We start from the raw sequence: 72,089 nt of genomic DNA, 5'->3' as shown, positions 1-72,089 counted from the left end.
CTTCTGAATTCCACTTCTTTTAGTGTGTTTACCCCCTTCTACCCAATCCCATCTCTTTTTTCCCCCTTTCACTTTGCCCCTTCTTCCTCCCCTTCCTTCCATCACTTCCCTTTTTTATCCTCTTTCCCCTTTTACCCTCTCAATACTTGAAAGGCAAGATAAGTATCTAAACTCAACTGAGTGTGTGTCTATTAATCCCTGTTTGAGCCAAATATGCTGAAAGTAAGATTTCAGTAGTTTTCAATTCCTCCCTTCTTCCCCTCTATTGCAATAGGTCCTTTGTACTTCTTCATGTGATATAATTTACTCCATTCAATCTCCTCCTTCCTCCCATCTCTGTACTGTACCCCCTTTACAAGACAATATTACTTTTAAATCATTCCATCAGAATTATGGACAAGTCATAAGTGTCCATTACTTATGGAAAAGTATATTCCCTCTTATATGGAGCTACTATTCTCAAGAGTCATGAGAATCTTTCTCCCAGGTGGGGAATAATCAGTTTCATCTTATTGGATAACAGTTTTTTCTTTTCCCCTTTTTACCTTTTCATGTATCTCTTGAGTCTACTGTTTGAAGACCAAATTTTCTGTTTAGCTCTGGTCTTTTCATCAGGAACAATTGAAAGTCTCCTATTTTCTTAAATGTCCATCTTTTTCCCTGGAAAAAAGACCCAGTTTTTCTGGATAGTGAATTCTTGACTGCATTCTAAGCTCCTTTACTCTCTGGAATATCATATTCCAGGCCCTTCAATCTCTTAATTATGATACAGCCAAGTCCTATGTAATCTTTACTGCGTCTCTTTGGTATTTGAATTCTTTCTTTCTGGCAGCTTGCAGGATTTTCTCCTTGATCTGATAGTTTGGGAGTTTGACCACGATATTCTTTAGTGTTTTCATTTTGGGATCCCTTTCAGGAGGAGATTGATATGTTCTTTCAATGAATGTATAGGAGGAGGGAGAGAATTGAGGCAAGGAGACTAGATAGAAGGCAGGATGGAGCACTGGACCTGAGCACAAATTAGGTCTCAAACAATTTTTAGGTATATGATCTTGGGCAAATCACTTGGCTTTTATCTGCTTCATTTTCTCCATCTGTAAAATGGGGTTTATAATACCACTTCAGGGTTGATATGAAGGTCATAAGAGATAATATTGTAAAGTTCTTTGAAAATCTTAAAATATTATATTAATACTAACTTTTAGGTATTATTACAATGAAAGCCTGGACTAGGGTAATGACCATGCAAGTGAGATGAGGGGAAAAATGTGAGAAATGTGGACAAAAATGTCACACTATTTGGGAAATAATTAGATATGTAGTATGAGTGAATGATTAAAGATGGACCTCACTGAGGTTAAGAAGGTGGGTGACTAGAAGAATGATGGTATTGATGGTGGTATTACTGATGACAGTAATGCAAGAGTTCACAAAAGGGATGAATTTTGGAGAAAAGATGAGAAGCAAGTTCCATTTTGGGCATGCTGAATTTGGGATGTCTATAACACATCATGTTGGAGATGTCTATTAGGTGGGCTGGTGATTTGGGAGTAAGCTTGGGTGAGGGGTCAGGACTGAGTAGATATAGATATATCTCTTGAGTCCTGCAAAATAAATTATACCTGTTTGAACTCTCCTGACAAACAGGACTTCTGAAATAGATGAACTACATCAAAGAGGTACTGATTGCAGTTTTTTTAATCTCACTGAATACAGATCATACTATACCAATACTCAAAATTCTTCTTGTTTCTCTTGAATTCTAAAAATCAGTCTCTCACTTAACAGTCACATTCTACTCTCAGGAGAGTCAATGGGCTAGACACAGGGAAAGGGGAGGGATCCTTGTATGACTAGAAATTCTAAATGCTGCATGTTGTGATTCATTACTAAGCCTTGGGATGAAAATATAGGAATGGAAATAGGAAATAAAAATCAGCACTGAAAAGTGCATGAAACCTGGTTTCTAGCACCTTCTTTCCTACTTACTAGTTATCTGACTTTGGGTATGCCTCTTTTTCTCTCAGGTTCTGACTTATTCCATATGTAAAGAAATAGGACTAGACAAAATAATCTTCAATATGTCTTTCACTTCTGTTATTGTATCCAAAATCCCATCTAGCTCTAGACCTCATCTTCCTGAGTTCAAATATGGCCTTGGACACTCACTAGCTATAATGACCCTGGGCAAGTCTCTCAACTCTGCCTCAGTTTCCTCCTTTGTAAAAAGATCTAGAAATGTATATAGTAAAGCATTCCAGTATCTTTGCCAAGAAAATTTCAAATGGGGCCAAAAAGAGTTGGGTATGGCTGAAACAAGTAAACAACAGAAACAAAATCTAGCTCTATCTCCCTACAGTTGGGAACAGTGAAGCACAAAGAAAGTCACATAATTAGTCAGAAGTTTAGGAGATACTAGAAATCTGGTCTCTTGCATTGTCTAGTGCTGATGTTGTCCAGTGAAGTCCTATATCTTTGTATAGATTATGCCCTGTGTCCTCCTTATCTCCATTTTGTAAAAATTATCAGTTAATTTAAATGTATAATTTCTACAGGAGGCCTTTACTATTCTTCTGAATTATTGGTACCACTTTGTCTCCCCACTTCCACAGATCACTTTATATTTACTTAGTATATAGTTTGAATAGAGAGAATTTCATTTTTGTCTTTTTATCAACAGTACCCTAGTCCAAGAGATCAATAAATGCTGGTTGAATTGTACTGTTGAATGAACTAAACTGAAATATCCAGGAAGATATTTTCTTCTAGGACACTTTGCTAGGGTTAAAGAATAAGAGATGGGGGAGACCTAGGGAATCAGGGAGGTCTGGAAGCCCCAGAAAGTGAGCCAAGTTTGTTCAAAACTATTCCTGTTAACTTTAGCATTTTTTGTCTCAGATTCTTCCTGATTATTTGTTAATCAATTTTCATATTTTAACTTGTGTCACAGCAGACATTCTATGGTTCCTTTCTCCTTTCTCCAACAAATTCTTCTCAGTTTAATGTAGTTATTTTTTTTTCTCTTTCAGAGAATCAGCTTTCTCTTTCTCTTCTTCCCTCTGCACTCCTCATGTTCAATTACTATTTAATTCGATTTCAGCTCTATTTAAAATTTTTGCCCTTATTGTATTAGATTCTGGTTCATAGTTGATGAAACAAGAATAATGAGAGTTTTGCATTATGAAAATTGCATGGAATTTGTTGTTAGAGGGACTTGGGTTAAAATTTCAGGTTTGCTTCTTTTGCAGTCTATACAACCTTGATCTAAGTCACAACTCTTTGCTTCCATTTTATGACTCTATAACATGAGGGATCTGAACTAGATAATCAAAGAAGGAAGGAAACAAATATTTTGTATAATGCCTACTATGTTCCAGGAATAAATGTTACCTCATTTGATACTCATAACAATCTTGGCAGGTAGTTGCAATATTCATATTCTCCATTGCAGAGAGTCCCAAATTGTCCCTGATTGTTGCACTGATGGAAAGAGCGAGTCCATAAAGGTTGATTATCACCCTTGTGTTGCTGTTAGGGTGTACAGTGTTTTTCTGGTTCTGCTCATCTCACTCAGCATCAGTTCATGCAAATCCCTCAAGGCTTCCCTGAAATCCTGTCCCTCCTGGTTTCTAATAGAACAATAGTGTTCCATGACATACATATACCACAGTTTGCTAAGCTATTCCCCAATTGAAGGACATTTACTTGATTTCCAATTCTTTGCCACCACAAACAGGGCTGCTATGAATATTTTTGTACAAGTGAAATTTTTTTTTTTGCTTTTTCATCATCTCTTCAGGGTATAGACCCAGTAGCAGTATTGCTGGATCAAAGGGTACACACATTTTTGTTGCCCTTTGAGCATAGTTCCAAATTTCTCTCCAAAAAGGTTGTATGAATTCACAGCTCCACCAACAATGTAATAGTGTCCCAGATTTCCCACAACTCTTTCAATAATGATCATTATTCTTTCTGGTCATATTGGCCAGTCTGAGAGTTTTGCCATTCATTTTTGGAACGTTTTCTCCCTCCCATCCTTTCCTCCCCCAACTTAGGATAGCAAATAATATGATAAAAGTTTTATGCATGTGCAATCATGTTATAAATATTTCCATATTATTCAAATTATGAAAGAAGAATCTGAACAAATGGGAAAAACCATGAGAATGAGAAAACAAATTAAAAAAAAAATGAAAATAGCATGCTTTGATTTGCATTCAGATTGCATAGTTCTTTCTCTGGATATGGATGGCATTTTCCATTGCCAGGCATTTGGAATTATCTTTGATGCCTGCATTGCTGAGAAGAGCTAAGTCTATTATAATTTTTTTTGTTTTTTTTTTCAAGGCAAATGGGGTTAAGTGGCTTGCCCAAAGCCACACAGCTAGGCAATTAACTGTCTGAGGTCAGATTTGAACCCAGGTACTCCTGACTCCAAAGCCAGTGTTTTATCCACTACGTCACCTAGCCGCCCCAAGTCTATTATAATTGATCATCACGCAATATTGATGTTAAAAGTGTATGATGTTCTCCTCATCCTACTCACTTCACTCAGTGTCAGTTCTTTTTAAATGTTTTTTTTTATTTATTTAAGGTAATGGGGTTGTGACCTGCCCAAGGTCACACAGCTAGACAATTATTAAGTGTCTAAGGTCAAATTTGAACTCAGGTGCTCCTGACTCCAGTACTAGTGCTCTATCTACTGTACCACCTGCCCCAGCATCAGCTCTTGTAAGTCCATATGAATTTTTGTTTTGTGAATTCTTGTGAATATGCCTGTTCTTCATTTCTTACAGAACCATACTATTCAATTACACATATACCATAACATGATCAGCTATTGCCCAATTGTTGGGGAGCACATCAATTTCTAATTCTTTGCCACAGCAAAAAAGAAAAGAGATGCTATGAAAATTCTTATACATTTGTGTCTTTTTCAAGTTTTTGTGTTCTGTTTGGGATGTAGACCTAGTAGTAGTATTTCTGATCAAATGATATGTTCAGTTTTATAGCCTTTTGCTCATAATTCCAAATTGCTCTCTAGGATGGTTGTGTCAGTTTACAATTTCACCAATGATACATTAGTGTCCCCTAGTTTTTCCACATTTCTTTGAAACTTTATCATTTCTCTTTTTTTGTCATATTTTCCAATCTTATAGGTGAGAGGTGGTGCCTCAAAGTTGTTTTAATTTGCATTTCTCTAATAGTGACAGCATTTTTAAATATGGCTGTAGATAGCTTTAATTTCTTCATCTGAACACTGTCTCTTCATAGCATTTGACCTTTTATCAATTGGGGAATGATTTATACTCTTAAAAATCTGAATCAGTTTTCTATGTATTTTAAAAATGACACCTTTAGCAGAAATACTGGCATGCTCATTGTAATTGTATCATGGATTTTGATCATCACTGACATTTCTTTTTCTCTTCTGCCAGAGAATCTTTACCTCACAAGAGTCATTGAATAATTATAAGATTCCACTTACTTGCTTGCCCACATGATTTTCACCCACCATATCCATCTTCCATTTGAGCACTATAGTATTGAGGAGGTCGCTGTTTAACTAAATTGGTTTTTATGAGATGGAATGAAACTGAAAATGAGAACAGTGAAGTGACTGGCTCAAGGACTCCCACTCTCCCTGTAATGTTGCCTCTTTCTGACTGTTTGGCACCCATCCATAAGAAGAAATGGTTACATTAACCATTTTGCTCTGGCTACCTAGAGATTCAGCTTAAATGGGTAACTGTTACCAGCATGAAATGGTTTCTGAGGATATTTGAAAATGTAAATAAATAACTAGGCAAGAGAATCTAGTCTGATCCCTGTGAGTCATTTAAATGGAAATGTTTTCTCATTCATAGTGGCATTTAGAGTTAAGAAATTTGCCATTTGTTTCAAAGAGAAGCAACTTTATCACTTTTCCTGGCAGAATCAGAAGTAAGAGGCATTTGGCATACAGCCACTTGACCAATATTCACTTGAACCAAGGTTTGCTAAGCCATCTTAATGTATACCAGCCTTGTCTTTGTTTCTCAGGAGGAATATTTGGAATATTAATAATCAGAACAGATGTTTTCACAAAACTTTATATTTTTCAGAGCAGTTTCACATTCATCTTTTGATTCCCTTGCACAACAATCTCATGAATATGATGAGTTTAACAGAATCCCCTTTTTCAATGATGAAGGAAGATGAGATTGGGAAGATTGTAATACACTGCAGAGCAGTTATTTTGTGGCTGAGTTTGCCTTGAACCAGGCCTGATCTTCTAAGTACTCAGGCCGTTCCTGTCTAATATGGAGAACATGGTTGTTCAAGGTACTCTTTGAATCTAGATGGGGAGGTAAGTCTAACACATGGGAGGCAATAAGTAGTGGGTTTAGAGACAGAAAATGTTGATTTGAATCTTTAACCACTTACCATCTTTGTGACTTTAGGAAAGTCCTTTCTGAGGTTCAGTTAAGCTTCTCTGAAAAATGAAGAAACTGAACAAATCAGAATTTTCCAACCTTTTGGGGTAGCTAGGTGGTACAATGGAAAGATTATAGGTCTGGAATCAGGAAGTCCTTTTTTTATAATTTTACCTGTGATACTTATTAGCCATATGCCCTTGAGCAAAACACTTAACTGTTCTTTGCCTCAGTTTCCTTATCTGTGAATGCAGATAATTATTGTTCCTATTTCCCAGGGTTGCTATGAAAGTCAAATGAGAAATCTAAGTACTATGTAAATGTTTGGTATTAGTGATCCCTTGACTTTCAGCAGTTTTGTTTATAAAATGAGATTATATCCATATAGTGTTTACTGTGATATAATAGGTGCTTAATCTATGCTCATTCCTTTACTTTTCCCTACTCTATTCAATATGAAAGAAAAAGAGATTCTAGAGTTTATAATGCATTTGTCCATTAAAATGATGAGATTAACTAATATCAATAGAGTAATCCTTCCAGAGTCCCTTGAAAGTTTTCCATATTGCCTGCGGGTATGTGAGCCTTATATTTAGAACCCCTTTTCTGTAAGGTCCCTTCAATGTATAAATGCGATTTACTTGTGTGTTGTGAAGATATTTCAGTGTGGGAACATGTGGCAAGCATTTCTGGATTTTTCTAATACTTTCAAGTAGGGCAGCTCGATGGTACAGTTGGTAAAGCACCAACTCTGAAGTCAGGAAGATCTGAGTTCAAATCTGAACTCACTTCAAAAATTTATTTATTTGTTTTCATCTATATGCACTAGTTTATTTCTTTTTAGGCAAATGGGGTTAAGTGGCTTGCCCAAGGCCACACAGCTAGGTAATTATTAAATGTTTGAGGCCGGATTTGAACTCAGGTACTCCTGACTCCAGGGCTAGGTGCTCTATCCACTGCACCACCTAGCTGCCCCCAGTTGTCATTTTTATTATATTAACTCAACCTAAGCCTGAGCAATTGACATTTTTCCAATTATTTAAATTTGACTTTATTTGGTTGAGAAATGCTTTATAATTTTGTTCATAGAATTTCTGGGTTTGTCTTGGGAGGTAGATTCCAAGTATTTAATGTTGTCATGGAATTTCTCTTTCAATCTCTTACTCTTGGCTTTATTGTTCATATGTAGAAACATTGATGATATATGGGGATTTATTTTATATCCTGCTACTTTGCTGAATTTGTTGTTTCAAGGAGTTTTTTTTTTTTTTTTTTTTTTTTGCAAGGCAAATGGGGTTAAGTGGCTTGCCCAAGGCCACACAGCTAGGTAATTATTAATATCTGAGACTGGATTTGAACCCAGGTACTCCTGACTCCAGGGCCAGTGCTTTATCCACTGCTCCACCTAGCCACCCCATCAAGGAGTTTTTCAGGTGATTTTCTTGGGTTCTTTAAGTTTACCATTGTATCATTTGCAAAGAGTGAAAGCTTTGCTTCCTCATTGCCAATTTATTCCTTCAATTTCTTTTTCTGCTCTTATTGCTACAGCTAGCATTTCTAATTTGAACTCAAACATTTATTGATTGTGAGACCTTGGGTAAGTCATTTAACCCTGCTTGCTTCACTTTCAGGACTATCTCCAGTTGTCCTGATGCATATCTGACCTCTGGACCCACATCATTCTGGGGGATAAAGTTATATTGTTGATTTAGCACAGCACCCCTTCATTCAAATCCAATTCATGTGCTAGTCACAGCATTACCTCCCTGATGTCATGTACTTTTCAAGAATGAAAGACAAACAACATCATGTGGTTGAATTCCCTCTTTAATTTTTCTTCTCGTAATGTCTGCTTGAAGAAATGAAGGGATAAAGGTATTAAGACAGTCTGGCAGAAACTTGGCATAAACCAACTTCTCACACCCTGTGCCAAGAGAAGATCAAAATGGGTATAATATTTAGACATTAAAAGTGTATTATAAACCAGTTAGCAAAGAGGGAATTGTCTATCTCTCAGATCCATGGAAAGGAGAGCAGTTTATAACCAAAGAAGTTGGACCAATCGGAGATAGTCCTGAATATGAGACAATCAAGGTTATGTGACTTGTCTAAGGTTATGTAGCTACTAAGTGTTGAATCTGAACTCAGATCCTCCTGACTCCAAGACTAGAGCTCTAGCTACTATACTACCTAGCTGCCCTCTGTCTAGAGCAGATAAAGTCTGGGCAAAGTGACTTCTAAAGTTCTGTCATCTCTTATTCTAAGATCCTTTAGGGCTTTGTACACAGTAGGTGCTTACTCAATATATGTGGGATTATTGTTTGTGAAATTTTCTCTGCTGCTTTTGATGAAGGATAAAGGTATTATTCAATACCAATATCTTGACTCAGGGTTCATTTAAATAGAAATCCTTTGTTTGCCATGAATTTATAGCCTGGATGGTAATTTTGCAGTTAATAGCTATGCCTGTTTTCCATTTTGGGTAACGTGTGTAATATTAATTCCAGAGCAAATGGAAATCAATAACATTGTATTTTTTCCCTTGAGAAAATGAATGTGGCAGCATTTAAGGGAATCTCTCCCATACACAATTTAATTAACAGAAATATGACCTCAGCTCAAATTGAGCCTGGCCAAGGAGACCATGTGGAAAATTAAAGAATAGCTCATGAGGAAGTAGCAGTCAAGGTTTTTTTTTTAATCTACCCTTTTACCCCAAGTCCTGATTTACTTTGGTGTCTACTAACTGGTGTCCCTGAAGACCTTCTTCCAAAATAATTTATGATAAACCTAGTCCTCAGTGGGGATATTCCTGACTTAGGAAATCTAGCATTTGGAGATCTGGGACCTAGCATTTTAAAGCTAGAAAGTCTCCTGTAACATCAAAGATAAAATGTCAGATTTTTGACTCAGAATTTTTCAGTGCCTTTCAACAAGAATAAGCAATTAAGAAATATTTGTTTAAGTGAGCTAATGTCACCTGGTTCAAATCTTTTATTTTGCAAGTGGGTAGCCTGAGGTGCAGAGAGAAGAAGTGACTTTTCCAAAGTGTTATAATTAATAAGTTTTAGAACTAGGAACAGCATCAAGGTCTCTGGGTACTTTATCTAATCTTCTTTTCCTTCCTATGAGGAATGGAAGATTAATCAATAAATTATTAAAACCATTATTAATTTGAAACTAAACAATCCCATACTTCAGTCAGAGGAAAAATTGCCATGTAATTAACAGTGCTATTACTATTGCCATCTTAAGAGAGATGGCAGTGACCATTTACAAAGACGGATATTCCATTCCAAGACAAAATGGACTTGAGATGACCTAAAACATAGTATTCTTGCCGAACCTTAAAAGACTATAGATTCTAGCTATAGAGCCAAGATTTCATTAATTTCATGAGGTACCTGGACTTAGAGTCAGGAAGACCTGAATTGAAATCCTATCCCAGATTCTACACACACATCTTAATCTCATTTCCTATCTACAAAATGGGAATAATCAGAGCATATAAAGGGAAAATGAGAGGCAGCATGACATAGTGAATAGAAAACTGAACTTGAAGGTAAGAAGTCCTGAGTTCAAGTACCATTTCTGTGTAATAGCTGTGTAATCCTGAGCAAGTAATTTATACTCTCAGTGCTCTAGACCAATGGTGTCAGACTCAACTAGAAATGTGAGCCAGCAAATCATGCAAAAGAATTAAAGCATGTCATATACCAATTTAGTCTTAAAATGTAATGCTATCTGTTTTATTGTATTTTTACTTATTTGTCAAATTATAATAACACTTAGTTTGATTCAATTAAATTTCAGTCTAGTTTGGATTGCCCTCAGGAGTGTGGCAGGCCACACTCCACTGGTGGGAAATGGTTTTGGAAACTTTCTAGTCTATACAACTATTTAAATCTATTCAAATTGCAGAGCTACAATGGGTGAGGAAACTTCCTCACCTGGAAGTTTGTTACACCCATGAAATCACAGGTTCAATTGTTTTCTATAATTGGTCTTATTTTGCAAAATGAAAGGACAATGTTTTAGGCATCAAAGAATCCAGGTTGAATCCTGGTTCTATCAATTATTGCTGGTGTGATCTGTGGCAAATTATTTAAATTGTCGGGGTCTCATATTCCTCATATTTAAAATGTTTTAGACAACCCCTAAATTCTCCTAGGTTGAAACCCCAAATCAGAGCATAGTTGCAAGAGTTCAAATACTCGTGTGTGTGTATGTGTGTGTGTTCTTTATATATTTTAAATTTTAATGAGTTATTAATATTTACTTTTTATTACAGACGTTAGAATATTACAACCCCTTTCTTACCTCACATCCTTTGTAATTTCTTGTTTGTGTGTTTCCACATATGCTTCAAAGAATACCCCGCCAAACACAAACACTCAGACACATGAGTCTCTTCTCTTTCTTTTAATTATAAATACTGACTGTTCACCTATTATTCTTCACAATCCATTCCTGTCCAGTCCACCTTGTCCTTGATGATATCTCTTATGCCATTTATCACACAAAAGACATCACTGGTAAAATGCTGAAGTCTGTTTTCCACCTACCATGGTTCACTCATTTGTTCTTTGGGTCATCTGCAATTTTGATTTCTCTGAGACCATGACATTCTGGAATTCATAGACACACAGCATCAGCAGGGAAATATTGCTGTTATAAAAAGACTTTGGTGCTAGAGAACAACCTGGAGGTTGTTTATAACTTCTCAAATGCATTCCAGTCTGATCTCTTCCTAGTTAATTCTGGTCCCAGACCATTGTTCAAGATACATATGCTGATGGACTGACTCAGTGGGCTGCCACAGCATGACAGGCAATATGCATTTTCCATTTACTTTGATTTTCTGATATGAATGGTCTAGCTTTTTCAAATATCTATGTGTCTCATTAAATAGCACTCCAGGATTTGATGCTATCAGCTTAATATCATTAGCAAGGAGAACCACCTGGAAAATATCACTCATGATATTTAGAATCTATAAAGGCCCATTATCATGATACTTGCTAATTAATTTTATATGTACGATGGTGACGATGATAGCAACTATCAAAACATTATTATTAAATCCAGTAAATCAAGAAGTCTTGTCAATTCTACCTTCACAATGTTTCTTGTTCTATCTCCTTGTCTCCAACCACATGGCCACCACTCAATTATGATTCTTTTTGCAGGAATATTTAAAGAGTCTCTTAATTCATCATGTCCTCACTCAGCTCCATGTTATATTCCTAAAACATGATTTTGACCATGGCACTTCTCTACTCAAGAAGCTTCAGTGGCTCTCCATATCCTAAGGGATAAAATAAATTTCTCTATTTGAATTTGAAAGCACTTCACCCCAGGGAGCATAATGTGCATTAGTCTCCTTCACAATCTACATTCCAGTCAAAGTGAAATATTTGCTATACGCTATGGGTTATTTATTGCCATTCCCCAAGTCCTTTGCATAAGCAGCTCCTATGTTTATAATACATTCCTTATTTGCTTCAGTCTCATGGAATACCTGACTCCTTTCAAGGTTGCCTCAATTGCTAACCTTCTACAAGAAGCCTATTCTAATGCTCCCATTTACTAGTATTTTCCTCCTAGGTCTCTCTGTCTGTCTGTCTGTTTGTCTGTCTGTCTGTCTCTCTGTTTCTCTGTCTCTGTTTCTCTCTCTCTCTCTCTCTCTCTCTCTCTCTCTCTCTCTCTCTCTCTCTCTCTCTCCCTCTCTCTCTCTCTCTCTCTGATATGGATTTTCAATGTTTAGTCCAGTGCTTGGTACATATTGGACATTTTATAATGTTTGTAACTAAAAGTAGCTAGAAGACATGATAGGAGATAGAGTGCTGGTGCTAGCTCTGGAGTTCAAATCCTGCCTCAGAAATTTATGACTTGTGTGACTCTGGAAAACTCATTTAACCTTTCTTGGCTTTAATTTTCTCATCTATAAAATAGAGCTAACAATCTTTTTACTATAGGGTTTTTGTGAGGATCAAATAAAATATTTATTTATTTTGTTTCTCTTAGAATACCTCCCATAGTGCATACTTGAAAAATATTTGGCAAATTGAATTGAATTTTTTCAAATGTTGGACCAGAGCCTGGCATACATCTCAGCTTTTGACCTGAGTTGTGCTTCATCACCGACATTTTTTTCTTTCTGCTTCATCTGTGGATGCCAGAAAATCAAAGGGAATTTGGGGATGTTGACTGAGAATGAACAAAATACTTCCTGGTAAATATTTTGCTTTATTGTACATTTACTGTTATCCAGTTGTTGTCTCCACTTACTATTCTACAAATTGCATTCCTGGTTTCCCTCCTTACTCTGTACCCTTGAGAAAAATTATCTGGCATTTCTCCAGGATGCAACCATTTAATAACTTCATTTCAGATTAGGAGCAAACTGTTAAAAAGTGGTAGTCAAGGTTTAATTGTATCTCAAAATGAGGAACTTTTAAAAATATCAGATGACAAATATGATTCCCTGCTCATCTCCCTGGCTCTAATGAAAAGAATCAAAGATCTTTCTATAATCATTTAATTGTCTAGAATTTCTTAAAGTTAGCAAAAATGAGCACAAAACATTTCCTGCTTTTACAAAATCCTCTTATTTTATTTTTCTTCTAGATCTATTTTGCCATATGAGTAAGATTTCCTTGCAGCAATACAGATAGATACCATTTTGTTTGTCCCCAGTCTGAGAGACTTGACTGATTACTCAAGTTACAAAGATAGTAGAAATCAGAAGTAGGACATGAGCCAAGGTCTTCCTGGTGCCCAAACTAATCTTCTATCCATTATTCCAAGCTCCCTTTCTTTACCACAGATTTTATTACAGTAGAAGGTCATGTGATCAGGAATAATTTTTCATTGGAGATCTTCAGGTTTCTTGCTTATAAAAGGTGGATGATCATAATTGCTCTGCTAACCTCCCTGGGTTATTTTGTGAGGAAAGTATTTTGCAATTCTTAAAGTACAATAGAAAAAGGTTATTATTGCTATTAATATCATATATAAAGGGATATTTAACTGGCTTCCTTTATTATATCATAGCAGCCCTGGAAAGCATAAATAGCCTCCCCATGAACACCAAAACAACAATAGTTTACTGTGGTGTTAACTGAGTACACAGGTAGAATAAATAGTATGATGAGAAAGACTCTTCCTAGTCTCAAAATATATCTTCACCATGGCTTCTGAAATTCCATTAGTAGAATTTTATTCCTTCTTTGGGAGTCCCTGGACTTCTAGTTAGAGCATTAGAGATGCCTACCAGCAATTGCTCAAAGAGAAGATGAATAAATGTTGGAGATTTACTTTACCTGTCTATATATGCAGTCACATGGTAAAGTTAAGAGAGTTGGCTTTTATTTTAGGACAAGGCACATAATGATTCTAAGCATCTGATTTCTCATTTGCAAAATGAATTCAGTTTTTTTAGGAGGCAGGGTGGAAAGGCAGTGTTGTTGAGTCAAAGGATCTGAGTACTGATCCTACTGCTGATGCTCTGCATGTGAGAGAAATGATGAGAGAGAGAGAGAGAGAGAGAGAGAGAGAGAGAGAGAGAGAGAGAGAGAGAAAGACAGAGAGACAGAGAGAGACCGAGAGAGAGACTGAGACAGAGAGAGAGACCGAGAGAGAGATAGAGACAGAGAGAGAGAGAGAGAGAGAGAGACAGAGAGAAAGACAGAGAGACAGAGAGAGACCGAGAGAGACTGAGACCGAGAGAGAGACAGAGGGAGAGAGAGAGAGAGAGAGAGAGAGAGAGAGAGAGAGAGAGAGAGATACAGACTGACCAACAGGGACAGATACAGACTGACAGACTGCCAGAGACAGACTGCCAGACCAACAGAGACAGATAGAGAGAGCCAGAGACAGAGAGGTAGATAGAGACAGAGACAGGTAGAGAGACAGACAGACTGATAGAGAAATAAGGAGAGAGACAGAGACAAAGATAGGGGCAGAGAAACAGAGAGGAACCGAGAGAGAGAGAGAGAGAGAGAGAGAGACAGAGAGAGAGAGACAGAGAGAGACAGAGAGAGAGAGAGAGAGAGACAGAGACAGAGAGAGACAAAAAGATAGACACAAACATAGTCAGAAACGTTCCTCTGCTCAGTTTTCTCATCTGTAAAATGAAAGAATTAGATAAAAAAATATCTCTCTTAAATCTATAATAATTCTGATTTGATGCTCTCCAAGGTCCTTACAGCTCTAACAATCTATATTCTAATGTCTCTGAGTTCTCACACTCCCAGTTTCAATTTATCTCTATACTAAGATATTTTTCCAGTTCAAGCATTTTATTTACTGAAGGTATTTTCTTCCTCTGAAATTCTATGTTCCAAGGATGCCATGAGGTTTAAAATGCTGCATTCTCAAGTCAGTTTAAAGTCTTGTTCTCTGGTTTTACTTTTCAGTTTTGCCAGGACTGGGTCTATAATGTTTACCATTCCAGAAATACATGAGAACATTTGAGAAAGCAATTAGAACCTTTCACCATTTCCTGGCACTTCCTGAGCTTCCTTTGCCAGAAACACTGTCAGGATGGACTCCTGGAGTGTATTTAACACAATAAGGCAACACATTACTCTGATAAGCAGTCCAGGTTGATTACCAGCAGCAGCATGAGAGCAGGAGGTGGTGTCAGAATTAAGCCCAGACTGAAATATTAGTCTTTAATAAAGGTGCCTGTCTCAGGGCCAAGGAAATGAATATAGTTTTATTGGACTCTGTGCTGGTCAAAGTTGGAATCTTACTATTAATAAGACCATGCATATCTTTGATTTTTTTTCAAAGATCTTTCCATTCTTTCAGGAGATCAACTTAACAACAGTACAGGATTGTAGTGTAGCGATTCTTCTCCTAGCTTTACAGATGACACCCAAGATCCAGAGAGGGAGAACAATTTACCCAACTTAAAAAAAAAACATAAGTAAGCCTGGAATCTAGTTCTTCGTGGCTTCCAGTTATTGCTCTTCTTATCATACTGAATCAACTCTCTAAAATAACTTTTGCAAGCTCCCGAGACCAGAGATTGGCACACTTTGCAACTCAGAAGGACTAGGGGGAAGGCATAGAGGCTGTATTAGAGAGCTGGGAAAGGACTAACTGGCCTTAGAGGAAGGAGACCTCAATATGTGTCCTGATCTTGTGATTAATTCAACTGTATGAGCTCCAGCAAGCTATTGCCATTCTTTCAGTCTTCGGGACGTTTTATCTACAAACTGAAGTGTAATGATGCTTATATTATCTTCTTCAAAAGGTCATTGGAAAGGAGCATTTGTTGTTCTAGAGCTGTGGTTTCATCAATGTAAAAGATGATTGGTCGGCATGGTCTTCTGATGTGGGATATGAAACTCATAGTCTTAGACTTTGGCTTATTTACTGAGTTCAGTGACTTCCCATGGTCACATGGTCACATGGTCACATGAGTTAGGTCCAGGACTTCCTGATCACACAGATGTTGTTCTGCTCTGCTACCTGTGAAGATAAAAAAAATTGAATAAGATCTGTAATTCATTGACATAAGAAATTCTTTATATCTGAAGAAGTTTTCTCTATGAGAGATTAGTAATATATGTTAATTTAGAGTTACCCAGAGTCACCAAGAAGTAAAGAGACCTATTCACAATCATATAGTCACAACTTGAACCCATGTCACCTGATCTTTGATACCAGAGTTCATTCTTCCATACTTCTTAACACTTTAAAAATATACTTATTTAAGGCAATAGGGTTAAGTGACTTGCCCAAGGTCATACAGCTGGGCAATTATTAAATGTCTGAGATCAATTTGAATTCAGGTACTCCTGACTCCAGGGTCAGTGCTCTATCCACTGTGCCGCCTTGCTGCCCCCTTTTTTTTTTTTAGGTTTTTGCAAGGCAAATGGGGTTAATGGCTTGCTCAAGGCCACACAGCTAGGTAACTATTACATGTCTGAGGCTGGATTTGAACCCAGGTACTCCTGACTCCAAGGCCGGTGCTTTATACACTACACCACCTAGCTGCCCCCACTGCCCCCTTCTTAACACTTTTCAAATCTGAACTATTCTATGGAGTCTTCTACTAAAGTCCACCTCTGATAGTTCATTGTGCTATAGAGATGATACTAGGTTCTTTTTGTTTCTTTTTAAAATTTTATTTTTAAAATTCCGAACTTAATAGAGGCCAAATATTTAAATCCAGAGTTGAATAGAAAAAGAGACACACAGGAGACTATAGGTATTTCTTATGCACTTTTTGCTTTCCTTTTTAATATAATAAATTTAATTTGTAACTTTCAGAGGCATTATACTTGGCTGTTGATCCTGGATTCTAAATGATCAAATCAACTCTAAGTGCTAGTAGGTCTCATCAAATTGGGAAGGTTTCATATTTAGCACTGTTGACACACTATTTTCTGTGAAGCAGGTGAGCTCATTTTGAAACCAGAAGGTTTCAAACCGTATTCAAACTGACAAACCGTATTTTTGGTTTTAGCATCTTATCAAGAGTGTCTATCAAGGAAAACAGACCTTGATCTGTTTTGATAATATAAGCACCCATTTCAGTATAGTTATGTAGTTTTTGAAATATTCAAGGAGGTCCATTGAGCATCCTTAACTAGGAAACAGGAAGGCTGGGTTTTAGTTCAAATGAAATAATATTTGTAAGATATTTTGCAATTAGGGTTCAGTAGATAGAATGCCAGGCCAGGACTTAGAAAGACTCATTTTCTTGAGCTCAAATCTGCCCTGAGACATTCACTACTTGTGTAACCATGGGCAAGTCACTTAATTCATTTTCCTCAGTTTTTATCACCTGTAAAATGAGCTGGAGAAGGAATGGCAAACTGCTCATTATCTAGGTAAAAAAAAACTTCCCAAATGGGGATTACAAAAAGTCAAACTTGACTGAAAATGACTGAATAACAGCAAAGATATTTTGCAGTCCTTAAATCTCTATTTAAATTTTGGCTATTATTTATGTTATTAATATTGTTAATTATATCTACCCTACAATTAACTCAATCTGACACCACTAAAGGGAGGGAGCATACTATAATAAAGATTTTTGCATTCATTGTATTCTCTCTGCACTTCTCAGAATGTTTTTATTTTTGGTTTGTTTCAAATCCATGTTAATAAAATTGGAGTTAAGTCTGTTAAAGAGACACACAAATGGGAATGCTCTGAAAAATGACTGTTATTATATACTCTTCCTCCTCATCTCTAACTCCAGGCTTCCTTGACTTTCTTCAAAGATCAGCTCAAATTTCACCTGCCACAGGAATCCTTTCCAGATCCCTCTTGTTTCTAAAGGTTTCTTCTGATACAATCCCTGATTTATTCTGCTTATAATGTGTGTATGTACTTTCTTGCATGTTATCTCTACAATTATATTGCATGAACTCCTAGAGAGCAGGGACTTTTCTCCCTTTGTCTTGTATTGCCAGAGCTTAGCACAGTGATAGTAGCTACTTAATAAATGTTTATTGACTGATTGACCATCTAACCTTCTTTTCCAGTTATATGTTGACTTGAAAATCTCTTTTAAGCTGCTTTGCATGTGAAAGTGATTGATAGCTTAAGTATTGTTGTTGTACAGTTGTTTTCAGTCATGTCAGAGTCTTCATGACCCCATTTTTTTTTCTTTTCTTCTATTTTGTTTTTTGTCAGATTCTTCTCCAGTTAATTTTACAGCTGAGTATACTGAGGCTAGCAAACAGGGTGAAATGACTTGCCCAAGATCACACAGCTAGTGTAATGAGTCTTCCTGACTCCAGGTCTAGCAGTCTATGTATTTTAAGTGCATAGCCATAAGTATTATACTAGAATATGAAGGCTTTCATTATATTGGGTAAATAAATGCCCTATGAAGTCCTTTAAGGAGCTAGGGACGATCAAGCATGTATGAGACTTGGTCTGTACTGGGGAAAGAAGAGTAGTGACATCTGGATTACCATCATTATCATTCCCATATGACTCTTTGTTGTCTGTCAACTGAGAAACTCTACAGAAGATCTAAAAACTGTAAATCCTCCCCTAGGATTGTGGAATCATAAATTGAGAGCTACAAAGGACTTGAGAGTTATAATTCAGCCCATTCCTTTTATATCTGAGGAAACTGAGGCCCAGGGAAATGGAATGACTTGCTCAGGATCACATAACCATGGAGTATCTGAGACAGAATTCAAACCAGTTTCTTTCTAAGTCTGACACCCTTTGGGTTCTCCCTCCCCCTTACCCTATCTTTGACTCTCTCTGTCATATATATATAAACAAACATACAAACACAAATATACACATAGTACACACAAGTAATGTGGATATATATATATATATATGTATATATTCTGTATTACACCCATGTATATGTATTAAAAGGGGGATAGTCTGCTCTCAGGTTCTCAAATAGGAGGTAATCAAGGGTTATTTACATTGTTCATGTAGTTGTGAAAAACAAACAAATAAAAATGATGCATTTTCTTTCCTCACCCAGTTACCAGATCCAGTCCCCAAAGCAAGGCTTTCAGAAAAGAGGCACAGAAATGTAAGAATGGTAGGAACCTTATATGACACTCTTAAATCCTTCAAATACAGGGGTTTTTTTTGTTCAGAGAATTTATTTTTTATTTTTTAAATTTATGATTTATTTATTTTCATATTATTACAATAATCTTCTTGTGAAAGAAAACATAAACTCCCTCTCCCCATAAGATAGAGAAACCTCAAGAGAAATGAAGTAGGAGAAAAAAATTGTACTTCAGTCTGTGTTCAGATTCCATCGTCTCTGTCTCTGGAATGAGTTGCCTTCATTTTATCATAAGTCTATCAGAGAAATTGCTTCAAATCTTTTCCCACAATTGCTATTACTAGACACGTTTCCCTCCATTGTATTTCTCCCCACTCCCATTTATTCCATTCTCTCTCACTCCCATTTCACCCTGTCCCTCCTCAGAAGTGTATTGTATCTGACTACCCTCTCCTGCTATCTTCCTTCTCTTCCTCCACCTAGTCCACCCTTATCCTCTCCATCTCCCCTATCCCATCCCTTTCCTCTCATTTTTCTCTAGGGTAAATTTCTATACACTATTGAGTGTGTATGCTATTTCTTCACTGAGCCATTTCTGATGAGCATGAAAGTTCACTCATTCTCCCTCCCCTTCCCCCATTGTACTCCATTGCAAAAATTTTTTTCTTGACTCTTTCATGTGAAATATCTTAGGTCATTCTATCTCTCCTTTCCCATTCTCCCAGTACTTTCCTTTATCACCCATTGACTCCATCTTTATACTAAATTTTACCATTTTATTTAACTCTTTCTTGAGCCTTGTTTATATATGCACTTTCTAACTGCTCTTATAAATGAGAAGATTCACATGAGTTATCAGTATCTTCTTCATGCAGGAATACAAACAGTTCTACATCATTAAGTCCTTCTCGTTCACCCTCTCTATGTTTCACCTGAGCCCTGTGCTTGGAGATCAAACTTTCCATTCAGCTCTGGTCATTTCAACAGGAAAAATTTAAAGTCCCCTATTTCATTGGACGTCCATCTTTTTCCTGAAAAAGAATGTTTGGTTTTGCTGGGTAGTTGATTCTTGGTTGTAAGCCAAGCACTTTTGCCTTCTGGAATATCATATTCCAAGCTCTATGAATCCTTAATATAGATGCTGCCAAATCCTGTGTAATCCTGACTGTAGCACCATAGTAGTTGAATTGTTTCTTTCTGGCAGCTTGGAGTATTTTCTCTTTGACTTGGGAGTTTTGGAGTTTGTCTATAATATTCCTAGGAGGTTTTTTGGGAGGGGCCTCTTTCAGGAGGTGATCTGTGGTTTCCCTCAATTTCTATTTTGTCCTCTACTTCAAGGATCTCTGGGAAAGTTTGCTGGATTATTTATTGAAAAATCAAGCCTAGGCTCTTTTCATGGTCATGACTATCAGGTAACCCAATAATTTTTAATTATCTCTTCTGGATGTGTTTCCCAGGTCAATTGTTTTTCCAATGAGATATTTCTCATTTTCTTCTAAATATTTGTTCTTTTTATATTGTTTTATTGTTTCTTGATTTATCTCAACGATATTAGCTTCCTTTAGCAGCATTTTATATTTGAAGGAGTTATTTACTTCAGAGAGCTTTTTCATATCCTTTTCCAACTGCCCAGTTCTTCTTTTTAAGACATTCTTCTATTCATTTGCCTTATGGGTTGCTTTTTCTATTCGGCCTAAGCTAATTTTTAATGTTATTTTCTTCAGTATTTTTTGTATTTCCTTCACCATGCTGCTGAATTAGTTTTCATAATTTAACAGCATCACTCTCATTTCTCTTCCCAATTTTTCCTCTACCTTCCTTATTTGCTTTTCACAGTCTTTTCTGAGCTCATTCATATCTTGAGCCCATTTTTCTATTTCTCTTGGAGGCTTTGGATACAGAAGCTGTGACTTCATAATCTTCTGAGTGTCTATTTTGATTCTCCATGGGACCAAAGTAATTTTCTATGGCCAGGTTTTTCTTTTTCTGTTGTTTGCTCATCTCCTCAGCCTATGACTGATTTACTACTCTTCCAAAACTTTGAAGGGTGTTTGGACACCTCACAGGGATCTCAATTCCTCCAAGGTCTTATGAGAGGCCATGACTGTTCTCCTAATTTGTGTTCTGCTCTGTGCTTATCCACAGGCATTTACCTCTAATCTGGAGCTGTGTGGAGGGTCCCTGCTTCTCTTTGGTGGATCTGAGCGTGGGTAAAGCAACAGCATTCTGCTCTATAGATAGCAGAGAGACCTCTACAATCTCCCCCGATCCCCTTACCATCTGTGAGTTAAGTACACTGGAATTACTGGGTGGCTCCACAGGTTCCTGCCTGAGACCCACGCTGGTTCAGGCTATACACTCACTCTGGTGTGACAGAGTTCTCTCACTACCTTTTTGAGCTATCCCCAGTGATCCCTGGGCCAAGATTTCTGGAAACCACCCCTGTTGTCATGGATACAGGTGCCCCCAAGGTCTCAGGGACTCATGGGCTATTCTTGGAAGGCTGGAGTGGTTTGCTCCAATGTGGCTTGACTGCCACCTGGCTGTGCTGAGGCTCTTTCCAAATCCCAGTCTGGAGAAATAGACCTCTCCCATGGATCTTCTAAATTGTCTTGGACTGGGAAATTGTATCACCCGGTCTTTCTGTCCATTCTGCCCCTCTAAATTTTTGCTAGAGTCATAATTTGATAACTTTTAGACTTTTGGGGGGGGATGAATTTCTGGGAATTCCTGCCCTCATGCAGCCATCTTGGCTTCACTCCCCACCCAGGTCTTTTCTTATCTAATTGGTCTTTCAAAAAAAATAAATGGAAATAGAATCGTAGGCCTCGAGCTTAAGGTCCAAGCCCACTCATCTTATAGTAAACTAGGAAACCATTATTCAAGGTCGTATGATGATTTAGTGAAATGAATGTCATGACTTAGATGTCCTAACTCTAATTTCTGTGTTTATTCTAATTCCATTATACATCTTTAAAAAAAGGCACACCCAAGTGACTACAGATTTATTTTTCTATGTTTTATGTAATCATTGGAATTAAAATCAATTCTCTCTGAGGAATCCACATATAAATTAAAGCATTTTTACTTTTGAGCCCATGTCCAAAGCATAAATGCTGCTGTAATAATTAATACTTTCCATTTAAATATCATGCTAAATCCTAAAGACTTCAAAGCATGACATGACACAACTGTCTCATGAGACTTATTTGATCTTTCATTCTGAGTGTCTTTTGAATGTCTGGGACAGAAGAAGAAATTACAAAGGATTTTTTTTAAACCACAAGTACCTACCCTATGTGAACTATCTATATATGTTTTTTGGATTCTTGAAAAAAAAAAGAATTGTGGGTTTTTGGAATGGAATAGGTATCTTTAAAAAACATTTGATCTATCCTTATCACTTGAAAAATGGAAAACTAAGGCACTGAAAAGAAAAATGGCTAACCCAAGGTCACCCACACTGAGTTAATGGCAAAATCAGGACTAGAAACCAGCTCTCTTAAAAATAGTCTGAGCACTTCTACCTGTCCACTTGGCTGTCTATTTACAAATTGCTCCACAAGTGAATGGTTGAATCCTTGTTTATGACCTTTTATTTCAAGATTTTAAACAAGACTTCATGGGAGAACTTTCTAGAGTATCCAACTTAAGTCCAGTGATAGGCAGATATTTCTCTCTTTAAAAAAAATTAAGGCAATGGGGTTAAGTGACTTGCCTCACACAGCTAGGCAATTATTAAGTGTCTGAGTTAGGATTTGAACTCAGGTCCACCTGACACCAGGGCTGGTACCTGGTACTCCAGGGTGGCTGTGCCACCTAGCTGCCCCTTGGCAGATATTTCTCAAGTGACCAACCTTTAAATAACCCCAAACAAGCATAATCATAACCAATCAGCCTTGGGGGAACCAAGTTAAGGTAGAATTTTCATTCCTTTTTGTATTAGTTAGATCCTGCAATGATTAGTGTTTATTAATTGAATGACTAAGAAGGCAGAAGTGATTCAGCAGAGTTCACTTAATATCCGTCTCAAAATTAAAGTGAGTCAGGAAAAATAGAACTTTTAATATACTTTACTTAATGTATCTTTAGTGAATGGCAGATCTTTTAAGGAGACTGCTTGCTAAAAATCTCAGGATAAAGAATCATAGGACCAGAGAATGTGTCATCTGGATCTTAGAAATCATAATGGAATATCAGAGCTGGAAGGGGCATTATAATATAGTAGAGCTGCAAGAAACCTTAAAAGATATCAAACAAAATCCAGAAGTTAATCCTAAAATGAACTCTAAGATCCTTAAAGGATGATGACATGGAACTCATATTTTTTCTTGAAGTTGGTGGTTTCAACAGGCAGCATGACTTCTGACGTTTATGAATCTGTATGAACTCCCACTAACCCAAAATGCATATCAGGAACACTGTCCCTTCTTTCTAAGATTAGTGTTGAATAGCTGATGGTGACATGGGTACAAGGCTAGGATTTGATGCGCTAGGCTGGGAAACAGAGATAGAAGGGGATCCCATCAAGAAGATCATCTCTTCTTCTCACACTGATCCATCAGGTCTTGAAACACTGAATAAATGAAGATCTGAGAGACTATAGGAGTTTCTCAAATGGCATAAGGTTACATTCAGATAGATTGTACTGGGTCTGAAAAGTTGCTGTTCATTTGTAATCTTTTATAGATCTGGACAAGGTGGCATCTCTTGCCCCTGACAGAAGTTCAAATTGGGGCATGTCATTGTTTCTTCTAAGTATCCCATCATAGCATATGCTGCAGATAGAGGACCATGGTCTTAATGGTTTTCAGAGTTCTATAGTCATGTATGAGTGTTAGCTTCCTACATCTTCTTTTCAATGAATAATACTATAGCTTCAGACAGGGAAGTCAAAGACTAAATTGATAAATAAATACCACTTCAAAAGTCTATGAGAGGGGCGGCTAGGTGGTGCAGTGGATAGAGCATCAGCCCTGGAATCAGGAGTATCTGAGTTCAAATCTGATCTCAGATACTTAATAATTACCTAGCTGTGTAGCCCCTTAACAACATTGCCTTACAAAAAAAAAGAAGTCTATGAGAATAGTCCCAACTATAGGGAATTTGAAGAGCTGGAGATCAATAAATAATTTGAATTGATTCAGGAAAACTTGTAATTTCTCCACCTATCCAGCAAAAAAAAATATATCTGTTGAAGGGTCATACCAATGCCTTTAAGTATTGTTGCAGATATGAATCATCATACTTCTATTAGGTCCTGGCTAGCTGTTCAAAGTGCTTAGTTAAATGTTGGTTAAGCAACAGGTTCTCTACTGTCTCCAACTGGGAGAAAGATAGTCATTCCATTGCATGATGCATCTTCCTATAATAACATTAGGTACATCAAAGGCAGAATGAACACATGACAGTGATTAGAGTAATTTCCAGGAGAAGGGAAAGGTAATTCTGAGAATGGACATGGAAAAATAAGATTCCAGCAGAAGATTGAAGCAAAGAGCCTGACCAGTGTGTTACAAAGATGACTGAAGAGAGCCAATATCTAAGGGATGGATAAATTGAGTACAGATCATAGTTTAAAGCTAAGGAGATTTGTTTTTTTTATTACTTTATTTTTTTCCAATTACATATAAAACAATTTTTAACATTTAGGTTTTTTTTTTAAATTTTGAGTTCTAAATTCAATCTCTTTCTCCTTTCTGTCCCCCTCATTGAAAAGGTAAGCAATTTGATCTAGATTAAACATTTGCATTCATGCAAAAACAAGTTTCATATTTCACTTATTTAAAAATCTGAAAACAATCCAAGGAAAAATAGAATTTTAAAAAGTATGTTTTGATCTATCTTCAGACTTCATCAGTTCTTTTCCTCTGGAGGTAAATAGAATTTTTCAACATAAACTTCCAGAATAGTCTTAGATCAATGTATAGCTCAGAATAGCTAAGTCATTCAAAATTGATTATCATGCAATGTTGCTGTTGTTGTGTACAATATTCGCCTGATTCTATTCACAAGCACTCTGAATTAATTCATGTAAATCCAGGTTTTTCGGAAATCATTCTGCTCATCTTCCCTTATAGCACAATAGTATTCCAACACAATAATATGCCAAAGTTTGTTCAACCATTCCCAGCTGAAGGGCACTCCTTCAACTTCTAATTCTTTGCAACCATGAGAACTGCTCTAATTATTTTTATATATAGGTCTCTTTCCTTTTTATATTTTTTGATTATAAACCTAGTAGTATCATTACTAGGTCAAAGATATACATGGTTTAATATCCCTTTGGGCATAGTCCCAAATTGCTCTCTAGAATGTTCACAACTCCACTGACAGTGCTTTAGTGTCTCATTTTCCCCATATCCCCTTCAATATTTGTCATTTTTATTTTCTGTCATATTAGCTAATCTGAGAGATTTGGGGTGGAATCTTGGATCAATAATGATTTAGAACATTTTATATGGATATAGAAAATTTATTTCTTCTGAAAACTGCATGTTTATATTCTTTGTCTATCAATGGGGAGTGACTAGTAGTCTTATAAATCTGAATCATTTTTCTATATATTTGAGAAATGAGAGCTTTATCAGAGAAATTTGCAAGTCAAGAAAATTTGTTGAATGTAGGAATCTAAAATGCACAGGATACAAGTAGTTTTGCACTTTCTTCAAATGCTTCACAATTTTTCAGATCTTCACTTTCTCTCATGCCACATAAAAAACCAGTAACCAAATATTGCCATTTCTATCTCCATAATACCATTTGTATTTCCCTTTTTTCCCTCCTGAAACCTTCTTCTAACTAGGTTTAGGCCTTCATTTTGTCTTAGCTAGATTATTATAATTATTTCCTAATTGTCTCTCTGTCTCAATTCTCTTTTCAGACTATCTCTACATTTTTGCCAACATAATTTTTATCGGATGTTACTATGTCACTTTCCTTCTCAATAAAATCCAATGGTTTCCTGTCACCTATGAAATCAAATTCCTCTGTTAATTTTTAATGCCCTTTCCAAGATGGCTCCAACTCTTTTTTCCAGCCTCACTGAACATTACTTCACTTTATGAGCAAAGCAGAATTAGAGTAGCTCAAGTGAACTGTTAAATGTACAAATTTAAAGACATATCTACTTCTGGTGTTCATGTGGACTATTCGTGCTTGACTTATGATGGAACCTAAAGAGTTTGTGTTGGTCCCATTGGTCACAGTTAGGCACAATGTACTTTAGCTCCAATTTAGTGATGTCATTTGGGTCCTCTTTAAGATTAAAGGATGACAAACAACCAACAAACTTTTTTTCAAACCATCTTGGATTTATTAAAAGCACTTTGTGTTTATTTCCTTTATATTTATTCTTTTTTATTACTGTGTCCATGTTAATGACTCAGAATAAAACTTATGGGCAAGAATTATCTCATTCATTTTATTTATATCTAGCTCTAGAACTTAAAACAGTATTTGGCACACAACAAATGTTTTTACAAAATGACAGTTATTGATTTATACAGTCACCCTTGATGAGGGATTCAGGATTCCAAACCCTTGTCCTTTGGCTCCAAAAAAAAGTAGTCACTTCTAGATGAGGGATTTGGGATGATCTTAACAAGGAAGTAGGGTCTGAGTTGAGTCTTAATGGTTGGATGTTGCTATGATTGCAAGCAAGTTGTATTTAAATGAGAGTTTGTATAAAGTCACTAGACTCGTAAATGCTTACATGAATAAATTAGAGAAAAGGGGTGGCTAGGTGGTGCAGTGGAGAGAGAGCACCAGTCCTGGAGTCAGGAGTACCTGAGTTCAAATCTGGTCTCAGACACTTAATAATTACCTAGCTGTGTGGCCTTGGGCAACCCACTTAACCCCATTTGCCTTGCAAAAACCTAAAACAAACAAACAAACAAACAAACAAATAAATAAATAAATAAATAAATTAGAGAAAGAAGAAATCAATGAACTAAATATGCAATTAAAAAAAATTAGAGAAAGAACAAATTAAAACCCCCCCAATTAAATACCAAATTAGTAATTCTAAAAGGAGAAATTAATAAAATCAAAAGCAAGAGAACTATTGAACAAAAAAATAAAATGAAGAGGTGGTTTTATGAAAAAAAAACAATAAAATTGATAGACACCTGGTCAATTTGATTAAAAAAAAGAAAGAAGAAAACCAAATTGCCAGTATCATAAATGAAAAAGGTGAACTCACCACCAAAAGGAAGAAAATGAAGTAATAATTCAGAATTATTTTGGCAAACTCTATGCCAATAAACTTGACAGTCTAAGAGAAATGGATGAATATTTACAATAATATAAGCTGCACAGATTAAATGAAGAGGAAATTAATAACTTAAATAACCCTATCTCAGAAAAAGAAATTCGACAAGCCATTATTGAACTCCCTAAGAAAAAATCTCCAGGGCCAGATGGATTCACAAGTGAATTCTGCCAAACATTTAAGGACTAGTTGGTTCCAATTCTATATAAACTCTTTGGAAAAATAAGCAAAGATGGAACTCTGCCTAACTCTTTCCATGACACCAATATGGTGCTGATACCTAAACCAGGAAGAGTTAAAACAGAGAAAGAAAATTATAGACCTATCTCCCTGATGCAAAAATCTTAAATAAAATCTTAGCAAAATGATTACAAAAGTTATTATTAGGATAATACATTGTGATCAAGTAGGATTTATCCCAGGAATGCAGGGTTGGTTCAATATTAGTAAAACTATTAGGTATGTTATTGATATAATTAATTATACTATTCAGAAATAATATGATCTTTTTTAATAGATTCTGAAAAAGCTTTTGATAAAATATATCACCTATTCCTACTAAAAACACTAGAGAGTATAGCAATAAATGGTTTGTTCCTTAGAATAATAAGTAGTATCTACCTGAAACCATCAACAAGCATTATATGCAATGGAAATAGGCTAGAAGCATTCCCAATAAGATCAGGGGTGAAACAAGGATGCCCATTATTACCACTAATTTCAATATCATTTTAGAAATGTTAGCTTCAGCAAAAAGAGAAGAAAAAGAAATTGAAGGATTTGGAATACGGAAGGAAGGGACAAAACTCTCACTCTTTGCAAATGACATGATGGTATACCTTGAGAATCCCAAAAAATCATCTAAAAAACTACTAGAAATAATTAGCAACTTTAGCAAAGTAGCAGGATATAAAATAAACCCTCATAAATCCTCAACATTTCTATATATGACTAACAAGATACAGCAGAAAGAGCTAGAATGAGAAATCCTATTCAAAGTAACCTCAGACAAAATAAAATACCTAGGTGTCTACCTGCCAAGGCAGGTAGATTTAAATACCTGGGCAAACATCAACTGTTCATGTATAGGCTGAGCTATTATGATAAAAATGACAATTCTACCAAAACTAAACTACTTGTTTAGTGCCCTACCAATCAAAATTCCAAAAAATTTCTTTTAATGAGTTAGAAAAAGTTGTAAGTAAATTTATATGGAGAAATAAAAAGTCAAGAATTTCCAGAGATTCAGTGAAAAAAAAGTGCAAAAGAAGATGTCTTAACCTTACCAGATCTAAAATTATATTATAAAGCATTGGTCCTCACAACTGTCTTGTATTGGCTAAGAAATAGAGTGGTGGATCAGTGGAATAGACTAGTTGCAATAGCAGGAAATGGTTATAGTAATCTGCTGTTTGATAAACCCAAAGAGTCCAGTTATTGGGTTAAAAACTCTCTCTTTGATAAAAACTGTTGGGAAAATTAGAAGTTAGTATGGAAGAACCTTAGATAAGACCAACACCTCACACCCTAAACCAAGATAAGATCCAAATGGATACAGGATTTAGACCTAAAGAAACAATATTGTAAGCAAACTAGAAGATCAAGGAGCAGTCTACCTGTCAGATCTATGGAAAGGGAAACAGTTTATGACCAAGGAAGAGACAGAGAACATCATTCAAAACAAACTAGATAATTTTGACTACATTAAATTAAAAAGCTTTTGCACAGAAAAAACCCACTGTAACCAAGATCAAAATGTAGCAAATTGGGAAACAATTTTTGCTACTAGTATTTCTGACAAAGGACTCATTTCTAAAATATACAGAGAACTGAGTCAAATTTTCAATAAAACAACAAGCCATTACCCAATTGACAAATGACCAAAGGATACTCAGAGGCAATTTATAGCTGAGGAAATCAAAGCAATCCATAGTCATATGAAAAATTGCTCCAAATCATTGCTTATTAGAGAAATGCAAATTAAAACATCTCTGAGATACCACCTCCCACCTCTCAGAATGGCCAATATGACCAGAAAGGACAATGATTAATGTTGGAAGGGATGTGAGAGATCGGGGACACTGATACATTGTTGGTGGAGCTGTGAACTCATCCAACCTTTTCGGAGAGCAATTTGGGATTATGCCCAAAGGACAACAAAAATGTGCATACGCTTTGACCCAGCAATGCCACTACTGGGTCTATACCCTGAAGAGATGATAAAAAAAGGGTAAAAACATCACTTGTACAAAAATGTTTATAGCCGCCCTGTTTGTGGTGGCAAAAAATTGGAAATTAAGTGAATGTCCTTCAATTGGGGAATGGCTTAACAAACTGTGGTATATGTATGTCATAGAACACTATTATTCTCTTAGAGACCAGGAGGGATGGGAATTCAGAGAAGCCTGGAAAGGTTTGCATGAACTGATGTTGAGTGAGATGAGCAGAACCAGAAAAACACTGTATACCCTAACAGCAACATGGGGGTGATGATCAACCTTGATGGACTTGCTCAGCCCTTCAGTGCAACAACCAGGAACAATTTTGGGCTATCTTCAATGGAGAATATTATCTGTATCCAGAGAAAGAATTATGGATTTTGAACAAAGACCAAAAACTATCACTGTCAAATTAGAAAAAAAAAAAACCCTTACATATGAGATAGTAAAATTACCATTGCCAGCTACATGACTGAAGAGTTACATTAAAAAGATAAATGAAAAGGGGAGGAAAAAACAAAACAAAACCAATGTTGGTAAAGACCATCAAATTATATATAAAACCCTTAAAGGGAAGATACAACACTTCTAATTCTTTAGAAATTTATTTCTCTTAGAATAATTAAAGGGTCAGATATAATTTAAGAGAATGAATCCAAAGAATTTGGGTATAATTGGATCTTAGCTCTCCATTGAAGAGATCCAAGAGGACATTACTATATTTGAGATAAAAAGTCCTGAAGAAAAGCAGGTATGTTAACTTTAAACTTATTATTCTTAGATGCACTTTAATTCTACTGTGCTTAGCAACTTGTCTAAGGAGAGCATCATCAACTGTGAAGATCTGAGTCAGTGTCTCTGGGACGTATCATTTGTAAAATTTTCAGGTGAGACTTCCTGAGTCCCCCAGTAATTAGAGCCCTTGAAGCATCATAAACTGGGAGGACCTGAGTCAGTATCTCTGTAACTTACAGACTTGTTGACTTGCCAGGTGAGACCTTTGGAGTGGCCCATTACTTAGAGATCTTTAAGATTCTTGCAGTTAATTAGATCAAGGTTTTATTTAACCCATGCTTCACTTAACAAGGGGTTAAGTACCCTAGGTGGGGTGGTGGGGTAAAATGGGAGAGACAATAGGCCTTCCTTCACTTAGCAAGCTTTTAAGCAATCTGAGTGCAGAGTGGGGAGGTAAAATGTGAAAGAAAATAGACCTTGCTTCACTTAATAAGGGGTTAAAGTACCCTTATCCTGGGTGGAGAAGGGGGCAGTAAAGTGTGAGAGGAAATAGTCCTGGGGGGAAGGACACAAATAGTTCAAGAAATGATATGGCTTTGGATGATACTTTGGCTCATAAGAAAGATTGTGTGCACTTGAAAGATACTTGAAATGGGGGTAAAGTAAAAAAAAAAGTATTATAATTATTATTGATGCAATTTGAATCAATGCTGCTTATCAAGCAAACAATCTGTAATGATACTTTGATAACAATATGAGTTTATCAAGCAATCAAATAATCAAACTGGGATTGAAGACACCTGATTAATAGTATTAGAGCAATAAATAACACCAAGGGAAGGGGCATGAAGATTTATGACATTAGAGGGAAAGAAGGGAGAATGTAAGTACTGAGTAAATTCTATTCAATAGATTTAGCTCAGAGAGGGAATAAAATACATTCCCACTTGAGTTTAAAAATTTAACCTAATCTACAGGGAAGGGTGGAAGCAGGAAAAGGGAAAGATAAAGAAAGGAGGGAAGGGGAAGGTATAAGTCAAAATAAACTGAAAGTTAAATTTGTAAAAGAAAAGTCAAAGGGGAAAGACTGTAAAATTTTGATGAGAAGGAATAAGAAGAGGAAAGAGAAAAATATAAATGAAGAAGGATAGCAAGGAGGGAAATACAGAATTAGTAATCTTTACTGTAAATGGGATGGGACGAACTGTCCCATAATATGGAAGCAGATAGCAGAATTAATTAAAAAGAACAGAATGCAACAATATGTCATTTACAAGAAATACATTTGAAGGAGAGAGATGCACACAGGGTAAAGGTAAAAGGTGAGCAAAATATCATGCCTCAGCTGAAGTAAAAAAAAAATCTGGGGTAGTGACCCTAATCTCAGATAAAGTAAAAGCAAAAATCAATCTCATTTAAAGAGATAAAGAAGGAAACTACATCTTCTTAAAAGGCATCATGGAAATTAAGCTCTATCTTTAGTAAACATGTATGCACTTAGTAGTATAGCATCCAAATTCCTAGAGGAAAAGCTGAGTGAATTACTAGGAGACATAGACAGCCAAACTTTAATAATGGGAGACCTCAATCTCCCTCTTTAAGATCTATATAAATCTAACAACAAAATAAAAAAGAAGGAAGTTAAGAAGGTGAAGGAAATCTTAGAAAACTTAGATATGATAGATCTCTGGAGAAAACTTAATAGAAAAAACTTATAGAAAAGACCCAAAAGTACATGGCACCTACACAAAAATTGACTGTTTAATAGGGCATGAAAACCTTATAATCAAATGCAGAACAGCAGAAATAATAAATACATACTTCTCAGACCATGATGCAATAAAAATTACATGTAATAAAAGGTCATGGAATGATAAACCAAGAACTAATTGGAAATTAAATAACTTTATCTTAAATAATGAATGGATCACCAGTAAATAATAAAAGTAATCAATAATTTTGTCCAAGAAAATGATAATAATAAGATGTCATACCAAAATTTATGGGATGCAGCCAAGGCAGTTTTGAAGGGAAACTTTATATCTCTAAATGCCTATGTGAATAAAATAGAGAAAGAGGAGATCAATGAATGGGTATATAACTAAAAAATCTAGAAAAAGAATAAATTAAAGATCCCCAATTAAATACCAAATTAAAAATTCTGAAAATCAAGGGAGAGATTAATAAAAAAATTTGAAAGCAAGAAAACCATTGATCTCATAAAAAAATTGAGTGTGTTTTATTAAAAAGCCAATAAAATAAAACTAAGTTGGTTTTATTAAAAAGCCAAAAAAATTGGTTAATCTTATTTAAAATGAAAGAAGATAACCAAATTAGCAGTATTAAAATTGAAAAGGGTGAATTAACCACCAGTAACTTGTCAACTATGGCTGCAAAATAGCTAATAGAGGAAGTTGCCTATCCCAGGTGTCATCCAGAACAGAACCAGCCTCTAACCTGGGAGAGCTGAAGAAAGTAGGCTAGAGACACGAGAGTCTGGGATCAAATAGAATTTTGATTGCAAGTAGGAGTTCTTCCCACCCCTTCTCTTCCCCTACAGAGGGGTTTATCTTGCTGGAGGAAAGGCAACATTTATATACATAAAAATCAGAAGTGTATAGTATCATGACATGATTGTTTTTAGGTCTTGAGTTGCTGTTCCCATGGCAAGCTCATGTGTGACATTTCAGGGCCCTGTGGGAGCAGTTCCTAAGTTGATGTATCATGTTTTGGGAATTTTGATTACTTTGCAAGGTATAGAACCAAAGTTCTGTATTGGGAACTGGAATGTAGTACCTCATTCAGTTATGAGAAAGGGGTTTTTGAGTATGTTAAGAGATGTAATAGATGCTGGCTTTAAGTTAACTTGGAGACCAGGGAACTAAAATTATTGTCAAAGCAATATACTTTGACATAGGGTGAGAGCATCCAAAAGATTGTTGTTATGCCAAGGGCAAGGCACAGCTTGCTTGCTGGACCATTACTCTGGGAAATAGGGTATTTCTGAAGTATTTTGACACAGAGTAAGAACTACTTTTTCCGCTATGAACCTTTGGTGGGTGAAAACCGGTACCCTGAGAGATGTGTATCATGGCATTGTCATCTTGGTTTCAATCCAATAACAGATCAGGTTTGAACTACATGCTACAAGTAGTCTAAGAATGGCAAAGAATAGGGCTGGCAGTTTCTGACCCACTATGGAAAGGAAGTATGCTCCCCTGGAGAGGAAGGACACCCTGTTCCCCTTATTAACACTATCCTGGGGGATAAAGCTCTAGTGTTCCTGCCCTAGTTACAGCTCTGGCGTTATGCTTTCCAAACACTTTTTCTTCCAACAGCCCTTTGAGGAAGTTATTGCAAGGATTAGTCTCTAAATTATAGCTTCTACTTCTACACTCAGTCAAGAGAATTTATAGTAATGACTTTTTCCTAATTGGCTATTCTAATCAAATTAATAGTAGAAGTATCCATTAAATATTTTAATTGACTTATGTTTGTATTAAAGTCTTGCTGTTAATTGGTTGCAATTTTGTAAAAGCTAGAAATATGATGCTTTGCCAAAAGAAAGAGTGGTGGGTGGGGGAGAGAGAGAAGAGAAGAGGAGAGGAGAGGAGAGGAGAGGAGAGGAGAGGAGAGGAGAGGAGAGGAGAGGGGAGGGGAGGAGAGGAGAGGAGAGGGGAGGGGAGGGGAGGGGAGGGGAGGGGAGGGGAGGGGAGGGGAGAAGATGGTTTTGGAGTTTAAAAGACTTGAATTTGACTCTCAGTTCTCCTGATTACTATTTCTCGGCAAAACAAAACACAAAGAAAAAGAAAAACAACCCTCTTAAATCTCATGAACACTTTATAAAAATAATCTCCTATGTATCGCTTTCCCTCAATCCTAATTCCTCATACCAAAAATTACCAATTTGTAAATATGTTTCATAAAATATGTATGCAAAATGCTAACCTGATTGTTCCCTGATGAGGGGAGGGGGATGGAAATGGATGGTGGAACAAAATTTTGCAACTTGGAAATATGCATGTATAAATGGATGAAAATAAATAAATAAAATTTAAAATTAGCAAAAAAGCAAAAAAAACCCCACCTATTTCTTGGTAGCTAGATAGTATAAATGTCTGTGAAATGTTTTTTTAAAAGACCTGAGTTCAATGGCTGCCTCAGACATTTAATAACTATGTGATCCTGGGCCAGTTATTAAATTCTGTCTGCCTCAGTTTCCTTCTCTGTAAAAAGGGAATAAAATTAGTATGTACTCAAATACTTGTTTTGAGGATTGAATAAGATAACTAATGTAAAATGCTTTGCAAATCTTGAAATATTATAGTATATAAATTCTATTTTTATTACTAGTTTGTGACTTTGAGGAAATCATTTTTCTGCAAACTTCCTTCAGTTGCCTATAAAATAGAGGCAATAATGCTTCAGCTGTCTATATTGTAGAGTAATTCTAAAGATCAAACATATGTGAGATATAATGTAATTACTATATAGGTGTGAGTTGTTTATTATTATTATTATTATTATTATTATTACTGTTGTTTTAATAATCTTGGAAGCTCCACAGAGAATATGTTCATTGTTTGATTAGAAAAATGGCTGTTCAGTAGCTATCCCTTTAAGGGCAAGTTCGGAGAAGAGTTTTCCCCAAAAGGCAAGCTAACCTGTCTCCACTATATTCCACTTGGACTCTGGGTCCTCAGCAACCCAGCTAACAGGAAATGATGCACCTGGGGTCCAAGCATGACCCATTGCCAATAACTGGACCTTTTCCCCACTGCTCCTTGGTTAGCTTTCTAATTGCCACTGACAGCTGTAATTAAAGTCTCTTGTAAGGCAGGAAGGGAAGGAAGCATTGCTATAGTGCCAAGCTGTGGCTTATTAAAGTAATTGTTCCAATTTAAGATTGGCTTGGTCAAGGCAGTGTCAGGAGAAGAGGGGAGAGTCTCAGGAGGCCAGAAGAAGGATCAAGATAATACAGGAAGAGAAGAAGCAAGAGGAAAAAGAGAAAGAGGAGAATGGAGAGGAGAAAGAAAGGAGGAGGAGGAGGAGGAGGAAAGAATTTACTTAAAGAAAGAGAGAAATCATTTATTTGGGACTGAGACAAAGTACTGACCACCTGTGACTCATAACTGAGTTTGTTTACTGTAAAGTTAGAATTGTCCAGGTCTGATAACCTGTAGGTTTAGTTACAAGAATGAGTGAACAGTCCACAGATTGTGGTTCATACCTGAACTTCAAACTACTAGAGCTGAAACTGGCAGATCTCTTGAACTAAGAAATTCTGAGCTGCAAGTGGTTCAGATTAGATTTCTGAATTAAATTTGGCATCAATATAGTGAGTTCTAGGGAATTAAGGAGGAAAGTTCACTATCTTGTCATTAGAGAACTAACCTAAATTGGCAATGGAACATATCAGTTTCCTATGCCAAGCAATGGTGATGGGATCTTGCTAGCATGGAGGAGATGAGGGGTGGAGTAGGGGAAAGAGAGACAGAGACACACACACACAGACACTGAGAGAGAGACACACACACAGACACAGAGAGAGACACACACACACACACATACACAGAGAGAAAAAGAAAGGAAAGTGGGAAAAAGAAAGAGGGGAAGAGAGAGGAGAGGGAAGGAAAGTGAGTAAAGGAGAAAAATGAGAAAAAGAAAAGAGAGAGCCTGAAGGAAAGTTAGTCAATTAATCAAATTATTAAATCTTCAATGAGCATGTTCTTTGTTCAAGGTTCTTTGATGGTACCAAGGCTAGGAATAACTCAGAAGAGGGAGAGGTTATTTTCAAGTGAGTGAGGATTTCATGGAAAAGGTGGCACCTGAGTTTGGCTTTGGAGATCTGGGATGACTTCGGATGAAATGGGTGGGAGGAGAAATCAAGGTAACTGGGTATCCTCAATAAGAAGCATAAGAGTTCATCCTAACACTACACACAGTGCATCCAACATACACTACACAAAGAACAGGCTATAGTCTTTGCCCTCAATGAATTTACTACCTAAAACCACAGTATCTCAGAGTTTGAGGTGTCTCATCATCTAGTACAACTCAGGTCTGAAGAAAGAATCTTCTTTCACCATCTAACTACTAGTTAGTAGTCAGTTATTCTGGCTTTACTTGACGTTTTCAAGAGATGGAGACCTCATTTCCTCCCAGTTCCACTTTTGGAGAAGATTGAGAAATAATATATATATATATATACATATATATATATGTATATATATATATATATATACATATATATGTGTGTGTGTGTGTGTGTGTGTGTGTGTGTGCCACTTAACACTTACAAGCCACTTAACCTTACAAAAACCTAAAAAAAAACCCCAAACAAAAGGACAGAAAGAACATTGCAGTAAACAAGGATATTACAGTAAACAAGCAAGAAAAAAAGATGAAGAGTATTCCAAACTTAGGAAATAGCAAAAGAGCAGAGGTGGTAAAACTGTAAAAAGTTTTCTAGGAACAAAGTTGTTTAAAATAATGTGATATAAGTCCCTTTGGGTTACTTGGAGGTGTTTGTTTTCCCAAACTATCAGCATACCAGTTTGCTTGAAATTTAACTCAAATCTAGTAAATATTTATTTAACCCTTTCTGTTATGAACAATACAACACTAGAATATGAATATCACAAATAACTTTGAATCAGGAAAGAATTTGGAATTTTTGAAAGAATTACACAATTTTCCAAAGGCTATCTAGCATGCTCCTGTATTTCTTCTCTGTTCTGGGACCAGCTCATTGACCACCTATAGAACCCATCCAATTTTGTGTACTCATTGAATAACCCAAATTCATGTCATATTCTAGACAAAAAATATTTTTCATCCTCTTCCTGTGTGTATTATTAGGCTATTTCTTAGGATACTCAGTTTCTTAGTGAGGATACTCGGTTACCTTGATTCATTTTCACTCTGACATTAAATCTTGTTCTGATTTTAGAACATGATGTTTCAAATATAGACATAGCCCAGGATAATAGCCCTGTCCAGAACTGTGGGCTGATTCTGAAAGTCTTGATGTGCAAAGTATTATTTTGCCTTCTGTATCTTTTATACCAGAGAGCATAATGGAACATGGATCCTTTCATAAATGTACCAATCTATGACAAATAGCTCCTACATTCCTTTGAATACTCTAATTATGAAAGGTCTAAATAAAGATAAACACAGGATTGGTAGGAGTCCTTTGGTTTCAGGAGCTTTTGAATTAGGTAGATGGAATTATGGAGCTTTTGAATTAGGTAGATGGAATTATGAGGAATATGTGGAGAATATATGGAGATGGAATAAGTGAATTTGGGATCTGAAGACCTGGGTTTGAATCCTTGGTCTGTGATTATCTATGTGACTTGAGCAAATCCCTTAGCCTCCGGGCCTCCATTTAATTATTTATGAAAGGAAGGACACAAGATAGACAACCTCTGAGATCAGACCTGTTTAATCTGTAATCTTCAAGTATTCTATCTGTCTATCTATTTACCCCCTATTTTCCTTCTGAGAGAAGAGGTCTAGTCAGTTAATAAACATTTTTATGCTACTATACTCCAGACATGGTTCTAGACATACAGTTGACATGATTATGAAAATGCAAAGAGATACACTACAAAGGCTAGGAATAACTCAAAGAGGGAGAGGCTATTTACAAGTGAAAGAGGATTTCATGGAAAAGGTGGCACCTGAATTTAGCTTTGAAGTTCAGGGGTAACTTTGGATGAGATGGGTGGGAGGAGAATTCAAGGTAACTGAATATCCTTACTAAGAAACATAAGAGTTCATCCTAACACTACACACAGGAGAAGGATGAAAAATATCTTTTGTCCAGACTATGACATGAATTTGGGTTATGCAATGAGTACCCCAAAATTGGATGGGTTATATAGGTGGTCAGTGAGCTGGTCCCAGAACAGAACAAGTGCAGAGGATGATCATTTGTCCAATTTGAGATGCAGACTCCTCTGAGTTTCTGTAAAATAACCAGCACCAGGTAACAAAGTAAAACTCAGAAGTTATTGCTTATTGGAATTGACTCTCATAAAGTTATGGAATGGATCATATATTTAGAACAGGAAGGGATCTTGAAAACTATTTAGTCTAACTGTTTAACCTTATAACTGTATAACCTTATAACCTTGCTCAAGGTCACATAGCTAGATTTGAACCCAAGTTCTCTTATATTCAAATCCATTATATTTTCCATTGTACCACAAAAATGTGGGGGTAAAAATGTTTAAATCTCAGTTTATCTATAACTAATGTGAAAGGGGGTGAGGTGGGAGAAAGGACTACAGAATTTTAAAGATCAAAGGGAGGTAATTAAACTCTTTTTGTTTAACCCCCTGATTTTACAGAGAAAGAACCTGCACCATAGAGAAGTGACTTGCTGAAGTTTACACACATAATTGTGGCATAGCTGGCATTAAAACCCAAGTCTGGATGGAGAGCAAAAACAAGATATTTGTGAATATTGACCCTGCCCTACCCTCACCCCCAAGCATTATTGTCCTTATTAAGCTTGAAATTTTCTTCTACCTTATATATCACCAAATAATTCTTGGGCACAAAGGATAGGACTTTCTGGGGGGGGGGAATAAAACATGTACATTTTATTTTTAAATAATCACTTGATTAAAAATTGTTCCTCTTTTCATAGTACCTGTGCATTCTGTAACCTGATTCTACTGCGGAGTTAGAGTGGAAGCCTGGATTGCTCATCAATATTTCTTTGATTCTATTTCCTCTCTAATACAAATTGTAACCCTTCCATAACTAAATCTCTGATATTTGCTGTGGTTGAGAAATGTATTTCTCTATAGCCAACCTGATACTTGTCAATACATGACATATTGTTGAGACCATGTTCAAAGATAACTTGGACAGATCTGCCTAAGGATTGAAGATTCTCTAGCATAGTGCAAGAGAATCTGGGTTTACTTCTTTGCCAGTGTTTGAATTTGGACAAAGATTTTGGTGATGTCTGTATTGTTCCTTACAAAAATAAAAACCAGAAAAACCCAAGTAATCTGGCCTATTTAGTTTGAAGGTGAAAATACTTATTTGGATTTTATCCAGTGTGGAAACCCCAGCCTACAAATCTTAGGAGGACAAGATTCCTCTTGAGATAGATACTAGAACAATGGGGACAAACTTTCTGGCAATATTTTCCCACTTAGAGTTATAAAAGCCAAAACATGCCTAAGCAGGCATTTCAGGGTCCCTGTAACAAAAATGTTTGGTTCAGCTCTAAATATGGATGCCTTTAGAATTTGTTCACACTCAGTGGGTCCCAGCTTCCCATCCTTCTTCTCTCCTTCTGTTTAGAGTCCCAGGGACACCCCCAATTAACATTTCTCCAGTGTTGAGGCCCTCCGCCCCTCCGCCTCCGCCTAATCATGCTTCATGGAACAGTGACAAATTGTTTCCTTGGGAACACCCCCACCCACAGTGCCAGCTTCTCTCTTCTTCATACACCCCCAACCCCCTATCCAGGCATCCAGGCCAATGTGCAGAAGAGCAACTCCTTCAAACTTCGCATCCCTTTCAACACACATGCACAGAAAGCTCAGCAGGGAAGTCTTCACTACAGAACAAAGGAGTTTGTTTTCAAACATGGAGGAGGGCGGGCACCCCTTCAAGGATCCCCTTCATCCCCTTGAGTTTGGAGACCTCACTTACAAGACACAAGGAGCACAGGGCCCTTACTGTGCTAACACACACACACACACACACACACACACACACACACACACACACACATAATGGCATGCCCAAGAGAATACAGAACAAGGCACAGAACTGTAAGAATTACAATCTTCGAAAGCAGATGTCCCTGGATGAGGGGACCTTTCATTCTACTTATGAAGGAACTAAAACCCAGTTTGGTGAGGTGACTAGCCCAGGGTCATAAAGTTAATAGTAGAGAAAGGAGTTCTAACTAGTTCAGATTGTCACTTTAGAATTCTACCATTGGTAGATCTATGTCTTCTCTCTACCTTGCATGCAAGTCATGAGTATTGATAGATAAAAGGTGGAGGCCACATACTGTGGCCATTGAAGAGTTTTCCTTTGTACAATTTAGCTCAATGTGCCTCTAATCCTCTGCTACTGAGCTGATCTGGCAGGAGGTAAGGGGTAATCATATCTCAGGTAATATCAGCTGATGTCTCTAGCATCAGAGATAAGAGGGACTATTATAGCCCTAGAGAATGACACAGCAGGAAGGGAGAAAGGTTATGAAAAAGAGTGGCATTGTGATATATATTAAAAGAACAGGGTCTGAGAGGCAGCTGTTGGGAAGTAGAAAGGGCACTAGTCTCAGAGCCAGGTGACCTGAGTTCAAATGCCAGCTTTGACACATGAATTCCATGTCCCTCGAGAAGTCACTGTTTCTCAGTTTCCTTACTTGTAAAATGGATGTTATTGCACTTGCATTATCTGCTTCGTAGTATTGTGATGAGGACAATTCTCGGTGAAAGTTAAAACACAGAAGAATTTAAAGATCTGTCTCTGACTCTTTTCTTCTACCCCTCTCTATCACTTTTATCACTGATTTCTTATCATAGTAAGTCACTGACTTTCTGGAGACCTGTTTCCTTACCTATAAATGAGATAATCACTACTGCTTGTCTCTGAATCAGAGACTTTTAGACTTGGACAGGGCCTCAGAGGTTGTTGAGACCAACCTCTAGCTAAGTAATTATCTCCTCCACAATAATTCTGAGTGTGGTTGTTCAATCTTCACTGATGGAAAATGCACTACTCTTAGAGACAGACTGCTCTATTGAAGAGATCTCTTTATTAATGATCTTTCCCATTCAATAAGCCTAAATTTGTCACTGGAGCTTCCACTTTTTACTCTCTGGGGTAATGCAAATCAGATATAATCCTGCATGCCAATCTAGCAAATATTTGAAAGTCAATGTATGCTATTCCCCCTTAGTCTTCTTTTTACTAGGCTTCATATCCCAAATCCCTTCAATCTCTATTATGGTAATCCTCTTCTGGATGTATCCTAATTTTTTTTTTGTTGTTTAATCTTTTTAATCAGGTCTGAATCTTCCTGACCCTATTTGAGGTTTTCTTGGTAAAGATACTAGAATGGTTTGCTATTTCCTTTTCTAACCCTGGTGGTACAGTAGATCAAATGCTTGTTCTGTTGTTTGGAAGGTCTGAGTTAAAATTAGAGCATGCATACTTACTAGTTGTGCTACTATAATCAAGTTTTTTATACTCTGCCTTAATTTCCTCATTTGTAAAATGAGGAAATAATAAAAATCTAACTCCCAGGGTTGTAAGGTTCAAATGAAATAATATTTGTTAAGAGTTTTGTAAACCTTAAAGCACTATATAAAAGACTAGCACTAAAGAAAATATTCCAAATATAGTCTGATAAACTCAGAGTAAAGAGAGATTAATATTTTCCATTTCCTAAAACATACCTTATATGAAGAATTGAGTGGTTCTGCCTTTGTCCATTTTCATCTTATTTGGCCAGCACACAGAAGAAATGATTTTCCTTTTTCCTTCAGCATCATCAAAGAATCCCACCTTTTGGTTGCACTGATAGTTGTTAAGTGACCATGACTTAACTTCATATTCATCCTCCCTTATCTGTCCTTTGTTTTGTTTTTTTGTCCTTTTTTTGCTAGCCAAGGCCACATAGCTAGGTAATTATTAAGTGTCTGAGGCCAGATTTGAACTCAGGTCCTCCTGACTCCAGGGCTGGTTCTCTATCCACTCACCCACCTAGCTGCCCCCATCCCTTATCTATCCTTGCTTCCAGGTCCATTTATTTGGTTTCTTAAAATTTAAGTTAATCAATTAATTCCCTATGCAATTATGTCTGCCTCATTAGAAAGTTTACTCTTCATCATTTTCTTCATTAGAGTTGTTTGGTTTGGTATTCAAAATCATTGAGGGTTCCTTATCCCTGCTTATTTGACTGACACCACAGAATTTAATAGCATATGAATCTACCTATCTTTTCTCTGATCCTGAACATGTTCCCCTTTCCTAAGCTCTAGGATGTGAGTTAGATAATATCTAACAAGTTTTCTTTCGATGGTTTCTATAATTTCTGATTCGAGGGTCAAAATCTTCTTTGAGTCAGAAAAAAAGATTCAGGAGAGACTTCATTTTGGCAGTGCATTCCATTATTGGACAACCTCCTAGGATCTTGGATTTTTTTTGTCTTGACCAGTACAATTCCTCTTCTACATGAAGAAAATAACACTAGATTATTTGTCATTAGAGTCCTACAGGAGAGATTGAATGCTCAGGTGTTAGGATGTTATATTAATGTTTAAACTTTCAGTAAGATTTAACTAAATCAGATGCTGAAAGACAGAAATGTTTATAGAAGTGAATGACTAGGATAGGAGAACTTGAAACCATGTTGTAAAAGGAATCATTGAAAGAACTAAGAAAATGGAGTAAGTGGGAAATAAGAGTGATTTTTAAGTATTTGAAGGATTCTAATGAGAAAGATTTAATTAGGTTTTTTCCTACTTGGCCAAAAAGGACTGAACTAGATCTAAGAAGGATAGGAGGGGCTGGGTAGAGAGAATTTTAGGGAGAGAAATTTCAGGAAGGATTTTTCTCATAATTAAAACTGCCCCCAAAAGGAACTGTCTGCCTCTAGAGTGAGTACTACCCAGTCCATCTTCCTACAATCAAGAGAGGTGAATTGTAATAGTAGGCTCAGAATGTAGGTGTTCAAAGAATACAGACCTCAGATGTTCAGACACATCTCAGGAGAAGGAGCCAATGGGAATGGCTCCCAGAATATGTCCTTGACACCCAGTCCCTTTATCCTTGCCTATGATTGAGGGATAGGAAAGCTGGATTTGAATCCAGGTTTGGTTATGCTATTGATGTATTACATAGTTTTTCTAGCTCTTAATTATCTAATCTGAAAATGTGGATAAAGATATTTGCCCAATCTCTCTCATAGGATTATTATGGGGGAAAACCACTTTGTGAATCCTAATGCACAATAGAAATATGAATTATTGTTATTTTATTATAATTAATAATAACATTCACATCAATAATAGATAGTCCTTTGCCAAGAATATTGTAGAGAGAATTCTGTTTCAGTTCAGTTTAGTTCAGTTAAATAAATAATTATTTTTAGTTTATTTTGATTTTTCAATGAACACATTTTTTCTTTCTCCTCCCTCCCTCCCTCCTTTGTTATATAATGGAAAATAAAACTCTTGTCACACAAATATAAAGGTAAGAAAAATAGATAAATAGATAAATCGAAAAAGATGTTTCATTCTGACACTCGAGTGTATTACTTGTCTTTTGGGAAATGGGTATGATGTTTCATCACTGATCCTGGTCCTCTGAAATAATGGTTGTATATTAAAAGTTGTATTGTTAGATGCATTGTTCTTTTCATTCTGTTCAATTTATTCTGTATCCATTCAAGTTTTTCTAATAAACAAATGTTTTATCAAGGATCTATTGTGTGTAAGGCAACCAGGTGGCAGAGTGGAAAGAACAATGGACTTGGAATCAGAAAGCCTGGGGTTTAAGTTCAGCCTCAGATACTTTCTAGCTCTGTGACCCTGGTAAGTCACTTCAACTATGCCTGCTTCAATTTCCTTAATTATAAAATAATAATAGTGCAAACTTAGAATTGTAAGGATAAAATGTGAAGTTTTTAGTACAGTATCTTGTGCTTGATAAATGTCTAGTCCCTCTTCTTTCCCATGCTAAGTGCTTAGGAAACAACACTAAAAAAATGACATATCTTTCCCTCAAGGAGCAGATATATACTGAGGAATGCATGCAGATAATCAAGGATGGTAGTGATAAGGATCATAGCATCAGAGATTTAAAGCTGAAAGGGCTTGTTACAAATGATCTAGTCCACCCTCTCATTTTGAAAATGTGGAAAGTGTAGGAAAGGTACACAGAAGCACAACATTTTGAGAAAATTGAAGTAAGATGTAAGAAGTAAGATGACAACTTTTTAAAGCAGGATTAAGATGAATAGAGATGGATTAAAAACCTACTAAAGTTCCTTTTTGCTGTGGTTGGTCTGTGACTGCATGGTTCTGTGGAGCAAGGCCATAAAAGAAGCAGGGGAATTTTTAGAGTGACAAAGAGGGAGGACAAAGGAAATCAGCTCAAATCTGTTCATCAGGAGGAAAATAAAAGTATTCAGAGATACGATTGAACAATCTAAATGAATTATTACAAGAAGGCTATAATTGAGTGTTCCTTGCTACCTCATCCCATAGCTCAGGTAGAAGGGGACAGTCCATGCAATTAGCAGCAACCCAATTCAGAAGAGCAGAAAGGAAATCCTCTTTGACACAATGTGTAATTATTCACCACTGAGGGATATTATTGTGGCAAATTGAAGCAAGAAGGATTCAGAAAAGGATTAGGTGCTTATATGAATAGCAACAGCATTTGCAGTTACTAGCTGGGATAACGATTACATGGCCAATTAATCCCCAGGCCTCCTGGGAGAAGCTGAGCACAAGTTGGGGTCAGAGAGAATGGATGGCCTGTGGCATAGTATTGTGTCAACCAATTTTTCAGGTGAATTCTTTTTTTAACCACTTCTAAAGATTTGAAGAGAGAATTCTTTGAGAATCAGACCCCCCATCTTGGGAACCTATTTGGGTATGTTTGTGGACATGATCTGGACACATGATCTGTTATGGTCTCTGGGAGCTCTGGTTGTGTTTTGTTTTACTCATGGATTGTAATGAGATGATTTAATTCTTTTCTTTTTATTACATTGAGAAGCAGTGGAATGCAGGTGTTGGATTTTATTCATCTTTATATCTAATGCTAATTATAGCTCTGCACATTTTAGGTGCTCAACAAAAGTTTGTTGAATTGAACTAAAGAGAACAGATTCCAAAGGAAGGAAATAAGAGTGAATGCTTTTTAAGGTACCAGTACCAAGTAGATCAAACTCTTTATACTTAGCTCTAAATTTTCTGGCAGTTAATCAAGAAGGAAAACATAGGTTTCCCAGGTGTAATCTGACAGTATAAAGCAGACAATTCATTTTTAAAGACTCCTCTGTCTCTCTGTCTGTCTCTCTGTCTCTCTCTCTCTCTCTCTCTCTGTCTCTCTGTCTATCTGTCTCTCTGTCTCTCTGTCTCTCCCCTCTCCCCTCTCCCCTCTCCCCTCTCCCCTCTCTCCTCTTCTCTCTCTCTCTCTCTCTCTCTCTCTCTCTCTCTCTCTCTCTCTCTCTCTCTCTCTCTCCAGAATATAGCTCAAAAAGGAATTTGTCCTGTGGGTCTTTATATTGCAGACACTGTGAATCACTTATTTTGAAGAAAAAGATGAAAAACCCTCTTGTTGAAACATAGAATATGAGAGCTGGACCAGACTTTATAATATAGAGTGTCTAAAATGAAAGTTTCTTCAGATTATAGAATATTAATCTTGGAAAAAAGTAGAGTGCTTGAAATTTGAAAACAAGTTTGACTTCCATCTCAGAAATTTATTTGTTTATGAGCTAATCATTTATCCTTTGAGAGCCTCAATTTTTTTCCATCTATAAAATGGGGATGAATGATTCTCATATTACCTACTTCACAGGATTGCTATGAGGAAACTTGAAGTGCTTTAAAACTGAATTATTTTCTTAAAATTAAAGAACTTGGAGAAACTTAGTATTGTAGAACTCCCAGTGTAGGTTATTTCACCCTTGGTGAGAAGGGTGTTGATTCCAGTGGCAATTGATTTCTGAAAAAGCTATCACTAGTCCTTTAATTAGTAAACCTAAGCTAAGCCCCAATTACCCAATAAGGTTCCAAAAATTACAAGAACTCTACATAGCTCTGGCAAATGAGCACTTCCACAATGCATGTGAAACTTGCAATCATTTGATTGCCTTTTAATGAATATCTTGAGAGGTCATTCCAGGCCAGCCCCCAGATATCAATTAGTTGCAAAAAGGAAATCTTAAATGACTATTTAGTAACTGTAATAACGGATAACAGATTAAGTGTCTATGGCTCTTACTTTAGAGATAGAGCACAATGCAGAACTGTGAGCATAATCCCTGTTCTGAAAAAGAATTGTGGTTCCAAAGGAGAAGGAAAATTTGCCAAGACTGAAAACATGGAAATATCGTACCTAAGTAAATTTTATACCTCATAGTGGTAATTCTTCAGACCATGCTTATAGTAAATAGGTAGGAAGTAATTATCCAGCACTGAAATTTATAGCATGAGTTTTTAACTTTATTAAACTGGAGAGACATCTTTGGAATTAAGAACTTGGTATGTATTTAATATGTGATAACTGTATCCAAAATTGGAATTACATCCATTTGATGTGACATTTCCTTTAACATTAAATTTCTTATCATGTCTGCCAAGAGTACATTTAATTTACAAATCCTCTGAGAATCCCTATGCTGAAGATCAAAGGTCTTATAAAGCCCCCAAATAGCAGAAAAATCTATTGACTTTACAACCTCGAAAAGTTCTACTCTTGCATCTCGAACCAAATTATTGAGTAACATTCGCTTACCCTGTCTGAATCTCATTTTCCTACTATGTAAAATAAGCATGCAATTCTGGGAAGCTAGTTGTTATTCTGCTGAAAAAAGGTAATAAAAGTAATTATACTCTTTGACCCAGAGATCTTACTGCTAGTCATAAATCCCAGGATCAAACACAGAATAAAAGATTCAGTGACATGCTAAAATATTCAAAATAGCACTTTTTTTGTAGTAGCAAAGAACTGGAAACAATCTAGAGGCCCATATTAAGAAATGATTAAACAAATTGGGTCACATAAATAAAATGAATCATTACATTTTCATAAGAAACAATAACTATGGAAGAATTCAGGGATGACTGGAAAAACTGAGGCAGAGTGAAATGTGTAGAACTTAGAAAATACTATAGTGACTATGACCTTGTAAAAGTGAAAGAACAATAACAGAATACAACAACAGAAAACTATGCAATTATTATGACCAAGCTTGGTCCCCAGAAGAGATGTGAAAATATATCTCATTCCCTTTGTTGTAGAAATGGAAAGCTATGAGTGTGGAACATTGCCTGTGCTGTCAGAATTAGTTGATGAATTGAATAGTTTTACTGAAAAAGATTTTTCTTCTTGTTGTTTTTTTAAAATTTTCTTAGAGTGGATAGTTCATTGACTAGAAAAGCAGGAAGGAATAGTTTCAAAACTAATTCAATGTAAAAATAAACATTAATTGATAAAGCAGTGGACTTGGAATCAGGAAGACATCTTCAAATTCTGCTTCAGGTTTTTAGATGTATGATTTTAAGAAGTCCATTTAAACATTAAAAATATAATGTAATGTTAAAGAGTGATTGGGAAATTTAGGTTCTTGTCTAGGCTTTGACACCAATTATAGCTCACCATTGTATAATGCTTTATGAGAAGTTCTTTTATAGCTCTCATTTTTATACCTATTTTTCAAAAGAGGAAACTAAGGGCCAAATACTTAGCTCAAGGTTATATACCTGAGAAATTGAAAAGCCTAGGCTCAAAGTCTAGTTTTCTTTTCTTTTTTTTAACCACTATATATCTTTTGCCCTTGGGCCAGTCAACTCGCTTTTCTGGATTTTTGTATTCGTTCTTGTTATCAAATATTTTTTTTCTCTTGATGTTTTTGACAAGTCTTTATTATTTGAATTTATTTATTTATTTTCATCAATATGCACATGTATATTTTTAAGCTACAAAATTTCCTTCTCCTCTCCCTTTCCACCCCCCTTCCCCCAGTGGCATACAGTAGGTTAGTATTATACATATATATTTTGATAAACATGTTTACAAATTAGTAATTTGGGGTATGAGGAATTAGGATTAAGGGAAAGAGACACATAAGAGATGATTTTTATAAAGTGTTCATCAGATTCTAAAGGGTTGGTTTTTTTGTTTTGTTTTGCTTTTCTTCCTTTGGATGGGGATTCTTGTTGTTAAATATAACAGAACTATAGAATTTAAAACTGGAATCTATCTGTAAGATAATTTAAGGGTGTAAAGTTTTATAATAATAACATTTTAAATTAATGCAATCTTTTCCAAGTAGGTATTTTCTCCAATGGGGATGATCATAACCCATCCCATCAATCATACAATAGAAATGGAATGATACCATTATTAATTGTCAGTACTCTGTTAGTCAATATAAAGGCAAAAATGAAACAGCCCCTGTCATCAAGAAGCTTTTATTCTATCTGAGAAAATGCATTAAAATTAAATATATATATGAAATATTTTCAAGGAAACAGGAAGAAACTCTAGGAACTGGAGGCAGGGAATATCAAAGACCTTATATAGGAATTAGTGCTTGGACTGAACTCTGAAGAAGTTAGGGATTCTTAGAGGCAGAAGTGAGGAGGGAGTACATTCCAGACCCAGGGACAAACTATACAAAGGTTTGGAGGTAGGAGATAGGAACATGTCTGTCAACTTCTGGTTAAGATATCTACATAAAAGGTTCTGAGTGAATCCTGATCCACTGAGAAACATTTATCAGAAATGAAAGAAAAGCATCAAATATACCAGAATCATTGAATTCTTCTATAATATAAATGCTCTCACAAACATGGGGTAATCTAGGGGTCAGTACCTTCCAGTAGCTCAAGGAATTCAACTGAAGACCAGTATACCATCTGAGAATGCTCTGGGAAACTTAGCCAGAAATCTACCCATCTCCCTTGGGGATGATACTGGGAACTGAAGGCTAGGAATCCTGAAGCCACAAACCACTGACTGAAATAATAGGTTAGATCAATGGGTCCACTTTGAAACACATCCAATCCAAGATCTGAAGTCAGAAAATTCTAATAGATGACCCCACAAAGAAAGGAACAAGATCAATGATTATGAGAGGACAAGCTATATCCAGAAGATGTATAGAAGCTGCAAATAATGTCAGAGGGAAGAATTTGTTGTATTTGATGAATTAAGCTCACAACCCTAGGCCAAGACAATGAAACTAAGCCAATCCAATGGAAGAAGTAAATGCCTTCCTGCAAGACACATCCCTATAGGAACTACAGGCAACAGTTTCCAACCTGTTATTAGCTACAGTAAGAGACATTACTTTTCCAAGATTAAAATGGGAGACAAGACTTTGACAGTTTGGAATCTGAAGATGGGAAATGGTAATATGTCTTAGACCTCATATAAAGACCTAATCTAAGAACTAAAATGATAGAATAAGGAAACAGACAAAAAAACTGAAGTAAAATACAATTCTAATACAATGAAGGGATATTTCAGATCAAAAGGCTAAGGTGGTAACTTTGAAATATTCATAATTAAATCTTCAGTGGGAAAGGTAATTTAGCCACCATAACTCTAAGAATATATGGAAGAAATGACGATGGAGTAGAAACGAGATTTAAGAAAATAAAATCAATAATACTTGGAAAGAAAACAACTTCAAGCAAAAAGGAGACAACTTTCCTCAATTCATTGATACCCGGTAAAGTAAAATACAACAAACAACTGTGAGGCAATGATAAATGTTAAAAGAACATAAAAATTCTGAAAAATTAGAAGAAAATTTCTATTATATCTATATTATATACATATATATTTGTATGTGCATATGCATAAATGTAAATATAGTCCAAGCCAGTTGTTTATATATGCAGACCTACATACATGTGTCTATATGTGTGTATAAAGTAACTTGAAAATAGAACAAAAAAAGACAAATTAAAAATTCTCAAACTAGAAACCATGGCTAAGCCAAAAGCATAGATATATGATACTCAGACCTCATAAATGAATAGTACCCAGAACTATTAGAAGCATAAAACTGAAAATTAAAAAAAATCCACTATTCACCTCCTTGAAGAAATGCTAATAGAACACACAGAAACATTGTAGCCAAAATCAAATTTTTCAAAGTCAAATCAAAATAGACTTCAAGTAGAAAGGAAAAAAAAAACAAATACAGACAAGACATGATTGGAGTAACAGAAAATTAAGTAGCAAGTATTTGAAGGAAAGAAAATATTGGAATAGAGTTTATGAAAGTCAAAAGAAAAAGTTCATAACCAAAAATAACTTATCATTTAAAAATGAATATAACATTTCAGGGGAAAATTAACTTTTAGTTATTTCTATTAAAGTATTCCTATTGAGAAAACTAGAGCTGCAAAGAATCATTTATACATAAATGTGGAAGAAAAGAGAAACCTAAAAAGAACTATATCTGAGTCATTTGAAAGCATCAAATGAGGATAAATCACTCAGATGCTAAGAAGGGGGAAAAAGACAACTATCCTTTCAAAACCTATCTTTTAAGAATTAAAGAGGCAAGGGACAGCTAGGTGGCATAGTGAATAGAACACTGGCCCTGGAGTCAGGACAACCTGAATTCAGATCCAGCCTCAGACACTTAATAATTGCCTAGCTATGTGATCTTGGGCAAGTCACTTAACCCCACTGCCTTAAATAAATAAAAAGAATGAACAATTAGTAAATAAAGCAAAAAAAGTAAAAAAAAAAAGGAAATACAGTAAAAATATAAAAAAGGAATAAATAGCAAGTAAAAAATAAAAAGAACCAAAGAAATATAGCATAGGAGAATAATAGGAGAATAAAAAACAAAGATTGCACATGAAACTGCAAATCTGTTATGTACAATCTGCCATTCCTTCAAAATATATAATAAAATTATCATTCTTTTTTCTCTTCCTCTCCCACTGTAGAGCTGGTTGTCCTTAGACATAAATATGCACACATACATACATACTTACATGTATATGTTTATGCATCTATAGAACATAATTCTATATATTTATCAGTTCTTTCTTTGGATGCACATAGCATCTTCCTTCATAGGTCCTTTGTACTTAATTTTGGTACTTAGTCATAATGACAGTCACTCAATGTTATTCTTTTTTTTTTTTTGGTTTTTGTAAGGCAATGGGGTTAAGTGGCTTGCCCAAGGCCACACAGCTAGGTAATTATTAAGTGTCTGAGCACAGATTTGAACTCAGGTACTCCTGACTCCAGGGCTGGTGCTTTATCCACTGTGCCACCTAGCCGCCCCCCAAAGTTATTCTTAAAACAATATTGCTGATGTTTGGGTTCTGTTCATTTTGTTCTTCATTATTTCATGCAAGTCCATCTATATTTTTTCCTAAGATCATCAAGCTCATAATTTTTTTATAGTACAGTAATTTTCCATTACAATCATACCACACTTGTTTGCCATTCCACAATTGACAGGCATCTCATAATTTCCACTTCTTCTTTGCTAGTACAAAAAGAGCTGTAATGAAAAACGTAGACTATATAGGTTCATTTTTCTCTAATCTTCTTGGAAAACAGATCTAGTAGTTGTATTGCTGGGTGAAATGGAAACTTATGGAGTATATAGACTGCTTCTCTGTTACTTCACAGCTAAGTGGATAGAGCATTGGTCTGGGAGTCAGGCAGACAGGAATTCAAATCCAGCCTCAGATACTTGCCACTGTGTGACCCGGGGAAAGTTACTTAACCCTGATTATCTCACATCCAGAGCTATCTCCAACCATCCTGATTCCTATTTGGCCACTGGACTGAAATGGCTTTGGAGGAGAAAGTGAAGCTAGTTGACTTAGCAAAACATTCCCCTCATTCAAATTCAATTCACATGCTTGTCATGGCATCATGTCTGTCATGTCATAATCTTTGAAAATGAAGTCACTATAGACTGACCTACCTTCTTTTCTGGTCATACCAATGTGCTTTCAGCAATGTCACATGGCTATGAATCATGGAATACAGTCATGTCTTGAGGAATTTCCACTTCAAGCACAATAGAAAGATAAATATTGAAAAATAAAGACTTTGTATCATATTGACAATGATGCATTGCAGACATCAAATGATATTAAAAGATGCAAATCTGTTTGAGTTTTTTATCTCTTTGATGATATTTTTCATATTATTTCAGACCTATAATTGATCAATACACAGCAAGTATTGTATTAACATACAGAATTTGTTTGGGAGAATAGTTTGTAGATAGTCAAAAGGTTGTAACATTTTCCCAAAACAAAGAAACCCAAAGTCTTCCACCTATACAATGCAGGACCCGTTTCCTTGTCTATCTGGAGTAGGATGGGAAGGGGAGAGAGGTGGTGAGGTGCTTGTACACTGGTGGTGGGGAGGAGCTGGGAAAAGCAGCCAATAAGGAAAACTATGAGTTATTAACCTGGAAGAATGCAGTGTGGAGAAGGCAGGGACCAAAATAAGAACTTCACAGAGCCAAGCCCTGTGTGGATCTTATGTATGGAGTGGTACTAGTGGGCCCAGACTATCTGAAGGACTGAAAAGTATATGTGATATTGACTTGTGCCTTCCAATCTGGTTGTGAAGACATGGATGTTTTGGGTCTGTCATTCTGAAAGGACCTGTTTGCTGCCACATACTAAGCTTTGCCCCCCCCCCCCCCATGCCTGACCCATTCCAACTTACTACTTACATTAAGGAATGATTGCTGAGGAATTTCAACCGGCACAAACCCAACCATCTTTATAGGCAGCAGAGGAGTTAGTAAAGTAAATATAGTATTCTCATTCACAATTCCACAGAACCTGCTCTTTTCAGTTACACTACAATCTGGACCTGCAGGAAAGGTCTATGGGCATAGACTTTGACATTTGAACCTTCTGTTCCAAAACATTGGAACACAAAATCCCTAAAGGAACTCTGTGTGGATGATGATTAGGAAGTTAGAGCTTGCCCTGGAGATACCAGGTCCTCAGTCCACTGCTCAAGCAGCTCAACATTTCCTCATGTCTGATTGATCCCTATATTTTGAGTCTTATTGGACACAGAGCTATATTAACATGGGGATCCACTCATTATTAATATCCATGTCATCAACAACTCCACCAAGACTGTCAAGATAAGAATTTCTGTGAGACAATATCCTAATAGCTTCCTCTTCATCACTGACCAATATAAATGTTCAGTGACTCTGATAGAACAAGATAACCAGGTGTCTCCCAGTTACACATTTTGTAAAGTAATAATATGGCCCTCCTATACACAAATTTTGATTGAAATGGCATCAATTTTAAACTGCAGTGACCTCTTTTTTTGTTTTTGTTTTTTTTAGTTTTTGCAAGGCAATGGGGTTAAGTGGCTTGCCCAAGGCCACACAGCTAGGTAATTATTAAGTGTCTGAGGATGGATTTGAACTCAGGTACTCCTGACTCCATGGCCGGTGCTCTATCCACTGCGCCACTTAGCTGCCCCTACCACCTAGCCACCCCTGCAGTGACCTCTTAAAGAATCAAAATATGTTTGTATCTATATATGATTTTGCCATTCTTTACATATTTGGTTTTTCCTATGTGTTGTCAGGCTGAAACTCTAAGTGAACGCGGATTTCATTTAGAAAGTTCTATGTTATTACAGGACCTGATACAATGAATTGAATATTATTCATAGTTAAGGACATCTGGAGGATTTCATTATCTAAAGGGAATTTCTCAAGAAAAGTGGAATTTTGTGTGTTTGTGTATGTGTGTGTGTGTGTGTGTGTGTGTGTGTGTAAGCATAGTTCTCTATGTTTTATTTCTTTGTTGAAGTTAATAACTAGAAGATTGTTAAATAGTCATCACTGCTATGCCTGTATGATATTAACTTATGCAAGGGAGATACTTTGTTGAAAGAGAACCTTGAAAGCTACATTTTCCTTGACTAAATCAAATAATTTCTTTTTATAGTTAACAAATAACAAGCACAGCAGGGTCTCATATTTTATGAGCTTTTCAGTCAATTGTATTATTGGAAAAATAATGTTTACAAAAATTTTGTTTGCCAAAGTTTGCCTTTTCCTCTTTTATGTTTTAAACAATGATACTCGATGCATAACTAGATTATTTTTGTGTGTGGCAATGAGAAAGTGGGGATATGTGTCAGTCATTATTGGTAGTATCTGCTTCCCTTTTGGGGAAAGCAAAACACCTATTGTTTTCACTTCTCCAAATGAACATCTTTCCCCTTTATCAGTTTTCTGAAATTCCATCCTTCAATGACTTTGAGTCATCTCTAACATGAAGAACCTCTGTGTATAACTGAGGTCTGTTTTATGTCATTGTTTTCTTTAGAGCTATTTCTTCTTCCTTGTGCAGAACACAGGGAAATATTGTGGAAATCTCACTTTCATTGATGGAAATAAAAAAGTTTATTATAAAAATATGTTTCATAAATGAAACCATACTGCTGATAACTTTTTAGCATCCTCTTGCAAAGGATTTGTTAAGAAGTAAATGAATTTATATTCTAAACCAGTCTTGTCTTTCATGAATATGTTTACATTCAGAAAAAGGTCAAGTGCTTTCTGGCTGAAGCAGTTTTAAAGTCTTTTCTGTTTCCCCATTGTGAAAATTGTTTAACAGAAAATAAACTTCTATAAGAATTGATGATTGTCCATTTTAGTGTCTGAGGGTCATTCTATATTTTTCCTGTATTGTATTGATGCTTTCCTTGTATTTGATCACACTTATGATCAGGCAGCATACACAGCTTGTTTTCTGGAATAAAGCCTGAAGCCCTCACAATGTAATAGAAAAACTACCAAGAGTTAATACACCTGACATAATCTTTGAAATCCCTAGACCAATTCTATGCTATAATGGGTCATTAGAAATATTTTTTTATGGAGGAATTGGTCATCTAAAAAATCTAGTATAGTATAAGAGATGATCTGGAGAAACCAGAAGAAATACTTGGAAGAGATTCTTTTCTTTATCAAGGATAAGCTATAGTAGAAAGAACTAGCAGTTCTAGAGGCATCTGATGAGCTCCCACTAGAATCCAAAAATTTTGGAGAAAGACATGAAATTTGTGCTGAGTTGTGCCAGTGTGGTCAGTATATCTCCAAGACACAGTCTTAGGCATGTTGGAACAACATAGGGATGGGAAACTGGCAAATCATATTAACTTCAGAATTCTTAAAATAATACAAATTTTAGTGTAATTATAGTCTTATAGAGCTAAAAAAATTTAGAGATCATGTAGTCCATATATATAAAACATAGGAAATATAGTCACATAGAGGTTTTGACTTTCTTAAGGTTTCCCAGGAAGTAAGTAACTTTCAACACAAGAATTCTAAGCCATTTATTTCTCTCTATAGAAGTATATGTTACATACATACCTACATACATACATATGCACATATAGGCATAAATGTATATTCATCATACACATTTATACCAAAAATATGTGCATAATCTATATATATTACTATAAAATTGTATTATAAATCACATAAACATATCATACACTTAGGTTAAGTGGGCCTCACAATATATGTGGTAAAATTGAGGGGTATGGGATCTTTTGTCCAAAATATCCGTAAAGATTAGTCTTCTTTGAAGTCTAAAATTCCCACACTTGTCCCTTCTTTAAGTTAAAACAAAGAAGAATTTGTTAAAATGAATATGTGCTTTCTTCAAGGGATTGGGAAAAAATCATTATCAATTTTTGATACCTTAGCTTGAGTTAGTTTATCAAATCAGGTAACCATCATGTAGGAAAGAACGATGATTCAGGTGCTAGTGGGAGAGTTTTGTGGGCACCAAAGCAGAGCATGCTCAGCATTTTTAAGGGGGAAGTAGCATAAAAACACTGAACTCCTTAACAAGGCATTTACCATATATTACCTTATTTGTTCTTTTCAACCACTTTATGAATTAAGTTTTTATTATTTTTATACTCCTTTTTATAAATGAAGAATATAAAGCAGAAACAAGCTTTGACAATGGTCTTGCAGCTAGTTAATAAATAGCAGATCCTGGACTCAAAGGGAGGATCCAGGGAGAAGATAAGTAAGGCTAAAACATTAAAGATTGGTTTTACAGGCCTTAAAATTATGTCCAGTATTCTCTTTGCATGAGCAGAGAAGTAGTCGCACTAAGGAATACAGAATTCTTGGACCACTCTGAAATTTTCCCTGAGGGTCACATAATCTCAAAAGGATGTGTATGGTTGTGACAGACCTATTCCTGCTCTTCCTGTACTAACATTATATTGTAGGTCTAAAACAAACCATCAACCTGACAGCTCTTAGCCAGCCCATTACCCAGTTGAAAGAATTTTGCTTTCTTCCCTGCTGTGACTTCCTTTCTGATGCATCTTCTTCCCCTGGTGAGAGGCTATTCCTCCGGGCTAAGGTGGAGTAAATTCCCTCTCTTGACTTTTCTGAGTATAAGGTGTTTGATTTAGAAGCTCTCCCTAGTGGGCTCCTCTGCTTTCCATGGTGCTGAAGAAGCTATTATAGCCTCCAGGCCATTCAGAGAGGTGCCCCAGAAGCCCAGAGCATTTGTCATCACCACAAAAAAGGCTAGTGACTTGTCATTCTGTTCTCTAATGAGCTGCAGGGACAACTTGGGACTCAAATGCCAGAAAGCAATTAGGCAGAATGAGTGGCAAGATGGCACTTCCAAAGCTAGATGACACAATGAAAATGCCACTATTGTCAATCAGTTACCATCACTAGGTAGAGAGCCCCAATATTCCCATCTGTCAGAATATCAATGAGTTTTTGGATTGGGAACCACACTGTAGGTGATTTTTTTCTCAAGTTAATTCCACCTTTGCAAATTTCTTTTCTCAGCTAAAAACAATGCAAAAAAAAAAAAGATCAGCATCTGATCTTTGTCAGAAGACTAGACATATAAGTTAGAATTTTTGAAACAATATTGGACTTGACGAAAAAGTTTTGGTTCTTGCTTCTGCCACTTACTAGATATATGATTTGGGTAGGTCATTTTAAATTTCCTCATTTATAGGATGAGAGGACTGTATCTCAACAGTTCTTTCCATTTATGAGATTATGTAACATTGTGATCAGTGGTTCCATTGTTAATAAAGTAGATTTTAAAACCCAAAGCAAAACTTTTTTAGAATCAGTGGCATATTGTGATAAGCATGATCACTAGTCTTGGATTTTAGGAAAAGAACTGGCTCAAGTCCTGTGTCTAAAGTTCAGTAACTGATAAACTATGGTAAATTCATTAATCTCTGTGAGCCTGTTCCATCATCTATATAATGGACATCATTTTCCAGTTCTATCTGATTCACAAAGAAAGAAAACAGTTTGTAGATTTTTTAGTGCTATATATATAAAATCGTTGTATGTCCTATGTGTGCTCTCTCTCTCTCTCTCTCTCTCTCTCTCTCTCTCTCTCTCTCTCTCTCTCTGTCTCTCTCTCTCTCCCTCTCCCTCTGTCTCTCTGTCTCTGTCTCTGTCTCTGTCTCTCTATCTCCCCCCCCCCATTCTTGCCTGTTTCATGCTTTTTTTCCTTACTTTCTTAGCAAAAGCTTGTGCTTAGGTTGAACTCTATTCCTATATGCTTGCATAGTGTGGGTAAACCTGACTTGATCCTAAGTTAAGGGGCTAAAACTGAATCCAGTCTTCATCAGTGATTATATGGATTCACTGCCTACTTTAGATGAGACTCAGGCTGCATGTATCCAGACTTTCTATTTGGTCAAGAGAGGTTTGCCTGATTGCTCTTCTAGCCAATCTCCTAACTTAGTTTTGCATTTGCTTCTAACTCCCAAAGTTTTTTTTTAATCCATCCTTTTAGAGGAATCTGTACATATTTGTGTTTGTATGTATTCTTGTAAGCATGTGTCTGTGTGTGTATGTGTGTGTGTGTGTGTGTGTGTGAGAGAGAGAGAGAGAGAGAGAGAGAGAGAGAGAGAGAGAGAGAGAGAAAGAAAGAAAGAAAGAGAGATAGTGTCATAGTGTCTCTGTGTATGTTGTTCTGGACTGTATAAAGGTGTTTATATTTGATTCCTTTGGATTTATTTATCATTTTTCTTCCCGTATATTTTTAGTGATTTACTGGGGTGTTGTGATCTGGGCTCCTTTAGATCCTAATGTACTATATTCCCACAATATTTTACTCCAGGGTTTTAAATTAAAGATTTCTCTATTTTCTTCAATCTTAAAAGTTGGTAACACTTCTTTCCTGCTAAGTTAGCTAAGTTAGCCAAGGTTAGTCTTTCTTTTCATACCCTTGATCCTTTCTCCTCAGAAGCATTCTTGTCATTCCTTCAGTCTCATACTATACTATATGCCTTTTCTTTTCTATACTAACTCCTCTGCTGCCTATAAAGATGGTATGATATCCCTCATACTTATAAAAAAATTCTTTTGTTACCCTGACATTCCCTCAAGCACTTAAAATTTAGCATATTTAAAATAAAGCATTTTCTTCCCTCAACCTTCTCCTTTTCTGTTCTTACATATTTCAATTGATGGCATCATCATATTTCTAGTTACCTAGACTTGAAATCTTATATACATTTTAAAGAAATCTTTCTACTTTTCAGTTGCCACATCCTGAAGATTCTACCTCCATGACATCTGTCCCCTTATCTCCACTCACACAAGCATTCTAGTTCAAGTACTCATCATTTGGACTATTGTGCCTTCTAATTAGTCTCCAGATTCTTCTTTCTGCAATCTGTAATTCACACAGCCACCAAATGGATTTTTTTCTAAAGTACAAGTATGACTTTATCTTTCTATTTCTCAATGACCCTTAAGGGGCTTCCTACTGACTCTAGGATAAAACACAAACATTTTAGCCTAGCACTTGAAGCCCTCCAAAATCTGACTCCACTTGACCTTTCTGGTCTTATTTCTTATCACTTCTCTTCCTGTACACTATGGCCTCTAAGGTCCCTTTTAGTTTTAAATCTATGACCTTATGGACTGTAGTATGCTGGAAAATTTCTATTACCCATTTATGTTTCTCTTGGGTCTTAATATTTAATTCAGGTCTTCTCATTATGAAAGCTTAAATCTTCATATTTCACTTAATGGCTATTTTCCCCTCAAAGTATTATGTTTAATTTCTCTGGGTAAGTAATTCTTGATTACAATCAAGTTCTAGCTACTATGACTTCTGATTTTGATTTCTGATCTTTTAATGTTGAAGTTTCTTAGTCCTATTTCTTTCTGGTAACTTGCAATATTTTCCCCTTGACCTGATAGTTCTGAAACTTGACTATTATGTTTTTTTTTAACTTTTATTTTGAGATTTCTTTCCTGGGGTGATAGGGAGATTCTTTTAATGCCTGTTTTTGTCCTCTGGTTCCATGAGAGTAGGGCAGTTTTCTTTAATAATTTCTTTAAAATCCTCCTTTTGATTTTTGACTTTCAAGTAGCCTAGTGATTCTGATGTTGTTCTCCTGGATTTATTTTCCAGGTCAATTATTTTCACAATGAAGTATTTTACATTTTCCTACATTTTCTCTGATAATCTATGCTCTATTGAAGGTATCTTCTTGCTTTAGATTTCCTATATAAGATAAAATGAGTCTTTTAAGTAACCTGCATCTTCCATTGTGTTCATTCTCCTGAGCACATTTTCAGTGTCCAATAATTTTTGTTGATTCATTGACTAATGATTTTTATAAACATTTCATGACTAGGGAACCAGAATATCAGAGATAGAGGTTATCTTAGAGATCACCCAGACTAACATGTACTTGAATAAAGATTCCATATGCAATATTTTTTGACAAGTAGGCACCTACTTTCTACTTAAAGATCTGGCAGCCTCTTCCATTTTGGGAAGCTATAAAAACATAGGCCTTACTTATTCTGTAGAGAGTGCTTACTTTGAAAGCTAGAAGAGAGCTAGAAGAAGCAAATTCTGAAAGACATGCTAAGGAAGAAGGAGGAGGGAAAGAAGAAGCAAAAAGGAAGGAGAGGTTCATTATGAATAATTCTCAGAATAGAATCACCAAACTTGCAGATTCAGTGCATCTGGGAAAGGAGAAGCTTGTGATAGGAAATAGCTATTTGCACCAAAGAGAAACTTAGTTTTCCTAATTCATTGCTTATGGAGACTTGGGTTTTATATTTCTAAGCAAATTCTGATTTTGAAGAATAAAAATTAATTTTTTTTCAGGGGGAAATCAAAATTTCTATGCTCCAATGTGTTAATAGGTCTCTCTGAATTATGAATTGTCAATGGGGTCTTCCTTAAATATCCAAAATACATGGCAGAGGCTTAGGATTTTAGTGAATTATCCTCCACTTCATGGACCCATATGTGTGATAGGATCCTGGAATATAAGATGCTTTGAGTCAGAAGAGACCTTACCGATTTTCTAGATCAATTTCTCTAACAGATAGGGATACCTTTTAGATTAGTCATATAACTAGCTTGTTAATTTATATATTTTTGTAATCAATAAGTCAGCCTAAACTTATTTTACATTTTCTGCATGTTAGATCTGGGAAAATCCATAGAATCTTTGTACAGGCTTTTGTAATAGCCATGTTTAATACTCTATGGGATAAAGCAATACCCCCAACTTATCTACAGACTCAGATCCTTGCATGAATCATAGACCAGTTCTCTAGCTGTCTGATACATATCAGAGTGCTTGTGGCCTCAAGGCAACATGTATAATTAATCAAAGTCACAACTCTTTCCATTTTTTTCTCTTCCCTTTCAATTTAAGTTTCTCTCTAAGAGGCTCTAGACTGGTTGAAGTATCTGCCTTTCATTAGTTTTCCCTTAAGATGACATTTCCCAGCAAGGATGACAATAGGATTTGGAATATCTACTACCTTTCTTGTTCCACAAGGGGTTTCCAAAAAGTGGCTGGGTGATCTGCCACAAAAATCTTCCAGTCCTCAGGACACTCTTATGAAGTCAATGTGTTGATAAAATGGTAATGTCTATAGTTTCATTTCACTCATTTATTCATCAAAATAATACTAAATACTTACCATGTGCAAGATACTTTTCTAGTAGTTATTCTTTAGAATCTTAAAATTGGAAAGGGCCTCAGAGATTTTTTTTAATGCAACCTGAGCAAGAATATCTCTGGAATTTCCTTGATAAGTGTCTATCTTATTTTATACCTTGGGTCTTAAGGATGTTTTCTAGATAGACCTAACCCAGCTCCAATCTGAAGCGGAAATTCTTCCTTTCCCATACATCATACCCAATGTTCATCTAGTATTTTTCTATAAATTTCCTGAATTCAAGGTACCACATTCTTTTGTTGGCTATAGGTATTGGGAATCCAGATCTACCTTCTTGTAACTCCCAATTCCTGGTCCTAGCCCTCTGGAATAAAATATAATAATGAGAATAACCTCAATTTCAATGACAATATTTCTATTGCATTTTAAAGTTTATAAAGAATTTTGCAAGTATTACATAATTTTATTCTTGCAACAACCCTGGAAGGAAGGCACTATTATCATTTATCTAATATGGGAGTTAAGAAAACTGAGATAGGCAAGAGAGTAAGTGACTTTTTAGTATCAAACAGCTAGTAAAAGTCTGAAGCAATATTTCAACTCACATCTTCCTGCATCTGAGTTTAGTGTGCTGCATACTGAACCACATCTTAATGAACCTAATTATTGCTCTTTTATATAACAATCTGGTAATTGAAGTCAACAATCATGATCATTTCCAGTCTTATATTATTTGGAGATAAACATTGCAAGTTCCTTCAATCACTGATGATATGATACTGTTTCCAGTACCTTCATGAAACTGGTAGATCTTTCAGGATATGTTCTAACCTTTTAATGTACTTCCTAATCCCCATAATCCAACTAATCTTCTATATGGTGTTTACCTAAAAGTTAAACAATGTCTCAACATATTTTTAAAAACTAAGTTATTGTTGATGAATAATTTTGTTACATAGTAGGTGCTATTACCTGAGCCAGATAGAGCTTAAATTCTTTGCCCAGAGTCACATGGGCAAGATACTTTTCAGTATCAACCAGTAAGTGTCTGAGGCCAGATTTTGACTTTGGACTTGATGTCTTATTGCAGTACTTCCTTAGTAGGAAAAGAATTGATATAACAGGGACAAAAGCAACATAAGCACCATGTGTTCAAAGACACATAGTGACCAGATGGGGAGGGGGATCTCCCACTCAGAGGCTGGCAAAATTTGTTTCTTTTCCCTCAAACTTCTGTGACAAAAGAGAGAGGCAATTTGACCAGTTAGTGCCTTTTAGATGCACACTTTGTTCTAACTCAGCAGTTAATTAAGAGACTTTTCTTCATTACACAGTAAATGGACAGGATACAGTCACAGAATATCTACTTATGCTCTGAAGTGAAGAGTCAGCCCTCCTACACTCCTATTCTCAAGCACTTCTAGAAATGGGTTTGCCAAAAATCAAAAATAATCCCTTTTACATCTTCCTAAAACTAATATTTCATTGGCTAGTTGTTTCTTATACCATCACCCACACCCATACATACCAAATATGAATGGACAAAAAAATCTTTTAAGCACTTACTATGGAACAGTCACTATTCTAGGTGTGAAAATACAAAAATGAATAAACTGTCCTTAAAGAACCTTTATTTTATGGGGAAGATTACATATATGTGAGAACTGTGACCAGTGTGGGATATTTTAATTTACAAATTCATAGAGATAGTGAGTATGATCATAAAGAAATAGATTTTATTCAGCTAGTTAGTTAGCTATAACTTTGACTATTAAAATATTTTACATGAGAGATGTTAAATATATGACCTTTAACTCTTCCAAATGTCCAAATGAAATTTAAAATCTAATGGGAAATATTTAACAAAATAAATAAAAACATAGTATAACATCACTTCAGTCACTTTTCAGTTGTGTCTGACTTTTTGTGATCCTATTTGGTTTTTTTTTTTAGCAAAGATACTCCAGTGGTTTGTCATTTCCATCTTTAGTTCATTTGTCAAATGAAGAATTAAGGGAAACAAGGTCAATTACCTTGCCCAGAAACACCCAGATAGTATTTGAGGTCAGATTTCAACTCTCGAAGATGTGGCTTCCTAATTCCAAGCCCAGTGTTCTATCTAATGTATCACCTAGCTTCTCTCAATAAACATAAATAATGCTAAATTGTGATTTTCTAAGATAATATGCCACCTGCAGGGATCCAGATGTATGGTTTAGTGACCCCCATTTCCATTTGAATTTTACATCACTGCTTTACATATACTATGTGATTGAGACCTGTGATTTCATTGATGTTGGGAACTTATTAGAAGTGAAACTGTCTCTACCAATCTCAGCAACTATTAGGCAGCTTGCAGTCTGGGGAACACTGAGAGGTTAAATAACTTGCCCACAGTTATACAGTTAATAAGTGACAGAGACTGGATTTGAACTCAGGTCTTCCTGAATTTTAGGTCTGTTCTCTGTTACACCATACTACCTCTCAGCATCATGGTGGTTACTATTATTGACAATGGTAAGTGTTGCAGACAAAATATAAGTCTGAATGGAATTTTGAGAGCTAATCCTCTTTAAGACAGTATTCCAAAGTAGGGGAAGAAATTATTAAATTCAATTCAACTCAACAAGAAATTATTGAGTTTTTAAATTTTTATTCAGAACTAGATTGAAAGTATTTAGCATGGAGGCAGCCAAGTAGCACAGTGGAGAGAGCACCAGCCCTGGAGTCAGGAGTACCTGAATTCAAATCCGACCTCATTGATTGCCTAGCTGTGTGACCTTGGACAAGTCACTCTTAACCCCATTGCCTAAAAGCTTTAGCTATGACCATGACTGGATCATGCTCCAGCTTTTCCATCTTCTACTATCTAGCATTTGAATTTCTCCTTAGTACTTCTGTTGGTTTATCATTTCCTTCTTTAGCTCATTTTATAGATAAGGAACCATGGGAAACAAGGTTAATTAAATTGCGCAGAATTACTCAGATAGTATTTGAGGTCAGATTTGAATTTATGAAGGTGAGGCTTCCTAATTCCAAGCCCAGTGTTCTATTCACTCTATCAACTAGCTTATCTCAATAAAGAAATTGAAGCTAACCTCTGAGCTAAAGGAATTTAAAGTCTAACTGAGCAGGTGGAAATATGCTCGCAGAACTCTTTAAAACATTAAGTGATTAAGTAGAGAGATGACTGATAGAGATAAATTTAAATGGTTTCACAGGTGGAAGAGGAATTCACTGAATTAATTAGAGAACACTTAAATAGAATTTAAGCCAATATGAAAAATAGGTAGGATTTGGAAAAGTGAGCTATAGAAAAGGGAAAAATCACAAAATTTACCTTGTCATTAGAAGAGACTTTAGAATAGGGGAATATTAAAGTTAAAATTACCCTTGATATTGTCCAGATCAACTTGCTCAGTTTGCAGATGAGGAAACCCAGGTTCAGAGAGGAAAAGTAATTTACCAAAGATCATACAATTGGTCAGAGGCACAATTGTGATTTAAACTCATGTTTCCTAACTCTTTATTTGATGAACTATACTCTAATCTATGCATTTTGGGGAGGAGGGTGTGAATTTCAGGGATTGAAGTACAAATATAAAGCATTCTCATTGCCTGGTCACTTTATAAGAGTGAAATAGACAGTGGTTTTCACCCTCAATTTACTTAATCTATTTTTTAAATTAATTTTATTTAATGGAGTTATTGAAATCAGGCACTGTGATTCTAAAGCATTTTGTTTATCATAGGGATGGAATAAAGATGTTGAGAATTAAAAAAATAAAAAGAAAATAACTAAAAAACAAAATTAATGTAAGGTCTCATGTGTGGACTTTGCATCCTTTGTGTGGTTAGTTGTGATTGTTTTGCTAATACTGGCTAAAACTAGATTTGTGTTCTATCCCATGTACTCAGAATAATGAGACTCCTTTAGTGGTGCCTCATTTTTTCCTTGTCCATGGGGCCTTTACTTTGTATTATCCATTTAAGGACCAGGGAACTAAGCAGAGGTCCATGGTGCTAATGGAACTTTCCTTGAATATCACACAATGTGAAGGTTACCCTACTGGGGCTCTCCTGCAAAGACAAATAGGAATTAGAATCCAAGTACAAATAAGTAAATATCCAGAACCTTGGCAATGAGTCATATATCCAAAAAGGAACCATGAGAGGCAGATAATATTTGAAGTTCAGGCTTCAGAAGGGCAATAACTATATCAATATAGTTATCTCTATTTGTCACTTTCATTTCATTTAAAGTAATGTGCTTTTATGCCCACCTGAGTAAGAAAGGTTCTATTGTCCATTTTTTTCCCTTTAAGACTCTTCAGCTATGTTCTCCATTGAAATATCCTGGTTTGCTTCATACCTGAGGGCTATTTGTCAGTCTAGGTGCTACTGGGTATCATCTACTACAAAGTGGCATCCTAGACATGAGGCCAGGAAGTTGAACAATTTCCAAGATGGCAATTAATCTCAGGGTATCAGGTGGAGGGCTTTTCACGGACAATTAGAGTTCATATGGCTGTAATAGAGACATGTCGAAAAAGAAAAATTTCAGAATATAAATCAATAAACAAAAAGTCCACAAAGATTCAAGATCTAGAAAATGAAAGTATCTTCATTGAATAGCTGGAGAGAAAGAGGTTAAGCATAACACCATAACACACTGTACCCCAATTCTCCATAACAAAAAGGAAAAAAATAGTTCTATTATCAACAGCAAGAATACCAGTGGATTGGAAGCTTAGATAAGATAAGCGGCCTATAATGTGTTTGATATTTTGAGATCTTGGGAGTTCAGAAACAGGGGTATTGAGGAGAAATCCAAAAGCTAGATGGTAGAAAATGGAAAAACTAGAGCATGATCTGCTGACCCAGTCATGGGCATGGCTACAGTTTTCAGGGACTACCTTCTGGCCAAGGCCCACATCATGACACACAAGGGCCATACTTTTTTTTTTCCTTAAAGATTTTATTGTGGGGCAGCTAGGTGGTGCAGTGGATAAAGAACTGGCCCTGGAGTCAGGAGTACCTGGGTTCAAATCTGGTCTCAGACACTTAATAATTACCTAGCTGTGTGGCCTTGGGCAAGCCACTTAACCTCATTTGGCTTGCAAAAAAAAACCCTACAAAAAATTTTATTTATTTTGAGTTTTACACTTTTTCCCCTAATCTTACTTCCCTCCCCCCACCCCCAGAAGGCAATTTGCCAGACTTTACATTGTTTCCATGGTGTACACATACTCTTTTTCTCCATGACTTCCAACATTTGTGGCATGAGAAAGTCAACATGAGTGTGATCAGCTAATTAGATCAAGAGTTGAATAAACAACTGGCTGCAACTCCTTCTGCTTTCCTCTCCCACTTGAGAACCTCATGTGTACCTTATTGGAAAGTTCATCTGATCCCAGAGGGACCATTTTCTCTTGTAAGCCCATGCCAGAGGGTTTGACACTGCATATTGGCAGTGAGTTCTCTGATTTACCTTTTCAATGGAACTTCCAATGGGCCTCGATCAACCATACGTACCCTGATCGGTATGAACCTGGTGTTGTAGAGAGGTGAGAGAAATGTTTTTTTGTTTTTTTGTTTTTTGCTTTAGCTGAAGAATGAAGAAATTTGAGATTACCAGGAAGATAGAGATGAGATAGATTGAACTGAGTTGAGATAGATTGAAGACAGACATAATTTGATAAGAATGCTTTCCTGAAACAGATCAAAACAGACAATCTGCCAAGTAATACAATATTGAGAAGGGAAGACCATTTGCAGTAAAACTACAAAATCTCTATGTGGAAATCACTAAGCAAGACCTTCAGACAAGGGTCTGGAGACTCCCAGTTCTCTGAGAGGGTTCTTTCAATGAAATTGATGGTAGACTATGGAACCAGTCAGAACAATGAGGCTTCTCTGTCCTATCCCTAACTGTGCTAGAGACTTTAAATATGAAGACTTCATTTCCAATACAGAGACTTCATTTATCCAAAGACAAAAGAAAGAAATCAAAGGGAATCTTCTGCTGAACTTAGGTCTCCCTGCCCAGTGTTTCAGCTGCTGAAGAGGACTCTGGAAAGAATATACCATCAGTATTACCTTGAAAGGATCTTGTGGATTGAAAGCTCAGATCTTGCACAAAATCAAGGAAGGCAGGAGCTTTGGATTGGGGTCTTGATATGAGGTTTGTGTTAGCAGGTCATGCAGTGGACACTAACAGAGAGATCTAGCATGATGATCAGACTAGGTTTTCTGACCTAAATTAAAACTTGAGGCCAGGAAAATATTAACCCCATTCTCCCACAAGACCCTCTTCTTGACTTTGTATATATTTGTCATGGATTTACTAGAAACATAACAACAATAATTAAAAACTTCCAAAACTCCTGTGCACACTGCTATATGTATTTCATACTCACTGTCAGGTTCCTTGTTCTTTTACGGAAACCTGTAGTTACTCCCATTAGACATTAAATATTATTTATTTCTTTACTTCTATTTATTTTTTCAATTTTTGCTATTATCATTTGTGCACACACACATATACTTACTTCCACCCTTGGTATCATTTCTTGATTGTTATTTATTATAACATAATAATATTCTATTATGTCCATATACCATAATTTGTTCATCCATTCCAAGATCATTGGAGATCTGGGTTGTTCCCAGTTCTTTGTTATTACAAATAAAAGTGTTATGAATATTTTTGCATGGATAGAGTTATTTTCCATTACCACATCCTTAGGGTATAATTCTAATAGTGGGTTCATTGGATCAAAGGGTATGAACAAATTTTCTCCTCTTATTTGATATTGCTATATTGCTTTCCCAAAATACTGTATAAATTCACAATTCCACTAACACAGAAATAGTATTTCTATCTTTTTTACAGTTAATCCATCAGTGCAATTTTTCCCTAAATTCCTGAGCTCTAATTTTATGAGGCCATTCCTTTTACTTACAGGTATGGGAGCAAAATGGAAGTGAAACAGTAACCATCACATTTTGTCCCAAAACAGTTTTGGATGGGCTTGCTTCTATTAAAGTGGGGAAAGTAGTTTGGTAAATAGTGAAATTTATTTCCAATAAAAGAGAACTGTGATTAATAAGGAACCATCTTTCATTAAACTTTTCCACTGAAGCAGCTGAAGATGGCATGGGCCTTAGCCAATTTGCAATCTTGGATTTTCTAGTTCCTGTGCTGGCTGTAGAGAATCTCTCACGTTTTGTATTCTAAATTGGAGATGGATCCTTTGGCTGAGAGTCACAAGTGGCATTGATTTTTTTGTTTGTTTGTTTTTTCAGACAGTACATAGGATAGTGTTCTCTAATCTGCTATCCATTTTAGCATTCATGCAGAATGCATTCACGATTGCCATTTACCCCATTCATAGCATCTCAAAACCTCTTCAGCATCATCTATATCTGAAACCTGATTAAATTAGTTTGAAATAGAACTTGTCCAGAAATTTATTGCAGCTTATATTCAAAACTGATAGTGACATTCAGGGGTTATCCAGATCTTCTCCTCTGTCATTTCCCCCACAACACACTCTGGGGATATTTTCTACAACCAACATCAGCAGTATCATCCATCCATCCATCTATCTGTCTGTCTATCTATCTATCTATCTATCTATCTATCTATCTATCTGTCTGTCTGTCTGTCTGTCTGTCTGTCTGTCTGTCTGTCTGTCTGTCTGTCTGTCTATCTATCTATCTATCTATGTATCTATCTATCTATCTATCTATCTACCTACCTACCTACCTACCTACCTACCTACCTACCTACCTATCTAGCTCTAGCACTAACATTTCTAAACTCTATCCTATATTGCAAAAAGCTTGCTGGAAGTATCTATACAGATGCTCCATTGGCATTTCAAACTCAACATGCCTAAAACCGAACTTATTATTTTCTTCCTTAAACTCATCCCTCCCCCAAATTTCCTGTAACATAAAGATACTTCAGTCACAGGGATTTTCCTGAAAGTTAGCTGAGATGCAAGGTACATTGTAGTTTAACTCAAATCCACAACACACACTCCCAATCCTACTCCTTGTCCCTTATTTTTGCTACAATATGCTTCTCTTAGAAAGCTGCTAAAGGATGTATTTATCTGAAGCCACAGACACTTAATTAGAGAACAAATAAATTACTGCAAAGATTCCTAATCTCCCATACATACAAGGTTATATTCTCCCAAAGGTTACTCTGCAAACAGTGGGAGAGCAGACACATGCAGGGAATATATATGTGCTCTGAGAAAATGAATAATCAGGATTATTTTCAGTCCTACAGTGATGTCTCTTTTGAAGCCGCTCTCTGTTTCCAATTTTTCTAGTTACTACCCCAACAGAATCACAAATGGTTTCTGGTGATTTTATTCATTTGCACACTGCAGCATATCGTAGTTCAGGGAGCCACTAAACCATTTGTAATGATCCCCAAGGATACATGTTGACTTAGAAAACTACAGATGAGTATTAGCTGTGGCCTAGCAAGGAGTTGGGTGGTGGAGTAGATAAAGTGCTAGACCTGAAGTCAGGGAGATCTGAGTTCAAATCCAGCCTCAGAAACTCATTAGCTGTGTGATCCTAGGGAACCTGTTTCCCTGTTTGCCTCAGTTTCCTTAACTGTAAAATGAACTGCAAAAGGAAATGGCAAAACATTCTAATATATTTGCCAAGAAAACCCCAAATGGGGTCATAAAGATCTGACATGACTAAACAACAACATAGTCCACTATATTTTTTATTTATTTTATTATATATTTCCCAATTACATTTTAGTCAAATTTGGGCTGCACTCAGAAGAGTTGTAGCCTTACAGCAAAGTAGAACATTAGACTTAGAGTCAGGAAAGTCCGACTTTGAATTCCATTGAAAGCATTTACTAACTGAATGAGCCTGACCTTAACCTCTGTGGAGCTCCATTTCCTCATCTATAAAATGAAAGTATTAGACCTGATGACCTTCGATCTCCCTTCTGTTTCTAGATACATGATCTTATGATTTCCTACTGTACTGAGGTTCTGTGCTGAACTGTGCTTTGCTGGACTTCAGTTTTTATTTTGCGTGTCTCCTGATCCTACTCCCTTCATACACTCTTAGGATGGAGTGGGGTAGTATATTTAGCTCTTTTTGCTTATAACCCTAGAAGCCATTTCACTTTTGTAATAGATACTAGGCAGCAATATCCAGATAGCTACCTTGACAGTCTTTAACTAAATAAATTTTTAATCTGGTTTTTTAATTGTGCTATGGACAAAGTCTTATTATAAATTTTTATCTGTTATGGATTAAAAAGTACTTTTAAATTCTTTTGCACCTCTAGGTGCTCCAGGGTCTTCATTTAGCAAAATTTCAAAGGAATTAGATGAAGTTCTGGTGAACAGGCTTCTTTCAGCCTTCATCAAGTCTTTGATTTCTGCAGATTATCTCAAGAAAGACTGAAAAAGTCTAGGTAGTAGAACTGGCAATTTTTTCCCTATTTCCTACCAGCAACCAACTTTTTCTGAAGTTATTATCTCTGCTGAAAGTACTGCCATATTTATAGAGATGATTCATGTCTTTCCTTCAATGTCATCTCATCTGTCCCCTTTTTACCTTCATCATCTTCATAGTAGATTTCTAATTGATTGCTCTTATTTCTCATCTCTTCCATTTCTAACCCATTCATTTACATAACCAATAAAACGATCTTTCAAATGCACAAACCTACCACTCTAGCCTTATTTCAAATTGATTGTGTATACTTACAGACTGTGTGAATACTGGTAAATTGGTTTATTTTTCTTGGTTTCAGTTTCTCTGTGTTTAAAATAACTAGATTAGGATCTATCAGCTTTAATGTACCTTCCATCTCTTAAATCAATGAATTATAAAGTAGTCCATTTTGGTTTTAGATAACAATAATTGTTAGTTTCTCCTCATAATCAGATAAATCTGCTTTTCTACAACTTCTATGGACTGGTCCTGGCTTGTCCCTCTGAAATCAAAGAGGTCAGCTTTCTCTTGCACTGGACAGCAAATCAGACAGGTTAAGACAACTACCTTCTTTAAATCTTTTCTATTGTAGACATCTCTCTTCCCTTTAATTTTCACAGCACTTGGCTTGGCATTAGGAATTAAGATTTGGAATCATATATATATAAATCAGATACAATTGAACTGCAAAGCCACAAATGTAGAGTTGAAGATTCAAAGAACAAGATATTATATTGGAAAATGTTGCATTGAGAATCAAGAGACCTGGATTAACATTCTTTGCGATTTAATAGCTGCATAATCTTGAACAAGTCATTCTCCCTCTTTGTGTTTCCTTATTTATAAAAGATACTTTAACAAGCTCTGCAATTTCCTCATTTTGCAGGAGAGAAAACCTGAGACCAAATACACATTCACATACACACATACACACACACACCTATCTATGCTATTTAGGTGTGTATGTATGTGACAGGTGTAATGGCATGCAAAGAAGGACATGTTTATAAATAAATTCTGAAAATTATGATTTGCTTTTTCTTTATACATTGAATTTTCCTTGGGTTTGCCTGTTCCATGGGAGTCTTTAAGCCATCATTCAGGAAAGACACAGATCAATCAATCAAAAAAAATTTACTACTACTACTAGCAGTAATAAATAACTCACTCTTATTCAGGATCTGGAAATTTCAGTGCTCAAAGTGATGTTAGAAGCCATTTAATCCAACCTCTGCTTGGAACATAAATCCTCTAAGCACTTTACAGAGGCAAAGCATTATCTAAGGGAGAGAAGATCAGGCAGGCAGGAGACAAAGGTTCTAGCCCTGAGATTCATCTACTATCTCACTGTGTGACTCTGGAGTAAGTCACTTTGCATCTCTGGGCATTTCCCTCATCTGCAAAATGAGAATGATTCTCATGATTCTAATGTTCTTACATCTATAGATAAATAATAGCTTGATAATTTTTACAGAGCACTTTTAAGTTTGTGAAGTGCTACACACACACACACACACACACACACACACACACACACACACACACAGGCACACGTGCATTTCCATTTAAGAAGAACAAAGTTAAAGCATTTGCTACTTCAGGTGATGTAGTGGATTAAGTAGTGGCCTAAAGTCAAGTAGACTTATCTGAGTTCAGATCTAGCCTCAGATGATTATAGTTTTGTGTCCCTGGACAA

General features: G+C 36.0%; 2 pseudogenes; both read left to right on the top strand.

Annotated features, from left to right (window-relative positions):
* The first annotated feature begins 39,931 nt into the window (after positions 1 to 39,931).
* Positions 39,932 to 56,342, top strand: LOC141502617 (beta-arrestin-2-like; annotated as a pseudogene).
* Positions 56,343 to 65,752: 9,410 nt separating this feature from the next.
* LOC141502548 (non-homologous end-joining factor 1 pseudogene) lies at positions 65,753 to 66,930 on the top strand (annotated as a pseudogene).
* Positions 66,931 to 72,089: the final 5,159 nt, after the last annotated feature.

Source organism: Macrotis lagotis, chromosome 1 (assembly GCF_037893015.1).
Source record: "Macrotis lagotis isolate mMagLag1 chromosome 1, bilby.v1.9.chrom.fasta, whole genome shotgun sequence".
NCBI classification, from domain to species: domain Eukaryota; kingdom Metazoa; phylum Chordata; class Mammalia; order Peramelemorphia; family Peramelidae; genus Macrotis; species Macrotis lagotis.
This window is presented reverse-complemented; position numbering and strand designations above follow the sequence as displayed.